Source organism: Tenrec ecaudatus, chromosome 4 (genome assembly GCF_050624435.1).
Source record: "Tenrec ecaudatus isolate mTenEca1 chromosome 4, mTenEca1.hap1, whole genome shotgun sequence".
Classification (NCBI taxonomy): domain Eukaryota; kingdom Metazoa; phylum Chordata; class Mammalia; order Afrosoricida; family Tenrecidae; genus Tenrec; species Tenrec ecaudatus.
Window position 1 is genome coordinate 19,133,015 of NC_134533.1, and position 72,089 is coordinate 19,205,103.

General features: G+C 37.0%; 5 protein-coding genes and 1 pseudogene across 6 annotated transcripts; 1 reads left to right on the plus strand and 5 right to left on the minus strand.

Annotated features, from left to right (window-relative positions):
- Positions 1 to 1,633: 1,633 nt before the first annotated feature.
- LOC142446419 (olfactory receptor 8H1-like) lies at positions 1,634 to 2,581 on the minus strand. The gene has a single exon (XM_075548170.1). It carries the CDS (start codon positions 2,579 to 2,581, stop codon positions 1,634 to 1,636), a length of 948 nt encoding a protein of 315 aa, XP_075404285.1.
- Positions 2,582 to 14,386: 11,805 nt separating this feature from the next.
- On the plus strand, positions 14,387 to 15,373 carry LOC142446420 (olfactory receptor 5T1-like). The gene has a single exon (XM_075548171.1). It carries the CDS (start codon positions 14,387 to 14,389, stop codon positions 15,371 to 15,373), a length of 987 nt encoding a protein of 328 aa, XP_075404286.1.
- Positions 15,374 to 24,643: 9,270 nt separating this feature from the next.
- Positions 24,644 to 26,158, minus strand: LOC142446421 (olfactory receptor 8H1-like). Of its 2 annotated transcripts, none has more exons than XM_075548174.1 (2): positions 25,561 to 26,158; positions 24,644 to 25,008 (listed from the first exon to the last, which is right to left on the minus strand). In XM_075548174.1, exons 1-2 carry the CDS (start codon positions 26,150 to 26,152, stop codon positions 24,644 to 24,646), a joined length of 957 nt encoding a protein of 318 aa, XP_075404289.1. In that variant the 5' UTR covers positions 26,153 to 26,158. The 2 variants fall into 2 exon arrangements, with proteins under 2 accessions (XP_075404289.1, XP_075404287.1); XM_075548172.1 differs by having other exon boundaries at positions 24,644 to 25,003; positions 25,571 to 26,152.
- Positions 26,159 to 37,995: 11,837 nt separating this feature from the next.
- On the minus strand, positions 37,996 to 38,943 carry LOC142446422 (olfactory receptor 8H1-like). The gene has a single exon (XM_075548175.1). It carries the CDS (start codon positions 38,941 to 38,943, stop codon positions 37,996 to 37,998), a length of 948 nt encoding a protein of 315 aa, XP_075404290.1.
- Positions 38,944 to 51,674: 12,731 nt separating this feature from the next.
- On the minus strand, positions 51,675 to 52,622 carry LOC142446423 (olfactory receptor 8H1-like). The gene has a single exon (XM_075548176.1). The coding sequence runs from the start codon at positions 52,620 to 52,622 to the stop codon at positions 51,675 to 51,677; it is 948 nt and encodes a 315-aa protein (XP_075404291.1).
- Positions 52,623 to 65,324: 12,702 nt separating this feature from the next.
- LOC142446424 (olfactory receptor 8H1-like) lies at positions 65,325 to 66,271 on the minus strand (annotated as a pseudogene).
- Positions 66,272 to 72,089: the final 5,818 nt, after the last annotated feature.

Sequence of the window (72,089 nt, forward strand, 5' to 3'; positions counted from 1 at the left end):
AAAGAAAAAATGATAAAACCTGAATGCAGTCAAAATGTATAGTCAACATGCAGTCATTTTAAAAATATGATACATAGAACAGTAATTATATAATACTAATACAATAGCAAATGAAATTAAAACTGAAATACTGAAACGTTCAAGGTAACATTATAAAGGAAAAAGAATGCATTTAGACATGTATCTTATCGTTTTTATGAGATGCTTAAATCCAGAATAAATTTTCAGCTTTTAGTTTTATAGTTTATCTCTACAGATTGTGTGAAAACAACCAGTGAACACTCAAATTGATCATTTCTGTGTATAGAACATAATGAGTCGATAGAATCCCGAATGAAGACTGAGAGAACTTGAAATACATGGAGGCATGTTGACAAAACACAGGAAATGCAGGCTTTTCAAGCATTTTGAAAGTGAACATCAAGAATGTATTACAATAGGAAACTGGTGAATTTTCCATGTTCCAGGTCGAAGGTGATGCAGAATCAGAGCTCAGATACTGCATATGTACAAAGATCATATTCATTCTCAAATGATTCATTGGCAAAGAAATCACTGAAAAATGGCATACTGGAAAAAGGCAACAAAAAGATGCAGGAGAATATTCATCTTTATATTATACATAACGAATGTACGTATATAGGAATACAGAAGAACATGAATACATTTTAGAATTGTTTGGATATTTCCTCTTTAACTATTTTTCAATGTTTTCGTGTTATATTCAATGTTAACATATATCATTTTGCTTCATTGTACACCTAAAAGGGTAAAATGTTTGAGTTTGCCTATTTATTGTTTATATTTAATTTAGAAATATTTTATGTGAGTATGAACTAGTTTACCCCCCGATAATTTACAAAAAATCAGTGGATATCCTTTATAGCAAAGGACATGGTCTATTAAAAATATTTCAATCCTAACCTCAGCTTCCAAGACAATTCCAACTAATAGTGACACTATCAGACAAGGTAACATGACCTCATATAGTTTCCATGAATCTGAAATGAATTTAGTGCTATATCCTTTTACGCAGGAGCAGCTGGGAGATCCAAACCACTGAGCATTGGCTTGACAGCTGACTGCTCTTAAAGCAATTCCACCAGAGCTGCTTAAATATTTCACAGATGTAAAGAGAAACCCTTAATAATGCCACCTTAAGTACTGCAGCATTGGTGAGGACTAATGTCACTATTAATTTAGGGACAAGGAAATAATATGTACTGTTCACAGGCTAGAGAATGCAGGTTGACAGAATAAATGACTTAGTAGAGCCATGTAGATGAGTAACTGACTCAGAATGTACACCTGGAGTGTCCAATTATGAAACTTGTAAAATAAGTGCTGGAAAACAATGTGCTATAATTCTCGGTATAACGCATTTAAATGAGGGGTTTAACTAGTAGTTTAACCTGCTTACACTGATGATCAGATATATAAGCTATCACCTAGTTTACACTAAAATATTTTTATTAAAAATGACAAGTGAAACTTTATTATTGGACCAAAATGATAGGTACAGATCCTATTCAGGACAGAGATTATTGAAGAGCAAGTGGTTTTAAGAAAGGATGACCTATGGAATAACTACTGTAAGAAAAAGAGACCTTGAGATGAAACACTTACAACACTGTCACCTTACATGTCTGGTGCTCTCCATCTTCTGCTTAACTCTAATGACAGCCTTTTTCACTTCTTTGTTCCTCAGACTGTAAATGAGTGGGTTCAGCATGGGGATCACAATAGTGTAAAACACAGAGGCCACCTGGTCCTTTCCCAAGGAGTAGGAACTCCTTGGCCTTAAGTACGTAAAAATCATGGTAGCATAAAAGATGGTGACCCCCAGCAGGTGGGAGGCACAGGTAGAGAAAGCTCTTTGCTTCCCTGATGTGGAAGTGATTTTGAGGATAGTAGAGAAAATGGATGCATAAGACACACCAATTGTGATAAGAGACACCACTAGGGTGGATCCAGCAAGGATGAATATTAGGAACTCTACTTCATGTGTGTCAGTACAGGAGAGGGCTAAAATTGGAGGAGTGTCACAGAAAAAATGGTGAATGACATTGGAATTGCAGAAATGCAAGTTGTAAATGGCCAGCACAGTAATAGAGGAATCAAAAAAGCCAATCAAGTACGATACAATGATGAGAGAGCGGCAGAGGGATGGGGACATGACGACTGGGTATTGTAGAGGATTGCTGATAGCTACATAGCGATCATAGGCCATTGCAGACAGAAGAACACACTCTGTGGCACCCAATAAGATAAAGAAATACATTTGAGCAAAACAACTTCCAAATGCAATATGCTTGGTGGCAAATATTAGGTTTTCCAAGGTTTTAGGGGTAATGACGGATGAGTAGCTGAGATCAAGGAATGACAGGTGACTGAGGAAGAAATACATGGGTGTGTGCAGCTGGAGGTCCAGGCGGATGACGAGGATCATCCCTACATTCCCCAGCACAGTAACCAGGTAGATCAGGAGAAACAGATGAAAGAGGACCAGCCGGAGTTCTTCAGAGTCTGTCAGTCCCAAGAGGATGAAGTCAGGCACGTTCGTGTTGTTCCTTCTACCCATAATTTAAAACTTCCTTAACTATAGAAGAAAGTGGTATTCAGCATGGGACCCTTCATTCAGGTTTTGCTTGTTTTCTACTTCTATAAATTGATTAAAAAAGAGTGCATTGTACAGACGAGATCTAATTTATTGCCACCTTTAAATGGGTATTAATGGTATTTTTTATTGTATGATAGAATGGAGCAACTATCTTGCCATTAGAAGGAAACTACCAATGCCCCCAATTCTTCACTTTATTAACATCTTTAAACCCCAGGAATTACCTTAACATAGCTACTCTCATATGCATTTTACATAATACACTGGGGTAATAGTTGAATAAATTTTTCCAAATTCACAGAGAATAATTATTGATTAAATGATTCCACCACGTGACCCATATTACAACGCATCCTTACAATACTATTTTCTGGGTTATCTTTACATTCCACATGCTGAGGCAAAGTATATGTGGGTAGGAAACAAGGACGGAAACACATCCCTATCTGATTTTTGTTTCCAATGATATTTGTTATATGTAGTAGTTTCGCATTGGGTTTCTTCTTATAAAGTCAGCAGTTTGAAACCACCGGTCACTCTTGGGGAGAAAGACTCAGTTTCTATTCCTGTAAGATTTCAGAGCCTCTCAGAGGCAGTTCTCTCTGGTCCCGTAAGGTTGCACCGAATGGGAAACAACTGACAAATTAGATACTCAACCATTAGGGTTTTTATTAAAATGTGAATTATAACATATGTATTGGAAATACAGAATATGTATTTCAACTAGAAATTTTGCTAACTTAAATTTTATTAAGGAATTCCTTGTGAATTTGATTTATTTTTCTTTCTTAAAAATAAATATGGCCATTGTAAATATACTCTTGATTCCATTAACTCTGTATATCTGTCTGTACAAATTCTGCCTCTACTGAGGGCAAGCTCTACATTTATACACACATACACACACATACATATGGTGAGAGATAAAGAAAGCACATTTACACATATTTTTACGGTGTCTCAATAGTATCAGTGGAAATGTACGGCTGTCAGTTGACTCAGAGCTACACGGGCTCCTGAGCATCCTTTTCCAGTGGAGCAGCTGTTGAGCTCAAGCTCCTGATATTCCTGCTAGCAGCTGGGCACTTCACCACTGAGGCAGATGACCCTCTCTGATCTCACCATCCAGCATCCAATTTTGAGAAGGAGTCTTACCTTGAGCCAAAGAAAGGTGACAAATTTTCTTCTTAAATGGTCTATCCAGATTTTTATCGAGGTTAAATATTTCTTCCTAATAAAATATATAGTGCAATTAAGGAGATCAAATGTTCTATGATGGAATAATATGTTCCTTTCAGGTGCATTAATTCTGCATTTTGTATAAACATTTTTTTCTGAGATAGCATAAATTAATTTTCAAATATTAGTTAGTTGCTATCCAAATGTGAAGTTAACCAGTTAAATACCTTTCTTAAGGATACCCGGGAACTCTTTTGAATGCAAGTAGAGCAGTGTGACCCTAGCCTATTACTTTAATCAGTCCAGTGCATCTCACATATGAGGCCCTGATAAAAATGTAACATTTGGTCATCCTGGGGGACTAATTTCTTTGAGAGGTTGTTTGGCACATTCCCAAAAATAAATGTTTAAGGAAAAGTGGATTCCAGTCAGTTTTGTAACAGAAAGTTATGTGCTCCCTTAGTAGTTACATGACACACAGCATGATGGTTTTTGTGCTACTTTGTGATAACCTCCAGATTTTACTAGAATGACAGAGAAGCCCTTTCTAGGAAAATATTGAATTGATTTTTACTTAAAGCTCAAGTAGTTAAATATAATAGTATGTATTTATACTGAGTTATTTTTATGTTTTAAAGATCAGGACTGTCATAGGAATAAAAATTAATTAATTTATAAAAGTAAAATATAAGGAAAATTCATAAGGAATATTACTGTGTCGATGCATCTTTTTCTAGGTATTCTCCTCTATCAGCATGAAATGCTAATATTACCTGCTCTGCATCTTTCCCTGATTTTATCCTTCAGAAATTAAAATGAATCTTGTCTTAAGTTAGATTAGCATTTTATAAATCATTCAACTCCAGGTCGTTTGCATTGACTAATGACCTCTATCTAAATTCCTACCAAGAGTATTCAGCAGCAGATGAATTTTCACTATGAGGAATCACAAGGAAAAAATAATGTTAGATTAATACTCAGGTAATCAGTAAAAATCAAAACCAAATTCACAGACATATTATGAGTTAGAATCGAGTAGATGGCAGCGCATTTGGTTTTAGCGTGCTCTGGATTGGAAGATACAAAAGTTACACATTAGATGACCACTCACCATATTTTAAATGTCAATCTCTACAGCTTCTAGGACTGTTCTCTCCTGACAACATGTGTTACATATCTGAGGTGCTGATTCACTATCCTAGCCTCTAAGGAGCAGTCTCATGGATTCTTTATGAGACAGATTGGTTTGTCTTTGCAGCATTACGTGCTACTTTCAATATTTTTCTCCAGCACCACCATTCATAGACAGCTATTCTTCTTCAGTCTTCCTTAGTCAATGTCCAATCTTCACATGCATACTAGGGTCTTGAATAACACCCTTGTTTGTCAATTCTTTAAAGAGGTCTTGAGCAGCAGATTTACCTCATGTCTTTGTATTGTTTGACTGTTGCCTCCATGGGCATCCATTGTGGAACCTTGACAAAATCCTTACTAATTTCAACCTTTTCTCCTTTTTCCGTGCGGCTATGGTGAGTCCAGTTGTGAGGACTTTGATCTTCACATTGAGTTGTAATCCACACAGTAGACTACAATCCTTAACCTTTGCTAACAAGTGCTTCAAAGCCTCCTCAGTTTCAGCAAGCCAGGTCCTGACATTTTCATACCGCAGATGGTTAACAAGTACTCTTCCAATCCTGATCCCACACTGACCTTCGTACAATCCAGCTTCTCTGAGGATTTTATGCTGAGGCCTATTAAGGGAACTAGTATGGTGAGATATAAAACCCTGACACACAATTATACTGATTTTATAAAACCTTGACACACAATTATACTGATTTTATCTCATGCAGTATTTGCCTGTTCTGTTTGCACGATTCAACATTGTCACTTGGTGAAAGTGAGGAGGAGTTTAAGCATTAGCTGGGGAAGATCAAGAATGGCAGAAAGTAGTGTGCCCTACAACTTAATTTTAAAGAAAACCATGGTAACAACAAACAAACAAGTCTTATAAAGAGTTTCAGTCTCAGAAACCCATAGATGCAATTATACTCAGTTCTGTAGGGTTCTTATGAGTTGGAATCATCTTATTGACATCCAGTTTTGCTAATAAAGCACATATTAGCAAAGTAGCAAGAAGAAATACATAATTGTATAATTATAATTTGAGCATTCAATATTCCTTTGTCAGTAAATGATAAAATAAAAAAAATATTTACGGATATTTAACACACATTTAAAATAATGCACAAGTCAAGGGGGGCGATGTCATGAGGACAATTACAATCTTTTGGAAATTGTGTGAAAATTACAATAGAACTTTTCTACAAATATAGAAAAGAAAGCTGGTATAGATTTAATAGTTACATTAGGAAAAATATGGGAACCGAATAAGTGGCCCAGCTTTGACAAAGAGAAACTAAAAAGTAAATTGAGCCAAGAAAATGAAAGATAACAAGATAATATATCAATATAATTGGAGAAAAACAATAGGAAAAAAGTGAAAACTCCACAAGCAAACTCAAAGCAATTGAGTTCAGTCCAATTCATAGAGACCAAATAGAACAAAGCAGAATTGGTTCAGTCTGAATATGACATAATTTTTTGTCGTTATTGTTGACTCAGTTCCAAATTCTGGCAACCCTATGTACAACACACTGAAACAGTGTCCAGTGCTGAGCCATCTTCACAACTGTTTTTCTGTTTGAGCTCAGTGTTGTACTCACTGTGTCCATTCACTTTATTGAGGGCATGCCTCTTTATTAGCTGAGCCTTTACTTTACCCGGTATGATGCCTTTCTCTATGGACACGTCTCTCCTGATACCACCTACAAATTATGTGAGAGGAGGTCTTACCATCCTTACTTACCATTCTGGCTGGACTTCTTTCAAGGCAGATCTGTTGGTTCTTTAGGTAATCTGTGGTGCAATACGTTCTCCATTGATCATGGTGTGGCTTGTGGTTCTGCTGTGAGACTTTGGTTTCCTATACTTGGAGGTGTCGTACACCCTGAAGACTGCAACACTTGATCTTCATCAGCAAGTGTTTCAAGTGTTCTTCACTTTCAGCAAGCAAGTTTGTTTCATCTGCATGTAAAAAGTTGTGACCAAGTCTTTATTCAATCCTAATACTTTATTTTTCTTCATTTAGTCCAACTTCCTTGACTATTTCTTCAGGATAAGATTGAACAATGATGATACAACCCTGACACATATCTTTCTTCATTCTCAACAATTCAAAGTGCCCTGAGTAGGTTCACAGAAGTAACACTTTCATAGGTTCTAAAAAAGCTTAATTAAGGTTCCTGATATTTTATTCTTGAGAAGAATTGTAATTCTCAAAGCTCTTCATAGTTTATTATGATTTCCACAATATAATGTCTTCACATAATCAATGAAACACTTTTCGGTGACCCTGCTTCTTTTTGCAATACCAATGACATAGTTCCAGCGTCGCAGCAACACACAAGCTACCACAGTACAGCACACTGACTGATAAGTGGTGGTGTATCTATTTATTGGAATAGAAATTCTCATCTCTCTCCAGTGAAGCAGCTGGTGCTTTGATTGGCTGACCTTCTAGTTAACACCAGAACTCATAACCCAGTGTGTTAGACCAGGTTGATTTGAAGAACAAATCCAAGGACACTCATGTATGTTTAAGAACTTATATCACATAGTAATTTTATATTTAAAAAATCCCATCCCAGTCCAGGTAACATTTTTAAGTGTGATATTAGTCCATAAGTCTGATACTAGTCGATCAATCCTTCTTCAGACTCATGCAGCACATGCAATCATGCAAAATTCTGGAAGATCATACACCCATGGGCACAAAGTCTTTGGATCTGGTTGTGGTAGAAACCTCTCCAGGCTCTTCCAAGCCTTAGTCTGGCTCCATATCACTTGTCAAAGGGAACGTGAATCACAGAGAGAGTCTCTTGCCGAACTAAGGAAGTCGTCTTGTGGCTTGTCAATAGTATGACACAGCAGAGAGGGATGGAGACCTGAGAGCCCTTGCTCTCCCTAGCCCTCCAATCACCCTGAGACCTGATTGACAGACTAAATTACATCCCTTTACTCTTATTACTTTCCAGTTGATACAAAATTATGTAACTCCCACACGCAGCGTTTAATAAGTTGATCAGGATATTCAAAAAGTAGAGAGAAGGGACATTAATTATATTAATTACTAATATCAGGAATGAAATAGTGGCTATCAGTATAATATTCATAAATATTAGTTGGAAGGTAATAGTATTAAATACTTCACTAATATATTTGGAATCTTAATAGAATATAAGTTCTTAAAAGTTGTTCATAACAGAAAAAAAACAACTCATTAAATGGTTAAAAGAGAGAAATTGAATGTCCTCTCAAGCTTTCTCCACACATACAAAAATGAATGATTTCTTTCTTTCAATTAAAAGGGATACTTTATCTGGTTTATGTATCTCATTATTGTTGCCAGATGTATTTTGATCTAAGGCAGAGATTATAAAATATATTAATTACTTTTTTTTCAGAAAGTGTGGCAACTCTCCATCTGGATTCTAAATGGGATGAATTAAAATGGATATTTTCTCTGCTTCATAAATCTCATTATTATTGCCAAATCAATCTTGATCTAAGGCAGAGAATATAAATATATTTATTGCATTTTATCTAATACACAAATGTATTCCCCTGCAGGAACCATGCTTAATTTCTGATAGCAATGAGAAATCCACAACACTCCTCATTGTGCAGCAATAGTAACACGATCGGGAAGCAGTCAGTCAGACTTGACAAGGGGATGCTGCACACTTGAAAACTGAGAAAGTTATGCAGGGAGGGTCCATCCTGTCACCATATGTACTCCATCTGTATGTGGAAAAATAATCTGTGAAATGGAATATGAGCACCGAGTGTATATAACACTTACAGAGAGGATTGGTCAATTTTAATTAGACGATCACAGTGTGCTGCTGTAAGATGTGCCATCTTGGAAGCAGCAGAGAGAGACACAACCCAGAGTTAGGACGAAAAGCATGTCTCTTGTTCTCTGTGTGAATTCCAGAGACACCGGAGTCTGTGACACTTAGTTTATGGGACAGAGAAAGAGGAGCAGTGCGTAGACGATGGAACTGTGAGACAGAGTCACAGGCCAGCTGCCTGGTCCAGGAAAGCACAGGTCAAGGGACCACAGGGCTGAGAGGCTGAGGATGAGGGATGTGAATGCTGACTGAGGATAAGTGTTGTTGTGAACCAAAGACTGATTAAAGCAAACCTTAGTGATGACTGATCTTGAGTTGTGTTGACCGTTTACCTTTCTAATCAACCTCCTTAATAGTGCTGTCTGTGAGTTCCGTGTGTCCATTGCTCTGCATGATCAAATACGCATACCAGTAGAACATCAGGAAGGATGGCTGGTGTCAGAGCAGGGTAAAGAAGGTTGGAGCATGGAGGCATGTCTGAGCCCTGCCTTGTGCACTAGAGAAACTAGAGGAGGCCAAATATGGTCCCACAAGCCACATACTGCACCTGTGAGTGCCTATGACACAACTTTGCCTGCTGATAACTATGGGGACTTGAGCCATTTAGTGCTGAATGTCAAAGATTACAGTTTCTACTATGGATTACACATTAATGTACAAACAACGCACACACACACGTGCATACACTGCCATTTTGTCCATTTGTGCTGTTGAAACCCTCCAGGACAGGGGGCAGGGTCCCTGTGTGTTTCCAAGGCTGTAATTGTGACTGGAGTTGAAAGTCTCATTTTCTCTCTTGCCCAGCAGCTGGTGGCATCACATTGTGAACCTATTGTATCTAATGCTTTTACCTAAACAACAGTCAGCGAGGGCTTCAATTTCTCCTCATACTTTTAGTGAATGCTTTTGATCATTGATATTTTAAATGGAGTAAAGGGATATTTTATGATACCACCATTAGCTCTGTGTAGAAAGATGAGGCAGTCTGCTTCCATACAAATTCACAGCCATGGGAACTCTATAGAAGGATGCTTAATGACAGAGTGGGTACACGTTGGGTCGCTAATCCCAAGTTCGGCAGTTCAAGCCACCAACAGCTCCACAGGACTATGACAAGTTTTTCTATTCCTGTAAAGTTACCGTCTCCAAAACTCACAGAGGCACTGCTAACCTGTCCTGAAGGGTCACTTTCGGAATGAAATGACTCCATGGAAGTAAATAAGCAGTGGTCAGAATTGACTCCAAGGCAGTTGATTTTTTAGAAATATAAACAATATTAATTTCCAGAAAAAGTCAAATGGATATAAGGGAATATAATTCAGTAACCCAACAAACAGATCTAAATATTATCAGAGAAAGAACTGTCCTGTATCATTTAATTTCCTTTCCAATCCTGTGACATATGTTTTCCCATTAAAAGATCACTCTTCTAAGGATAAAATTGGTCATTTAGTTATTTTTATCATGAAGTTTGTTATTCCAGAACAATTCTATTGCTTACTCAAGGGATACAAATTCTTCTTGCTTTTCTGTTCCTAAAGAGTGTTAGTAAGTTTTCTCCTTGGGGAAATTCCCTACAGCTTAAAGAAGACTTTAAAAAGCTGGTATACAACCCAAACATATAAGATTTAGGAACAAACATTTACTGAAAGCAGATCAATTCTACAGGGAAGACGAAATATTTTTCATCATTTACAAAATAATATAAAAGGTGGAATTTTGAATCTCTAATACTAAGACATATGCCTTAGTATTTAACTTCCATACAAATGATTCTAGTTAATGATACCTATAATGAATAGTGAAAAACATGTTCCTGAAAATATATATAAAAGAGAAGAGAAGAGACAGCATATTTATATCATTAGGAGTGCCAAGTCATACACTTGCTTTAGTGTTTTCTTTTTTTGTTCTGTTTTAGTATTTTCTTTGAAGATGAAAATAGGAGTAATATAATAAGATGCTTTATCTGAACATTAAATAAATGTTTAACTAATCAATGAAGTGTCAACCAAATGTGGGTAAATGCTATTTCTGAAGTACAATTCCTTTCTCTTGAACAGATATAAATTGATTTGACTACAGAAGGCATTAAACTATTTCAAAAGGGTATGGTGTTTTTAAGCAGCTTGCATTTGAAAGATAATTAAGGTGTGTGAAGAAGTTTTTTGCATTTTGATAGAAAATGATGATTCCAGAATAATAAAAAATATATAATGGAAGTGCAAAATGGTCAGGACAATATCTTCAATTACAGAATCAGAGAAATAAGGGCCTGGATTATCACTGTGCTGGTGTGGCTTAGCACAGCTACTTTTTTGGTGGTGCTCAATTCTCACATCTTGTTTAGTTTTAAATTCCCTCTCCAGCTTGCATAGGATAATTAGTCTACACTTGACTCTGATGTCTTGGATTCATTGAGGAACTCTCAGAGTGTAATGACTAAGCTCTGAGCTGATAGCTCCAAGGTCTGCACTTGAACCCACTATGGCTGCCCCAGAGGAGGATGACAGTCGGCTTCTCTGAAAACCAGAACCAGGTAAGCAATGGGCCATTCTCATCTGTTCTATATGTTCACTGTGAATCAGAATCAAATCAAGAGAGGTTTGGTTTTCAAAGGCAGATTATTTTATTCTTGTATCTGCTACTGAATGTATTCTTGGTAATAGATTCTTTAATTAATTCTCTGGAACTTGATTATATGTTTTCCACATTTACTCACAAGTTTTATTTACTCGCATTGTGATTTTTCCTAACTACCTATTTCCAGTTTTTTCTCTGAGTTTTTTCTGTAATATTTTAATTTGCTTTCCATGAATTCCTGAATGATATAGAGGAAAGAAAGGAGAGATAAAAGGTCAACAGAATTATAGATAAAAGGAAATGCAGACAAATGTTAACTTTTATGAGTCCCAAATAATAAATCTATGCATATTTTATTGATGTTGAATCATTACCATTGTATTACTCTAATTAAATATATCATAAATTATACTAGTATACTCTTTGTGTGTGTATCCTCAAGGGATATACACAAATTTTCTTGATATGAATGTTTATAAACAATGCAATTTTATTCTGGACTTTTATAAAAATCAAATCACGCTTTCAGTCTTCAGCCCCACACATATGAAGGTAATTACTCTCCATCTGAGAAAAATCTTCCACATGGATCCCTGAGGAACATGTTAGAGAAACCAAAATATTTCTTTCCTCTCCTTCCAACAGTATTTTAAATGTGGTTATCTTAATTCTTAAAGTATAAGGTCTTATGCAGCAATTGGTATTTAAGAAATATAAATTATTTATAGAAGTCTGATTGAAACCCTGCTTTATGTGCTAAGTGTTCACATTTCATTAATCTTGTTAATTACACTGAAATCAGCTTCAAGTAAGACCATCTTGATGATTGTTTATATACTCTAGTCCATTGTTGTGGTTAAGGTATATATTAGGTGTCTTCAGCTTTATGAACTTTGTAATTGAAACACAAACAATTTAAATCCACCAGCTTACATTGCCAAAAAGAGATTTGACTGTCTGCTAGTTTACAGAGTACAGTCTAGGATTTCCTACAGGGTCATTCTACTCTGTGATCGGTCACTGTGAGTCAGAATTCTCTCAGTCATAAAGGATTGGGTTGAGTTGGGTCCAGACTCAGTGAACTACTTTTAACACTCTAACAAATTATATTCTGCAATGAACCATAAAGATCAAACACAACATTCTTTGACTAAAGAAAAAAGAAGTAAAAATCCTAAAATAGCACTCCTAAATAAGGTGAATCTGATGTTTGATTGTGTTTCATTCAAGGAGTTTTGATTTGCTTTAGATAAAAGTGTCCCGTTCAATCCCCCTCCCCAATGCACTTTTCTTTATTCATGCTTCTTTAATGAGAGTCTGGAATATAGAAGAAATAGGTAAATTAAAAATAAATGCATATACAAATACTACATTGTGGATAACATGTATGTGTTTTTTAGCAATAACGAGATGTAACAAATGCATTAGCAATTATTGGGTGATAGTCCTTTTATAGTTATTTTGAGACTTCATAATATATGAAAATGATCATGATTTCTTTTGCGCAGGAATATGTCCCAAATATCACCCAATGACTTTTTGGAGCTAACGATCATAGAAATAGAGAAAGTGTAAAAAACAAAATCAGGTCACTTCCACCTTATAGTGCACTTGAGCAGAGCACTGACTGAGAGGGCTTTCAAGGCTGTGACATTCAAGAATTACACTGCCACATCTTCCTCTCAGGGAGCAGCTGCTGGGTACACACCTGTGACCTTGAGTTTAGAAGTCAGGTCTTTAATCACTTTACCAGCAGTATTTCACTAACAAAAGAGCATCTTAAAATTGTAACTAAGTTAAATCTTGAAAAACCATAACAGTGCTATAATAAACTTCAAAGTAAAAATGGACAACCATTTGAAAAAATTAGGTAAAAATAAAATAACAACACCTGTTTTTGTTTACAAATAAAGGGCATAATTTGTTCCGAAGATCATCTCCTCCTTTGCTCACTACTCTTCAAGAAGTGCCAATACAAACAAACTCGAGGCTGACTCCGAGCGACTCTGTAGGATATGTCAGGCCTGCCCTGTGGGTTTTCAATACTGTAGTTCTGGATGGGGGAGAGCACCCTGCCTTTCTCCGATAGAGAAATGCCAATAGTGTGGAATAACTAATAGAAGAGAGCATATAAAGACTTTGGGTCTTTAAAAACTGCCTTCCAAGAGAGCTTGGACTGAATATATACATTATCCTGTTTTCTAATCATTTGAGAATATTTTAATAGTAAATATTTCCACACAGGGTTTCTTTTTAATTTAATCCAATCATGCAAAGTAAATGTTGTGGTTCTTATTTTATAATAGTTGATCATAAGGAAAATGTTCATGAATATTCAGGGAAAAGATTCTTGTGTGTATATTAAAACCATGTTTTTGAACACTAAAGTTTACATTTCTTTGGTATTGGGAATTGTCAAATAGATGTCAATTGTTGAGAATCACTTACATTGACCACTTTTCCTTTTCTTTCTTTTTTTTGAATGCTATTTTGTTTTATTTAATATGGCAAGTTTAGCCAATAAATAAATAAAACCACCACTTCCTTTTATTAGAGATAAAATTACAGGCATGGGGTCTCAACTACTGTGTCACTGCCTATCTCATCTCCAGAAGGAAGTAAGGGTCCAGTGATAAACTCCTTATCTTCTATGTGGGAAAGCCAGTTTGATTCTCTGCAAATTCACCCGAAATGGAAACATTGCCCATAAGTCAGTGGAGAATTTGGGTCCACAGTGATGCTGAACAGGTTTCACCATCCCTTCAGGCCTAAGCTAGACTAGGCAGCAGTTGTGGTGGCCTATTTGCAAAAATAAACTGGTGGAAAACTTTGTGGATCACAATGGTCTAATCCCAAAATGCATGGAGTTTCCATTAGTTGAAATCCAACTCAAAGGAGGTCAACAATAGCATCACTGACTGGGAAGTTATTATCCAGTTCTAAAAAATAACAACGAAGATCTAATTGGGTGTGCTCTCTTTTCAGAGGCTATCAGGATATTGCACCCAATCTGGTGGGAGTCACTGAAATGTCAGTTTTGCCGTCAGCACTGGAGTCAGACAGGATTCCTTTGAAAAATTGGACTGAAGTCACCATGTTTACACTGTTGGGCTTCACGGATGATTTTGAGCTTCAAGTTTATCTCTTTTTACTCTTTCTTGCTATTTATATTTTTACCCTGGTGGGGAATTTTGGACTGGTTATATTAGTTATGGTGGATTCACGACTGCACAATCCCATGTACTATTTTTTGAGTGTCTTATCTGTGTTAGACGCCTGCTATTCCACAGTTGTCACCCCCAAAATGCTGGTCAATTTCCTGGCAGAGGATAAATCCATTTCCTTCAGTGGATGTGCAGCACAGATGTTGCTCTTTGTCACTCTGGGGACCACAGAGTGCTTTCTCTTGGCAGCAATGGCTTATGATCGCTACGTAGCCATCTACAACCCACTTCTGTATGCGGTTCACATGTCACCCAGAGTCTATGTGCCACTCATCACTGCGTCGTATGTTGCTGGTGTTCTGCATGGCACTCTGCACACAGTCGCCACTTTCAGCCTCTCCTTCTGTGCATCCAGTGAAATTAGACATGTCTTTTGTGATATGCCCGCACTTCTTGCCATCTCCTGTTCTGACACATACATCAACCACCTTCTACTGTTCTACTTTGTGGGTTCTATTGAGATAGTCACCATCTTGATTGTCTTGATTTCCTACTTTTTCATTCTGTTGGCCAGTCTGAGGATGCGCTCTGCTGAAGGACGACGGAAAGTCTTCTCCACTTGTGGTGCTCACCTAACTGGGGTGTCCATTTATCATGGGACAATCTTGTTCTCATATATGCGACCAAGTTCTAGCTATGATTCGAATCATGACATGATAGTGTCTATATTTTACACCATTGTGATCCCCATGTTGAACCCCATTATTTACAGTTTAAGAAACAAAGATGTAAAAGAAGCAACGAAAAAACTGTTTGAGAAACTTTGGTTTATAAATAAAGCACATTTTTAGGATTGTCTAAACCATGGGTTCTTAACCTGTGAGTCGTGACCACATTGGGGGTCGAACAATCCTTTCACTGGGGTTTCCTGATTCATAACAGTAGCAATAGTAGTTCTGAAGTAGTAACAAAAATAATCTTATGGTTTGGGGTCACCACACCATGAGGAATTGTATTAATGGGTTGCAGGAATAGGAAGATTGAGAACCACTTGTCTTAATTTAGAGTACTGTTGAATATTAGGTCAAATTCAAAATTTATGAACAATTGTCTGTATTTTAGTTAATAATATCCCTATATTCTCTAATATTTCTAAGTGTAACATTAATCAACCATCCATGGCAGAATTTTATGTGTTGATAAACTGCATCATTTATTAACCTATATGATTATTTATAATTGACCCTCAACAATTGATGCTTGTTTATTTCTATGATTAATATAGGTGTGACTTGATTTTCATTTACCAAATAGGATCCCAAGTATTAGAAATGATTCAATGACAGGTTGTTTAGAAAAGTTTAATGAATACTTATGATAAAAACATAAAGGATTCAAATCAATAAACCAAGTTTTGGCAAAACAAATATAGTACATTAAAATGAAAATGCAGAAGGATATAAGTAGATTAAAAAGAATAAACTTGAAGAAGTGATACAGGAAATAAAGAAATGTAATAAAACTGTATTAATAAATTCATCTGGCAGGAAAAATTTTAATAAGCTTTATTACTAATACTACAATGTAAGAAGGGGTCTGACAATTGTCCTCATATTAATGGGATGATAAGAACATAAGTCCTCATACATATTAATGGGATGATAAGAACATAAATTTCTTTTTATTAAGATATTTGAAATGAAATAAATATTCTGCAGAGCTTCAAACCAGAAAAAAAGAAAAAGCAAATAGGTAATCTTTTAGTGGAAATGCATCTGTCCTTTCAAAATTTTGTAAACATTATGCTATTTCTGAGAAAGTGGGGTACAGTGAAGACAGAATCCTTTGAACTGTCAGAAGGAGTGACTGGAAATTACCCCCTGGATCCACATCCAAGATAGTAAACCAGAGCCTTAGCAAGGGGAGGATTTGCCAACACAGTGGTGTCATTTGGGTTGGTGTGATACATCACCCAGTGGGTAACTGGGCAGCCCCCATACTAGCAGAAGCAGAGTGAATTTCTCCTCCAGGGTCAGATGCACAGGAAAGGAGTGTAGGGTATAGCCTCTGTGTGTGTGTGTGTGTGTGTGTGTGTGTGTGTGTGTGTGTGTGGTGTGTCCAGGAGGGCATGCCAGAGCCAGAAGGCGCAGGGCTGATCCCCCCACTAGAAGCAGTCTGCCAGTGGAAACACAAATGAGAGGTGTCACCTTAAGTGACTAAACTGTTCTCTAGGAATAAAAATGAGAGTCTCCTCCATTCTTTTAGAGATACTGCTGCTTAGAAATCTCAGGTAATTAGAGGTGCTCTGGCTCAATTGTTTTATGACATTAGTTTTTCCTCATTGAAGCTTTTAGATTTTTTAACTTTCCCTCATTTTTCTACATTTTTTTGCTTTTTATTTTTAATAAGCATCCTCTCGTACTACCACTACATCCCATTCTATAATCTGCAACCCTAAATTGCTCTGGAGTTACTCAGACTCCCCATCTCCCTCAGGTTTTAGAGGCAGTGAAATTAGGCATAAGGATAAGAGAGTGGGTAAAAGGGCGATGTGATCAGAAGGGGAAAATCCATCATATGTGTTCTGCAGGGATGTCCCCTGGCCCTTTCCTTTCCTTTCCCTTCTGCCCCCATGCAGCTCCCCAGGGCTCATGGAGCAGTACAATATTGGTGCATACAGCTAAAATCAGTAAAGATGGATGAATATCTTACCAGTGCAGGAGACAAACAGTGTATTCTTTGCTTCAGACATAAAGGCAGATAGATATATTACAGGTGACCTCATACATTTATCTTTGAATTCACCCTAATATTTGGAAAATCTGAGTCATTTCAAGGCAGAATGCATTCTAGGGATAATGTCCTCTATGAAAATTCCCAAATGCAGGTACAGGTTGTGAAAACTTTCTCAAACATAAAACCTCCCCTAGGATGCCTGAAAAGAACCTTGTATGCCTATCAGTCTGTATTACACCTGATAAAGACACTATTTCCACCACTTGTCTGTGAGGTTTGCCATAGTGTGGTGTCTTTAATGTTGTTTTGATGCTGGAGATTTTAATACTATATTTCCAATGTCACTCTTGTTTGACAAGTTTCAGCATAACTTCCAGACAAAGTTAACCTGAGAAGAGCGGTAGTACCACTTCAAAATGAAAAACATTCATTAAAAACATTATGTATAATAATGCAATATATGACAAAATAATAATAATTTATGAATGATGAAGGGTTCATGAGGTAGGGGGTTTAGGGAGGGAGGGGCAAATGAGCAGCAGATATTAAGGGCTCAAGTAGAAGGAAAATGTTTTGAGAATGATTATAGCAGCAAATATACATATGTTCTTGACACATGGATGTATGTATGGATTGTGATAAGAACTGTATGAGCCCCCAATAAAATGATTAAAAAATAATATTGGGAGCTTCTCTGATATGACACTGGTAGATAACCCCATCAGGTATAAAGGCACTCAAAATATGTGTGACTAGAAGGACATACCATGCCAAAGCAGACCCAAATTTAATACAGCAGTTGAGCAATTTGTTTGTGACCTTCATTTGATGATTTGTCACAATGTTAATAAACAAAAACAATTTAAAAAACCCATCAGTAATTAGTCATAAAAGTTACCAAAAATGAATGTAAGCATCTGCAAATAGCCATTAGCAATATTATATGGAATATAGAAACATCAAAGAAATGAAGAATGAAATGAAAATTTGGAGTTGAAATGGACCGTTATTGGCTATTTTGAATTGGACAATGGCATAAATTACTATGCTAACAATGATAAATTCAAGGAAATGGCATCATTAGAAAGAACATATCAAGATCTATCTTGAGATAAGTTGCTGTCACTTAAAGGAAAATATCCATATTATCTACAACAAGACATCTACAAATCAAAAGCTAAAGTAAAAAAATTAAAACAAAAATTGAATAATTTCGCAACTTCTGGAGTCTGAAATTGATCAAACATGCAATTAAAAGAATTCATGATTCTTAATTGATTGAAATGAAAAAGTTGAAAGCAAGGCAGAATCAGCAGTGGGAAACTATGGCCGTGATGATAGAAATACCACCAGAGATGTGATGATAGAATTTTGCAAGATCAACAACTCATTCATTTCAAATAACTATGTTCAACAACTGCGACATAAAGGACATCTATACACATTTATCTTGCTAGTTGAAATTCACAAGAAACAAATTGTTTTTATCAGTGAGATGTAATGATGGAGAAACCCAAAATCATTAGCCAAGACAAAATTAGGGACAGACAATGAAACAGATAACCAACTGGATATTACAAATTTAAGTTGAATCCAGAGAAAATGACCTTGAGTATACTCAATCTCAATTTAGAAACCATCTCACGAACACAGTTTACACATTGAACACAAAAAACCAGAGACCACATGAGCTCTGTGATGGTATGAAATATGTCACACAAAAAGATGATCAAGACACAACAATGCAACAAAAAGTACAAAAGTGGATGTCAGAAGAGACTCTGAAACTTGATTTAAAATGTAGACTAGCATTAGAATGTGTATACAATAACAAAGTATAAATAACGTTATAAAGAATCATAATTCTAAGACACTTAAATATTTTCATATTGAACTTCCACATATATCAGGAGACAGGCCTTTGAAGAGGACAATGAGAGAGTTTGTTTTGAAATCAAGAAATATGTGAAGCTTGGTTTTATCATCTTATCATACTTATTCAATTTGTATGCTGGACAAATAACCTGAGAAGCTGGACTCTGAATTATGCAGCTTCAGAACTCAAGGAAGACTCTTTAGCAACCTAGGATGTGCAGCAGACAGAACCTTCCTTGCTGAGGGCAGAATTGATTTGGAGCTCTTACTGATGAAGATCACACCAGTAGTTAAAACAGAGCCCAACCCTTACAACTGGACTGATAAACAATATTGTAATAAAACCAAACTAAACCTACTGCGCTCAAGTTGACTCTGACTTATAGTGACCAAATAGTACAGGGTAGAACTCATCTCTAGGATTTCTGATGCTGTAAATCTTTATGGGAGCAGAGAGTTAGTGGGTCTGAACTACTGGCCTTGTGATTAGCAGCTCAGCATGTAACCCAATATACTGCAAGTGTTCCTTTGTGACTTCAATTGATGGAGAAAACATTAACGTTGTCAAGAATTTTATTTTACATGGTCCCACAATCAAAGGCCAAGTAGGCAACAGTAAAGAAATCAAACTACTTACTGCACCGAAGATAAGCTGGAATTGGACCTCCACTCAAGTACTTACTCAATGCAAGTACACTTTGTTCTATTAAAGCGCCATGCCATGATGCGCAACTTCCTGACATGAACGTTGAAGACAAATGTGTGTATAAGCAATTAGGTGAAGAAAGCTGATGGTGCCCGGCTATCAAAAGGTAAAGTATCTGGCATCTTAAAGGCTTGCAGGTAAACAAACACCCATCTAGCTCAAAAGAAACAAAGCACACAGGGAAAAGCACACCATCCTATGTGACCATGAGATGTCGACAGGATTAGGTATCAGGCATCAAAGAACAAAAATCATGTCATTGCAAATGAGGAAGAGCGCAGAGTGGAGACTCAAGCCCATCTGTAGGCAACTGGACATCACCTTATGGAAGGGTCATGGGAAGGAGATGAGCCAGTCATGGTGCAGGGTATCAAAAATGAAACATACACCCTCCCTCTTGTTTTTAAATTCTTCCTCCCCCTACTCTCATGACCCCAAACTACTTTACAAATTTGGCCAGTCCAGATGATGTACATTGGTACATATAGGAACTGGAAATACAAGGAATCCAGGACAGATGATCCCTTCAGGACCAGTAGTGAGGGTGGCAATACTTGGAGGGTGGAGGCAAGGTGTGGTAGAAAGGGGGAACCGATGACAAGTACTTACATAGAACCTCCTCTGTAGGGGATGGACAACTGAAAAGTAGGTGAAGGGAAACATCGGATAGTGTAAGTTATGACAACATAATAATAATTTATAAATTATCAAGGGTTTATGAGGGAAGGGAGAGTGGGGAAGGAGGAGGAAAAGTGAGGGCCTGATATCAAGGGCTCAAGTAGAAAGCAAATATTTTGAGAATGATGATGGCAAAACTGTACAAATGTGTTTCACAAAATGGATGTATGTATGGAATGTGATAAGAATTATATGAGCGCCCAATAAATGATTAAATAATAAAGAAGCTGGAGAATGCCTCTTTAGATTTTTAAAGAACAAAAGGATCACATTGAGTGCTAAAGTACTACTGACCCAGGCCATATCAGTTTCAATCACTTCATATGCATTGGAAGATGAAAGTTGAATAAGAAAAACCAGAGTAGAATTGATGCATTTGAATTATGATGTTGGTGAAGAGTTTTAAACATACCATGATCTACCAATAGAGCAAACAAATCTGCCTTGAAAGACACACTGCCAGGACACACTTTGGAAGTGAGGGCAATGAGAGTTAGTAGCTCATTTTTTTGGACACCTTGTCAGAAGAGACCAAGCTGCCCCCTTCCCTACAATCAAAGCAGAAGGAACCTCACTGACATGGAGTCAATGTCAACTCATAATGACTCTGTAGGACAAGATAGAACTACCCTTGTGGATTTCCAACTGTGTAACTGTTTATGGGAAAAGCAAGCCTTGTCTATCTCCCTCAGAGCACCTGGGGGTTTCCAACTGTGGATCTTGTGGATCTAGATTGCAATAGGACGACTCCTTGAAAAATGACATCATGCTTGGTATAGTAGGAAGAAGACAAAGAAAGTCATTAGAAGGATTGATGTTAATGACAATGCTTCAACAATGACCTCAAACAGCAGAATGAATGGGACATGATGCAGGACTGGGCATTGCTTATTTTTATTTTACTTGGGTCTCTACCCTATTGACAACCAATGGGAAGGCACTAACAGCAAAATGATGTCTTCTGTAGCACCTCCCTATCTCTCTCTCCTTAGGATCAGTATATCTTCACTGGGGAGGAACGGAACTGGAGATATATTGACAGCTTTACTATTAGCCACAGCATGGGTGTTATGGACCTGGGGCTTTTAATTTCCATGCTGATGTCCATTGTTTTCCTTAAACTGATGACATTATTTGAACTTGTGACCATGTTTATCTGTTAAAGATTGTCTGATCATCTATGCGTTTGAGGAGAGGATAACTGTAAAAGAATGCTAGAGCTGGGAATGGTGGTAAAAATTCCTTGGGGTCATCTTGTTAAGTAATAATTGTGTGTTGTCTGGGGCTGCAGTGGCTGAAGTACCAGCTTACTACACAGGTAGGATGCTAAAATTCGTGTAACCTTTGTGGTCTTCTGGTTTATGAGAAGGTCTTTACACTCCACTTGGCACAGTCCTTGTGGACACTCCATTGATAGAGCAATAAAAGAGTATCTCCCAGGACTGGAGCAAAGAACAGTAGCAAAGTCTCAAGAATGGAAAAATGGAAAATTCTAGATAAAACACCGAAAGTGCTACCAGTCAGGATGATCACAAGGGAGATGTGAGCACTCCTGGCAAGGTCACCCCAGGGACCCTTTCCAGCAGATACTTGCTATGTGGATAAGTAGTTAAAGCACGTCATCCTTGGCGATGGTAATGGACAGGCAGACTTGCACTGCCACTGTATGATTTGAAACAGATTTAGGCCAAAATTACCATTAGAGCATATTGGAGACTGCATGCGGGCCTTACTCATGAACCCTAACACATCATACAAGTAGTTGGTCACTACCTTGTGGTTCTATGAGGATTGGTCAATATATAATTAGCAGCAAGTGATAGCAGTGCGCAATGTTTTGATGGGAAGAACCTTTGAAGGGCATCTTGTCTCCAAACTTCATATGCAGATCTGTTTTTCAGACAGGCTAGTGACTTCTTTTCTCTTCCAAGAATCAAGAAGCAGGTCCTCTAACCTAAGTTAGAATGGAGTATTCAGAGGGGAAGCTGTGGATTAGATACACCAGGAAAGCAGGCACCATAAGTGCCCATTTTGGATGGAACGTAGCCAAAGAGACAGGGACACCAGTAAAGTACAATGACTAGAGGCTATTTTAAAGATAGCCCCATATACTCTCACTAATGCGCAGGGTATCAGCTTCAAGATTCTGAATATAAATATAAATATATGTATATATATGACTCGATATTTTCCCTTTGCCTTTTCATTTTTCCAAAAGCCTCTGTGTGTGTATAATCCAAACAATACAGGATTTAAAGCAAAATTATTAATTATAATTAAGCAATTATTTTCAGCCTTGATATTTTAAGGCAGATTTCTATATTAATAAATTAGAGAAACATTATCTTTTGTCCAAATATTTAAATAAATTAATCAGCAGTTTTAAATAAGTAGATATATTCATATTCAATCCTAAAATACAGGTTGAACTTTACTTTAGGCACTGTAGGAAAATAATGTAGCAATAAAATATAATCTAAAGAGAAGAACTTGTTGTAAATGAAATAAAAAAATCATAAAACCTGAGTGCAGTCAAAATGTGTATTCAACATGCACACATTTTAGAAATATGCTACTTAAAACAGTAATGATCAAGTACGAATACAATAGCAACTGAAATTAAAACTGTAATATTGGAACATGCAAGGTAACATTTTAAAGGAAAAAGAATGCATTTAGAAATGTACCTGGCTTATTTTTTGATGGGATGCTTTAATCCAGCATAAATTGTCAGCTTTTAGTTTTATAGGATTTTTTTCCCTACTGACTGTTTGAAAACAACCCGTGAATAATCAAATTGATCGTTTAAGTGGATAGAATGTAATGAGCCTATAGAATTCAGAATGAAGACAGAGAGAATTTGAAGTCCATGGACATTGCTTTTAGGTAGGCATGTTGACAAATCACAGAAAATGCAGACTTTTCAATCATTTTGAAAGTGAACATCAAGAATGTATTTCCACAGGAATCTGGTTAATTTTCAATGTTCTAGGTCGAAAGTGATGCAGATTGAGAGCTCTGATATTGCATAAGTACAAAAATCATATTGATATTCAATTGATTTATTGGCAATGGAAATCACTGAAAAAAGACATACTGGAAAAAGGCAACACAAAGATGCAGGAGAATATAACTATTATATTATACATAATATATGAGAACAGAAGAACATGAGCACATTTTACAATTGTTAGGGCATTTCTTCTTTAATTATTTTTTCAATATTTTCATGTTATATTTAATGTTAACATATAGAATTTTGCTACAGTGTACACCCAAAAGGGTAAAAGTTTGACTTTTCCTTAATATTGTTTATGTTTAATTTATACATATTTTGTGTGGGGATGAGCTAGCTTGTCCCAAAATAATTTGCAAAACATCAGTGTATATCTTCATTGCAAAAGACATAGTCTATTAAAAATATTTCAAACCTACCATCGGCCTCCAAGTCAATTCCAATTAATAGTGACACTATCAGACAAGGTAGGATGACCTCATGTAGTTTCCATGAACCTGCAGTGAAGCTGGTGCTACATCCTTTATTCAGGAGCAGATGGGAGATTCAAACCACTGAACATTGGCTTGACAGCTGATTTCTCTTAACTATTATTCCACCAGAGCTGCTAAAACATTTCACAGATGTAAAGAGAAACACTTACTAGTACGACCTTAAGTACTGCAATTTTGGCTAGCTCTAATGTCACTATTAATTTAGGGACAAGAATATAATATGTACTTCTCACAGGCTAAAGATTGCAGGTTGACAAAATAAAAGACTTATTAGAGCCATGAGATGAATAACTGACTCAGAATATACACCTGGAGTGTCCAATTATAAAACTTGTAAAATAAGTGCTTGTAATTGATGTGCTATACATCTCGGTATAACACATTTAAAAGAGGGGTTTACCTCATTGACAATTAGAAATACAAGATCCCACCCAAATTTCAGTAAAATGTTTTTATTAAAAATGACAAGTAAAGCTGTTTATTATTGGACCAAAATTATAGGTACAGATCCTATTCAGGACAAAGATTATTAAAGAGCAAATGGTTTTAGAAAGGATGACTATGGAATAACTAGTGTAAGAAAAAGAGTCCCTGAGATTAAATACTTACAATACTGTCATCTTACATGTATAATGCTCTCCTTCTTTTTCAGAAATCTAATGACAGCCTTTTTCACTTCTTTGATCCTCAGACTATAAATGAGCGGGTTCAGCATGGGGATCACAATAGTGTAAAACACAGAAGCCACTTGGTCCTTTCCCAAGGAGTAGGAGCTCCTTGGCTTTAAGCAAGTAAAAATCATGGTACCGTAGAAGATGGTGACCCCCAGCAGGTGAGAGGCACAGGTAGAGAAGGCTCTTTGCTTCCCTGATGTGGAATTGATTTTCAGGATAGTAGAAAGAATGGATGCATAAGACACACCAATTGTGATAAGAGACACCACTAGGGTGGATCCAGCCAGGATGAAAATTAGGAACTCCACTTTGTCCAGAGCCATGAGGCCCAGCCATTACTTGGAATTTATTAGGACTTGCCTGGAGCAGTGAGGCCCGGCCATTACTTGGAATTTATTAGCCTGAGCTCTGGGCATTCTTGTACCCCAGCCTACGTGATAGAGCACTGCAGTTGTAAAGCTTGAGCAAACAAGGGGTGATGCTCTTTAGATAAACACCCATGTCCTGCATCCCCTTGATTGGGCAAAAGATCATCCTCCCCTATGCTTGATTTGCATGTACATGCCACTCCTCTGCGTACCTGATTGAAGACTGTAAGCCCTTCCTGACTCATGGGCAGGGCACACTCCCCTGAACTCCCTGATTGGCCTGTTGCCAAGGTAGCCTAATCTGCATGTGCGTCTGAGGCTACCTCCCCTCCCCCTTGGCTGTCCCTTATAAGCTATGACTCTTTGTTCATTAAAACAGGACTTGATCAGGATATTGTCTTGTCCTCATTCTCCGTGTCTCTTGAACCACCCCCCATCCCCCACAATTCCCACTCTCTCCTCCAGAATCCATGGTGAACGTCCCGCGGGACGGGATACCACTTCATGTGTGTCAGTGCAGGAGAGGGTTAAAATTGGAATGATGTCACAGAAAAAATGGTGAATGACATTGGAATTGCAGAAATGCAAGGTGTAAATGGCCAGCACAGTAATACAGGAATCAAAAACACCAATCAAGTAGGATGCAGTGATGAGACAGCGGCAGAGGAATGGGGACATAATGACTGGGTATTGTAGCGGATTGCAGATAGCTACATAGCGATCATAGGCCATTGCAGAGAGAAGAAAACATTTTGTGGCACACAATAACATAAAGAAATACATTCGAGCAAAACAGCCTCCAAATGAAATATGTTTGGTGGAAGCTATTAGGTTTTCTAAGGTTTTAGGGGTAATGACTGATGAGTAGCTGAGATCAAGGAACGACAGGTGACTGAGGAAGAAATACATGGGCGTGTGCAGCTGGAGGTCCAGGCGGATGATGAGGATCATCCCTGTGTTTCCCAGCACAGTAACCAGGTAGATGAGGAGAAACAGATGAAAGAGGACCAGCCAGACCTCTTCAGAGTCTGTCAGTCCCATGAGGATGAAGTCAGGGACGTTCGTGCTGTTCCTTCTACCCATAGTTTACAACTTCCTAGATCTATAGAAGAAAGTTGGTATTCAGCATGGGACCCTTCATTCAGGTTTTGCTTGTTTTCTCCTTCTATAAATTCATAAAAAGAGTGGATTGTACAGACGAGATCTAATTTATTGCCACCTTTAAATGGGTATTAATGGTATTGGATACTCTATAATAGAATGGAGCAACTATTATGCCATTAGAATGAAACTACCAATGCTCCAATTCTTCTCTTTATTAACATCTTTAAACCCCAGGAAATATGTTAACAAAGCTTAACTCTCATATGAATTTTTACATAATACACTGGGGTAATAGTTGAATGAATTTTTCCAGATTCCCAAAGAGTAATTGTTGATTAAATGATTCCACCATGTGGCCGATATTACCAAGAATCCTTGCAATACTATTTTCTTGGTTATCATTACATTCAACATCCCGAGGCAAGGCATATGTGGGTGGTAAACAATGGCAGAAACACATCCCTTACTGCTTTTTGTTTCCAATGTTATTTATTATATGTAGTAGTTTCGTATTGGGCTCCTTCTTATAAAGTCAGCAGTTTGAGACCACCGGTCACTCTTGGGGAGAAAGACTCTGTTTCTATTCCTGTAAATTTCAGAGCCTCACACAGGCAGATCTTTCTGATCCTATAGGGTTGCACTGAGTGGGAAACACCTGGCAAATTAGATACATCAACCATTTGGATGTTTTATTAAAATGTGAATTATAAAATATGTATTGGAAATACAGAATATGTATTTCAAGTAGAGTAGGTTGATGCATCTTTTTCTAGGTATTCTCCTCTATGTGCATAAAATGCTAATATTATCAGCTCTGCATCGTCTCCTGATATTATCCTTCAAAAATGAAAATTAATCGTGTCTTAAGTTAGATTAGCATTTGATAAATCGTACAATCCAGGTAGTTTGCATTGTCTAATGACCTCTATCTAAATTTCTACCAAGAGTATTCAGCAGCAGATGGATTGTCACTGTGAGGAATCACAAGGAAAAAATAATGTTAGATTAATTATCAGGTAATCCGTAAAAATCAAACCGAAAATCACAGACATATTATGAGTAAGAATCAGATAGATGGCAGTGCATTTGGTTTTAGTATGCTTTGGATTGGGAGATACAAAGTTGCACATTAGACGACCGCTCACCATACAGCTTCTCTAGGACTTGTTTCTCCTGACAAATGTGTATTATAAAATATGTATTTGAAATACAGAATATGTATTTCAACTAGAAGTGTTGCTTACTTAAATTTTTATTGAGGAATTCCTTGTGAATTTGATTTATTTTCCATTTTTAAAAAGTAAATATGACCATTGTATATATACTCTTGATTCTATCAGTTCTATATATCTGTCTCTACAAATTCTGGCTCTACCAAGGGCAAGGTCTACATTTACACACACACACACACACACACACACACACACACACACATACATATGGTGAGAGAAAAAGAAAGCACATTTACACATATTTTTACGGTGTCTCGATAGGAACAGCTCTGACTTTAACCAAGAGCAAATCTACAGCTGTCAGTTGACTCAGAGCTACACGGGCTCCTGAGCATCCTTTTCCAGTGGAGCAGCTGTTGAGCTCAAGCTCCTGATATTCTGGCTAGCAGCTGGGCACTTCACCACTGAGTCAGGTGACCCTCTCTCCTGACATCATGTGCTACGTATTCGAGGTACACACTCACTACCCTAGCCTCTAAGGAGCATTCTCACGGTCTTTCATATCAGACAGATTGGTTTGCAGCATTCCATACTACTTTCAATTTTTTTTTCTCCAGCAGCACAATTCATAGACATCAATTCTTCTTGGGTCTTCCTCCCTCAATGTCCAATCTTCACATGCATAGTAGGGCCTTGGTATACCATGACCTGGATCGAACTCACCTCATTCCTCCAAGTAACACCCTTGTTGTCAATTCTCTAAAGAGGTCTTGAGCAGCAGATTTCCCTTATGCCTTTGGATCATTTGACTGCTGCTTCCATGAGCATTGATTGCAGAACCTTGACAAAATCCTTACTAATATCAACCTTTTCTCCATTTTCCGTGCTGCTATATTGAGTCCAGTTAGGAGGACAGTGATCTTCACATTGAGTTATAATCTACACTACAATCTACAATCCTTGATCTTTGCTACAAAGGCTTCAAGTCCTCCTCAGTTTCAGCAAGCAAGGTCATAATATTTTCATACCACATATGGTTAACAAGTCCTCCTCCAATCCTGATCACACACTGCCCTTCATACAATCTAGCTTCTCTGAGGATTTACTCTGAGTCATATTAAGAGAACTAGTATGGTCAGAGTATAAAACCTTGATGCGCAACTTTCCTGATTTTTAAACATTCAGTATTTGCTGGTTCTGTTTGCACGATTCATCTTTCTCAATGGATGAAAGTGAGGATAACTTTAAGCATTAGTGGGTGACGATCAAGAATTGCAGACTATAGTATGCATTACAACTTAATTTTAAAGAAAACTATTACACCAACAAAGAAACCAGTGTTATAAAGAGTTTCAGTCTTAGAAACACATAGGTACAACTTTACTCAGTTCTATAGGGTCCTTATGATTTAGAATCATCTTATTGACATCCAGTTTGGTTAATAAAGCAAAATTATCAAAGTAAAAAGAAGAAATATATGATTGTATAATTATAATTTGAGCATTCAATATCCCTCAGTCCGTAACCAATTAAAATTTTTAAAAATTTATTTACTGATATTTAACACACATTTAAAATAATATACAAATCAACGGGGCGATTTCACAAGGACAATTACAATATTTTGGAAATTGAGTGAAAATAACAATATAACTTTTCTACAAATATACACAGTAGCCTAGCTACCGTTAAAAGGAAAATAGATACTCTGCCATGGGGGGGGCGTGCCCTTCACTGCGCCCCTCCCTCTGTCTCTGATGCTGATTAAAAGTCTTCTATTGAAAGAAAAAAAAGGAAAATAGATTTAATAGTTACGGTAGGAAAACATGGACACAAATAAGTGGCACAGTTTCCACAAAAAGAAACTAAAAATTAAATTGAGCCAAGAAAATCTAAGGTAACAAGAAAAGATATCAATATAATTGATGAAAAACAATAGGAAAAAAGTGAAAACTCCACATGCAAGCTAAATGCAATTGAGTGCAGTCCAATTCATAGAGACCAAATACAAATAAGCAAAACTGGTTGGGTCTGAAACTGACATAATTTTTTCATCGTTATTAAGTGGTCTTGAGTCAGTTCCAAATTCTGGCAACTCCATTGAACATGGTTTGACCTGTGGTTCCTCTGTGAGATTTTGGTTTCCGATACTTTGCGGTGTTATCCACCCTGAAGGCTGAAACACTTGATCCTCATCAGCAACTGTTTTCACTCTTCCTTCCTTTCAGCAAGCTAGTCTCTGTCATCTGCACATCAAAGGTTGTGACCAAGCCTTTATTCATTTCTGATATTTATTCTTCTTCCATTAGTCCAAGTTCCTTCCTTATATCTTCAGCATAAAGATTTAACAATCATGATACAACCATGACACACATCTTTCTTGATTTAAAAACATTCAGAGTGCCCTCATTCAGTTCACACAGGTATCACTTTCACGGGTTCTAAGTGTGCATAATTAAGGGTCTTGGAATTTTTATTCTTGAGAAGAATAGTAATTCTCAGTTATTTATAGCTGGTTATGATTCCCACAATATGTCTTCTCATAATCAATATAGCAGTTTTGGCTGTCCCTGCTTCTTTTTGAAATACAAAGGACATTGTTTCAGGGTCACAGCAGCATGGAAGCATCCACAGTACAGCACACTGACAGAGAAGTGGTGGTGTGTCTATTTATTGGAATGGAAATTCTCCTCTCTCTCCAGTGAAGCAGCTGGTCCTCTGAGTGCCTCACTTTCCAGGTAACACCTGAACTCGTAACCCAGTGTGTTAGGCCAGGCTGATTTGAAGAACCAATCAAAGGACACTCATCATGTATATATAATAACTTTATATCACAGAGTTATTTTATATTTTAAAAATCCCAGCTCAGTCCAGAAAACATCTTTAAGTGCAATTTTAGTCCATAAGTCTGAAACTAGTCCATCAATCCTTCTTCAGACTCATGCATAACATGCAATCATGCAAAATTCTGGAATATCACACACCTGTGGGTACAAAGTCTGTGGATCGGTTGTGGTAGAAGCCACTCCAGGGGTCTAACAAGCCTTAGTCTGACTCCATGTCACTTGTCAAAGGGAAAGTCAACCAGAGATTGGTTAGTCCAGGACTCAGCAAGTCTCCTTGTGGCTTGTCAATAGGAAGACACAGCAGAGAGGGATGGAAACCTGAGAGCCCTTTCTCTCGCTAGCCCTCCAACCATCCTAAGACCTGATTAATAGACTAAATCACATCCCTTCACTCTTAGTACTTTCCAGTTGACACAAAATTATGTAACTAACGCACCAAGCATTTAATCAGTTGATCAGGTTAATCAAAAAATAAAGAAAAGTGATATTAACTATAGTAATTATTTATATCAAGATTGAAACAGTGGATATCAGTATGGTACTCATAAATATTCATCAGAAGGTAAAAGTATTCAAATGAATTCTTCACTATTTATTTGGAATTGTAAATGGAATATAAGTTCTTTAAAGTTTTTCATAAGAGAAAAAAAGGCAACTCATTAACTGGGTAATAGGAGGCTAATTGAAATAGTCATTTGGAGTTTTCTCTACACTTATAAAAATGAATGATTTCTTTCTTTCAATTAAAAGGGATACATTCTCTACTTTATATATCTCCTTATTGCTGCCAGATGGATCCTGATCTAAGGTAGAGATTATAAAATATATTTACTACATTTTTTTCAGAAGGTGTGGCAACTGTCCATCTGGATTCCAAATCGGGTCAATATAAAAGTGATATTTTCTCTGCTTTATAAATCTAATTAATGTTTCCAGATCAATCTTGACTTAAGGCAGATAATAAAAAATATATTTATTACATTTAACCCATACACATATACATTTCCCTGAGTGAACCATGCTTAATAGCTGATAGCAGTGAGAAATCTGAAACACCCCTCATTGTGCAGAAACAGCAACACGATCAGGAGGCAGTCAGTCAGACTTGACAAGGGGATGCTGCACACTTGAAAACTAAGAAAGTCAAGCAAGGAGGAGGGTCTATCCTGTCACCATATGTACTCCATCTGAATGTGGAAAAATAATCTGTGAAATGGGAATATGAAAACCGAGTCTACATAACCCTTAAAGAGAGGAATGGTCCCTTTTAATTATAGTACCACAGTGCGCTGCTACAAGACGTGCCATCTTTGAAGAAGCAGAGAGAGAGAAACCCAGGACCTAGGACAAAGAGCATGACTCTTGTTCTCTGTGAGAAGAGCAGAGACACCGGAGTCTGTGAAACTTATTTTATGGAACAGACAAAGTGGAGCTGTGCCTACAATATGGAACTGTGAAACAGAGTCATAGGTCAGCTGCCTCAAGATTTATCCATATAAATATCCATATAACTCCAATAAGACATCTATAAATCAAAAGCTAAAGTAAAAACTTAAAACAAAAATTGAATAATTTCACAACTTCTGCAGTCTGAATATGATCAAACAAGCAATCAAAAGCATTCATGATTCTTAATAGATTGAAATGAAAAAGTTGAAAACACGGGAAAATCAGTAGTGGGAAACTATGGCCATGATGATAGAAATACCACCAGAGATGTAATGATAGAATTTTGAAAATTCAACAACTCATTTATTTCAAATATCTCTTTCTACAACTTTGACATAAGGACATCTGTACACATTTGTCTCGCTAGTTGAATTTCACAAGAAACAAATTGTCTATTTCAGTGAAATGTGATGATAGAGAAATCCAAAATCATTGCCAAGACAAAGATAGGGACAGACAATGGAACAGATAACCAACTGGATATATGCAAATTTAAGTTGAATCTAGAGAAAATGACCTTGAGTATACTCAATCAATTTAGAAACCATCTAAAGAACATATTTTATACATTGAACACAAAAGACCAGAGACCACATGAGCTCTGTGATGGTCAAAAGTATGTCAAAAATTAAAAGAAAAAAAAGATTATTAAGACTCAAGTAGGGAAAAAAGTTTAAAAAGTGGATGTCAGAAGAGACTCTGAAACTTGCATTAAAATGTAGAATAACATTTAAATGTGTACAGAATAACAAAGTATAGATAACATTATAAAGATTCATAATTCTAAGACACTTAAATATTTTCATATTGAATCTGCACATAGATCAGGAGACAGTCCTTTGAGGAGGACAATGAGAGAGTTTGTTTTCAAATCAGGAAATATGTGATGCTTGGTTTTATCATCTTATCATACTTATTCAATTTGTATTGCACAAATAATCTGAGAAGCTGGACTCTGAATTATGCAGCTTCAGAACTCAAGGAAGACTTTAGCAACCTAGGATGTGCAGAAGACATAATCTTCCTTGCTGAGGGAAGAATGGATTTGGAGCCCTTACTGATGAAGATCACACCAGTAGTTAAAGAAAATAGAGTCCAACCTTTACAACTGGACTGATAAACAATATTATGATAAAACCAAACTAAACCTGCTGCTCTCAAGTTGACTCTGACTTATAGTGACCAAATAGTACAGGGTAGGAACTCATCTCTAGGATTTCTGATGCTGTAAGTCTTTATGGGAGCAGAGAGTTGGTTAGTCTGAACTACTGGCCTTGTGATTAGCAGCTCAGCATGTAACCTAATATACTGCCAGTTTTCCTTTGCAACTTCAATTGATGGAGAAAACATTAACGTGTGTCAAGAATTTTATTTTACATGGTCCCACAATCAAAGGCCACGGAGGCAACAGTAAAGAATTCAAACCACTTACTGTATTGAAGATAAGCTGGAATTGGACCTCCCCTCAAATATTGATACATTACAAGTACATTTGTTCTATCAAATTGCTGTGCCATGATGCACACCTTCCTGACACGATCACTGAAGACAAATATGTGCATAAGCAAATGTGGTGAACAAAGCTTATGGCGCCCAGTGAACAAAAGATATAGTATCTGGGGTCTTAAAGACTTGCAGGTAAACAAGCAGCCATCTAGCTCAGAAGCAACAAAATCCACATGGGAAGAGCACACCAGCCTGAGTGACCATGAGGTGTCAAAGGTATCTGGGATCAGCCATCAAAGAACAAAAAAATTATACCATTGCAAATGAGGGTGACTGCAGAGTGGAGACCCATAGCCCATCTCTTGGCAACCTGGACATGCCCTTTCACAAGGGTCTTGTGGAGGAAACTAGCCAGTCGGTGTGTTAGGTAACAATGATGAAACATATAACCTTCCTCTTCTTCTTAAATGGTTCCTCCCCCCACTGTCATGACCTTAATCTAACTTACAAATCTGTCCAGTACAGACCATGTACATAGGTGCAGATATGAAGTGGAAATAAATTTGTGTAGATAGGAACTGGAAATCACTTCAGGAGGAGTGTTGAGGTTGGCGATACTCAGAGTGTAGAGGGAAGGTGGGGTAGAAAGTGGGAACCGATGACAAGGACCTATAAATAACTTCCTCCATAGGGGGTCAACAATAGAAAAGTGGGTGAAGGGATATCAGATAGTGTAAATTTTGACAGCAAAATAATAATTTATAAATTATCAAGGGCTCTTGAGGGATGGGAGTGGGAATGGAGGGGGAAAATTAGATGCTGATATCAAGGGCTCAAGTAGAAAGCAAGTATTTTGAAAATGATGATGGCAATAACTGTATAAAAGTGCCTCACACAATGGTCGTATGTATCCATTGTGATAATAATTTATAAGACCCCCAATAAAACGATATTTGTAAAAAACAAACAGCTTGAAAAAGTTCTTTAGAATGTTAAAGAACAAAAGGGTCACATTGAGTGCTAAGGTTCTACTGACCCAGGCCACATCAGTTTCAATCACTTCATATACATGGAAAGATGAAAGTTGAATAAGAAAAACCAGAGCAGAGTTGATGCATTTGAATTATGATGTTGGTGAAGAGTATTAAATATAGCATGGTCTGCCAATAGAGCAAACAAATCTGTCTTGAAAGACACACTGCCAGGACACTCCTTGGAAATGAGGGCAGTGAGAGTCAGTGGCTCATACTTTGGACACATTGTCAGAAGAGACCAAGCTGCCCCCTCCCCTAGAATCAAAACAGAAGGAACCTCACTGCTATGGAGTCAATGTCAACTCATCATGACTCTGTACGGACAAGATGGGACTGCCCTGGTGGATTTCCAACACTGTAACTGTTTACGGGAATTGCAAGCCTTGTCTATCTCCCTCAGCGCAGCTGGGGTTTCCAACTGTGGATCTTCTGGATCTGGATTGCAGTTGGACGAGCTTTTGAAAAATGACATCATGCTTGGTGTAGTAGGAAGAAGACAAAGAACGTCATGAGAAGGATTGATGTTAATGACAATGCTTCAACTCTGACCTCAAACAGCAGAATGATAGGGAATGATGCAGGACTGGGCATAGTTTATTTTATTTTAATTGTGTCTCTACCCTATTCACAACCAATGGGAAGACACCCAACAACACCATGATGTCTTCTTTCGCACCCGTCTAGCTGTGTCTCCGTGGGATCAGTATGTCTTCACCAGGGAGGAACAGAACTTGAGATATATTAACACAGCCTTCCTATTAGGCACAGCATGGATGTTACGGACCTGGTGCTTTAATTTCCCTGCTGTTGTCCGTTGTTTACCTTAAACTAATGATATTATTTGAAATTCTGACAATGTTTATCTGTTAAGTATTATCTGATCATCCATGTGTTTTGGGAGAGGATAACCATAAAACAATGATAGATCTTGGAATGGTAGTAACATTTCTTTGGGGTTGTCTTGTTAGATAATACTTGTATGTTGTCTGAGGCAACAGTGGCTAAATTACAAGCTTACTTCACAGGTAGGATGCTAAAATACGTATAGCCTGTGTGGTCTTCTGGTGTATGAGAAGGTCTTTATGATCCACTTGGCACAGTTCTTGAGGCCACTCTATTGATAGAGCAATAAAAGACTATCTCCCAGGACTGGAGCAAAGAATGAAGGAAACTGACAAGAATGAAAAAATGATAAATTCTGGATAAAACACAGAAAGGACTACCAGTCAGGGTGATCCAAGGGAGATGAGAGCACTACTGTTGAGGTGGCCCTAGCGTCCCTTGCCAGCAGATACTTGCTATATGAATGACTGGTTACAGTACGCCATCTTTAGTGATGGTAGTGGACAGGCATACTTCCACTGACACTGTGTGCTTTGAAACCGATTTGAGGCAAAGTTACCATTAGATCAAATTAAAGGCTGCATGTAGGGCTTCCTCATGAGCCCTAACCCTTAAACCTTGATACAAGTAGTTCGTCAGTAGTGTGTTGTTCTAACTCCGTGGATTGGTCAATATATAATAAGCAGCAAGTGACAGCAGTGGGCAAAGTTTTGATGGGAAGAACCTATGAAGGACATCTTGTCTATAAACCTCTGTTTTTCATGGAGGCTAGTGACTTCTTTTTTCTCCACAGTATCAAGAAGCAGGTGCTCCAAACTAAGTTAGGATGGAGTATTCAGATGGGAAGCTATTGATTGGACACACCAGAGTAGCAGGCATCTTAAGTACCCATTTTGACTGCAACATTGCCAAAGAGGCAGGGACACCAGTAAAGTACAATAATTTATGGCTGTTTTAAAGATAGACCCATATACACCCACTAATGTACACGGTCACCTTCAAGATTCTGAATATATATATATATATATATATATATATATATATATATATACATATATGACTCTCTCTATATTTTCCCTATGCATTTACCTTTTTCCACAAGTCTTTGTGTGTGTGTATAATCCTAACAATAGACTTCAAAGTAAAATTATTAGTTAAAATCAAACAATTATTTCAGCCTTGATATTTCAAGGCATAATTCTATATGAGTAAAGTGGAGAAACATTATCTTTTGTCAAAATCTTTAAATAAATTAACTAGAAGGTTTAAATAAGTGAACATATTCATATTCAATCTTAAAACAGAGGTTGAACTTCACTTTATGCATTTTAGGAAAATAATATAGCAATAGATCATAATTTAAAGAAAAGATCTTGTTGTAAATGAAAGAAAAAATCATAAAACCTGATTGCAATCAAAATGTGTATTGAACATGCACATATTTTTAAAATATGCTACTTAAAACAGTATCAAGTGTGAATACAATAGCAATTATCAAGTATCAATACGATAGCAAATTATCAAGTATGAATATAACAGCAAATTAAATTAGCACTGCAATACTGGAACATGCAGGGTAACAATTTAAAGAAAAACAATGCATTTACATGTACCTGGCTCATTGTTATGAGATACTTAAATCCAGAACAAATTGTCAGCATAGGTTTATAGGCATTTTTCTTTCCTACTGACTGTTTGAAAACAACCCGTGAACATTCAAATTAATCAGTTAAGTGTAATGAGCCTATAGAATTCTGAATGAAGACTGAGAGAATTTGAAATACATGGACATTGCATTTATGGAGGCATGTTGAGAAATTACAGAAAATGCAGGTTTTTCATGCATTTTGGAAGAGGACATCAAGATGTATTACCACAGGCAGCTGCTGAATTTTCAATGATCCATGTCGAAAGTGATTCAGAAAGAGACCTGTGATATTGCATATGTATAAAGATCATATTCATTTTCAAATGAAGAAAAGCATACTAGAAAAAGGCAAAAAAAATGCAGGAAAATATACGTATTTTATTTTGTATGTACATATATATGAGAACAGAAGAACATGAACAGATTTTAGAATTTTAGGACATATCTTCTTTAATTATTTTTTCAATATTTTCATGTTATATTCAATGTTAACATATATCATTTTGCTACATTGTACACCCAAAAGGGTAAAAAGTTTGAGTTTTCCTTTACTGTTTATCTTTAATTTATAAATATTTTCTGTGGGTATGAACTAGTCTACCCCCAATTAATTTACAAACAATCAGTGAATATCCTTAATAGCAAAGGTCATGGTCTATTAAAAATATTTCAATCTTAACCTTGGCTTCCAAGTCAATTCCAACAAATAGTGATAGTATCATACAAGGTGGTATGATCTCATATAGTTTCCATGAATCTGTAATGAAGTTGGTGATACATCCTTTTATGCAGGAGCAGGTGGGAGATTCAAACGACGGAACATTGCCTTGGCAGCTGACTGCTCTAATCTTTACTCTACCAGAGTTGCTTACACACTTCACAGATGTAAACAGTGAACACTTACTAATATTACCTGAAGTAAGTGAGCATTGGTGAGGTCTATTGTCACAATTAAGTTAAGGACAAGGAAATAATATGTATTTTCACAGGCTAGAGAATTCAGTTTGACAGAATAAATGACTCATTAGAGCAATGCAGATGACTACCTGACTCAGAATTTACAGCTGGTGTGTCAAATTATAAAAAAGTATAAAAAATGTGCTGGCAAACGATGTGCTATACTTCTCAGTGTAACACATTTCAATGAGGGATATAACTAGTAGTTTACTGAATACAACATTGACGATTAGAAATATAAGATTCCATCTAATTTTCAGTAAAATATTTTTATTAAAACAACATATTTATTATTGGACCAAAATTATAGGTACAGATCCTATTCAGGACAAAGATTATTAAAAAGAAAATGGCTTTAAGAAAGGATGACCTATGGAATAACTACTGTAAGAAAAAGAGACCTTGAGATGAAATACTTACAACACTGTCATCTTACATGTCTGGTGCTCTCCCTCTTCTGCAGAAGTCTAATGACAGCCTTTTTCACTTCTTTGTTCCTCAGACTGTAAATGAGCGGGTTCAGCATGGGGATCACAATAGTGTAAAAAACAGAGGCCGCTTGGTCCTTTCCCAAGGAGTAGGAGCTCCTTGGCTTTAAGTAAGTAAAAATCATGGTAGCATAGAAGATGGTGACCCCCAGCAGGTGGGAGGCACAGGTGGAGAAGGCTCTTTGCTTCCCTGATGTGGAAGTGAGTTTCAGGACAGTAGAGAGAATGGATGCATAAGACACACCAATTGTGATAAGAGACACCACTAGGGTGGATCCAGCCAGGATGAAAACTAGGAACTCCACTTCATGTGTGTCAGTGCAGGAGAGGGTTAAAATTGGAGTGATGTCACAGAAAAAATGATGAATGACATTGGAATTGCAGAAATGCAAGTTGTAAATGGCCAGCACAGTAATAGAGGAATCAAAAAAGCCAATCAAGTACGATACAGTGATGAGAGAGCAGCAGAGGGATGGGGACATGATGACTGGATATTGTAGAGGATTGCTGATAGCTACATAGCGATCATAGGCCATTGCAGACAGAAGAAAGCATTCTGTGGCACCCAATAAGATAAAGAAATACATTTGAGCAAAACAGCTTCCAAATGCAATATGCTTGGTGGCAAATATTAGGTTTTCCAAGGTTGTAGGTGTAATGACGGATGAGTAGCTGAGATCAAGGAATGACAGGTGACTGAGGAAGAAATACATGGGCGTGTGCAGCTGGAGGTCCAGGCGGATGATGAGGATCATCCCTGTGTTCCCCAGCACAGTAACCAGGTAGATGAGGAGAAATAAATGAAAAAGCACCAGCCGGAGCTCTTCAGAGTCTGTCAGTCCCAGAAGGATGAAGTCAGGCACGTTCGTGTTGTTCCTTCTACCCATATTTTACAACTTCCTAGATCTGTAGAAGAAAGTTGGTATTCAGCATGGGACCCTTCATTCAGGGTTTGCTTGTTTTCTTATTCTGTGGATTCATAGAAAAGAGTGGATTGTACAGTCAAAATCTAATTTTGTGCCACTTTTAAATGGGTCTTAATGATATTGGATACTGTATAATAGAAGGGAGCATATCATGCCATTAGAATGAAATTACCAATGCCCCCAATTCTTCTCTCTATTAACATCTTTAAACCCCAGGAAATATCTTAACACAGCTTTACTGTCATATGCATATTTACAACATACACTGGGATAATAGTTGCATAAATTTTTCCAAATTCACAAAGAGTAATTGTTGATTAAATGATTCCACCACATGGCCAATATTAGCAAGCTTCCTTACAATACTATTTTCTTGGTTTTCTTTCCATTCCACTGCTGAGGCAAACTATATATCGGTAGGAAACAATGGCAGAAACACATCCCTTCCTGCCTTTTGTTCCCAATGTTATTTATTATTTAGAGTAGTTTCACATTGGGCTCCTACTTATAAAGTCAGCAGTTTGAAACCACCGATCACTCTTGGGGAGAAAGACTCTGTTTCTATTCCTGTAAATTTCAGAGTCTCACAGAGGCAGATCTTTCTGTTCCTAAAGCTTTGCACTGAGTGGGAAACAACTGGTTGATTAGATACATCAACCATTAGGATATTCATTAAAATGTGAATTATAAAATATATATTAGAAATACAGAATAAGTATTTCAACTAGAAATTTTGCTTACTTAAATTTTTATTAAGGAATTCCTTGTGAATTTGATTTATTTTCCATTTTTAAATAATTATGACCATTGGATATATACTCTTGATTCTATCAGCTATATATATCTGTCTGTAAAACTTCTGGGTCTAATGTAAGCAAGTTCTACATTTATACACAAACATGTGCATATGGTGAGAGATAAAGAAAACACATTTATACACATTTTTACGCTGTCTCCATTGGAATAGCTCTGACGTTGACCAAGAGCAAATGTACTGCTGTCAGTTGACTCAGATCTATGTGGCCACCTGAGCATCTTTTTTTTTCGAGTGGACAGCTGTTTAGCTCAAGCTCCTGATATTCTGGCTAGCAGCTGGGCACTTACTTCACCACTGAGTCAGATGACCCTCTCTGATCTCACCATACAGCATCCAATTTTTAGAAAGAGACTTACCATGAGCCAAACAAAGGTGGCAAATTTTCTTCTTAAATGCTCTATCTAGATTTTGATCGAGGTTAAATATTTCTTCCTAATAAAATATATAAAGCAATTAAGGAGACCAAATGTCCTGTGATGGAATAATAATTTCTTTTCAGGTGCATTAATTCTGCATTTTGTATAAACCTTTTTTTCTGAGATAGCATAAATTTATTTTCATATTTATTTACTTGCTATTCAAATGTGAGTTCACCGGTTAGTTATATTTCAAAAGGATACCTGGGAGCTATTTGGAATGCAAGTAGAGCAGAGTGACTGTAGCCTATCACTCTAATCATTCCAATGCATCGCACATATAAGACACTGATAAAAATATAACATTTGGTCATCCTAGGGGACTATTTTATTAGGGAGGATGGTTGGCACATTGCCAAGAATAAATGCTTGATGACACGTGGCTTCAAGTTGCACTTATAACAGAAAGTTTTGTGCTCCCTTAGTAGTTACATGACACAGAGCATGATGGTTTTTTGTCTTACTTTGTGATAACCTCCAGTTTCACTAGAATGTCAGAGAAACCTTTTCTAGGGAAATACTGAATTGATTTGTAATATAATGCTCAAGTAGTTAAATATAATAGTATGTATTTATACTGAGTTATTTTTATGTTTTAAAGATCAGAACTATCAGGAATAAAATAAATTCTTTTATGAAAGTTAAAATATAAGAAAATAAAGATTCATAAGGATGTGACTATGTTGATACATCTTTTTCTTGGTATTCTCGTCTATCTGCATAGAAAGCTAATATTACCTGCTCTGCATCTTCACCTGATTTTATCCTAAGAAATTAAAATGAATCTGGCCTTAAGTTAGATTAGTATTTTATAAATCATACAACTCCACATAATTTGCATTGCCTAATGACCTCTAGCGAAATTCCTACAAAGAGTATACAGCAGCAGATGGATTGTCGCTGTGAGCAATCACAAGGAAAAAATAACGTTAGATTAATACTCAAGTAATCTGTAAAAATCAAAAGCAAAGTCACAGACAAATTATGAGCACGAATCAACTAGATGGCAGTGCATTTGGTTTTAGTATGCTCTGGATAAGAACATATAAAATTACACATTAGATCACTGCTCACCATATTTTAAGTGCCAATCACTACAGCTTCTCTAGGACTTGTCTCTTCTGAGAACATGTGCTATGTATTACAGGTGCAGACTCACTATCCTAGCTTCTAAGGAGCAGTCTCATGGCTTTCTTTATCAGACAGATTGGTTTGTCTTTGCAGCATTGCATGCTAATTTCAATATTTTTCTCCAGAACCACAATTCCGATATCAATTCTTCTTCAGTCTTCCTTACTCATGGTCCAATCCTCACATTCATTCTAGGGCCTTAAAATACCATGACCTGGATCAAGCTCACCTCAGGTTTCCAAGTATCAACCTTGTTTTTCAATTGTCTAAAGAAGTCTTGAGAAGCAGATTTCCCTCATGTCTCTGTTCGTTTGGCTACTGCTTCCATGGGCATCTATTGTGGAACCTTGACAAACTCCTTACCAATTCAAAACTTTTCTCCATTTTCCGTGCTGCTGCCATGAGTCCAGTTGTGAGGACTGTGATCTTCACATTGAGTTGTAATCTACACTTGAGTCGACAATCCTCGATCTTCACTACAAGTGCTTCAATGCTTCCTCAGTTTCAGCAAAGCACGGTCATAGCATTTTCATAACATCCCAGCTTGTTAACAAGTCCTCCTCCAATCCAGACTCCACAGTGTCCGTCATACAATCCAGCTCCTCTGAGGATTTATTCTGAGACATATTAAGGAAACTAGAATGCTCAGAGTATAAAGTCTTGACACACAATATTCCTGATTTTTAATCATGCAGAATGTGCTGGTTCTAATATTTACGATTCTTCTTCACCAAGTGAGAAAGACTTTAAGCATTAGTAGGTAAAGATCAAGAATTGCAGACTAGAGGATGCATTACAACTTAATTTTAAAGGAAACCATTACAACAACAAAGAAACCAGTGTTATAAAGGGTTTCACTCTGAGAAACCCATAGGCGCAAGTCTACTCAGTTCTATAGAGCTCTTATGAGTTGGAATCATCTTATTGACATCTTGTTTGGCTAATAAAGCAAATATTATCAATGTAGAAAGAAGAAATATATAATTGTATAATTATAATTTTAGCATTCAATATTCCTCACTCAGCAACGTTTAATTTTTTTACATTTACTTACCGATATTTAACACCCCTTTAAAATAATACACAAGTCAAGGGGGGTGATTTAATGAGGACAATTACAATATTTTGGAAATTGAGTGAAAATGACGACATAACTTTTCTACAAATATACACAGTAGCTTAGCTGCTGTTCAAAGGAAAGATAGTATAGTTTAATAGTTACATTAGGAAAACACAGAGCTAAATAAGTGGCACAGCTTTGGCAAGAAGAAACTAAAAAGTAAATTGAGCCAAGAAAATCTAAGGTAACAAGAAAAGATATAAATATAATTGATGAAAAACAATAGCAAAAAAGTGAAAACTCCACAAGCAAGCTAAATGCAATCAAGTGAAGTCCAATTCATAGAGACCAAATACAAATAAGCAGAATTGATTTTTTCTGAAAGTGACCTAATTTTTTGTCATTAAAGTGTTATTGAGTCAGTTCCAAGTTCTGGCAACTCTATGTACAACAGACTGAAACAATGTTCAGTCCTGAGCCATTTTCACAACTGTTTTTAGGTTTGAGCTCAGTGTAATAGCCACTGTGTCCCCTCACTTTGTTGAGGGCCTTCCTCTTTATTAGCCATGCCTGTACTGTACCCAGTGTTATGCCTTTCTCTATGGACATGTCTGTCCACATATCAACTCCAAATTATGTGAGAGTATGCCTTACCATCCTTACTTACCATTCTGGCTGGACTTCTTTCAAGACAGATCTGTTGGTTCTTTGGGCAATCTATGGTACTATATGTTCACCATTGATCATGGTGTGGCCTGTGGTTCTGCTCTGAGCCTTTGGTTTCCGATATTTTGCGGTGTTATCCACCCTGAAGGCTGCAAAACTTGGTCTTCGTCAGCAAGTGTTTCAAGTCTTCCTCCCTTCCAGCGAACAAGTCTCTCTCATCTTCACCTGACAGGTTGAGACCAAGTGTTTATTCATTCCTGAAAGTTTTTTCTTCTTCATTTAGTCCAACTTTCCTAAACTATTACACAGCATAAAGATTGAGCCCTGACACACATTTTCTTGATTTTCAAACATGCAGAGTGCCCTTATTCAGTTCACACAGGTAGTACTTTTATGCGTTCTAAAAGAGCATATTTAAGGGTTTTTCATAGCTGGTTTTTCATAGCTGGTTTTGATTCCCAAATTATAATGTCATCTCATAATCAATAAAACAGTTTTGGCTGTCCCTGTTTCTTTTTAAAATACCACTGACATAGTTCCAGGGTCACAGCAGCACGGAAGCTACCACAGTACAGCACACTGACAGAGAAGTGGTGGTGTGTCTATTTATTGAAATGGAAATTCTCCTTTCTCTCCAGTGAAGCAGCTGGTACTCTGAGAGCCTCACCTACCAGTTAACACCTGAACTCATAACCCAGTGTGTTAGGACAGGTTGATTTGAAGAACAAATTGAAGGACACTCATGATGTATGTATAATAACTTTATATCACAGAGCTATTTTACATTTACAAATATCCCAGCTCAGTCCAGATAACATGTTTAAGTGCGATATTAGTCCATAAGTCTGATACTATTCCATCAGTCCTTCTTCAGAGTCATGAAGAACATGCATTCATGCAAAATTCTGGAGGATCACACACCCATGGGTACAAAATCTGTGCATCTGATTGTGTTGGAAGCTACTCCAAGGGTCTCACAAGCCTTAGTCTGACTCCATGTCACTTGTCAAAGGGAACATCAGTCAGAGATTGGCTCATCCAGGACTCAGCAAGTCTTCTTGTGGCTTGTTAATAGGAAGACACAGCATAGAGGAATAGAGATCTGAGAGCCTTTTCTCTCTCTAGCCCTCCAATCATCCTGAGACCTGATTGACAGAGTAAACTGCATCCCTTCACTCTTAGTACATTCCAGTTGACACAAAATTATGTAACTACCACACCCAGTATTTAATCAGTTGATCAGGTTAATAAAAAGTAAATAGGATGCACATTAATTATAGTAATTACTTATATCAAGAATGAAACAGTGGATATCAGTATAGTACTCATAAATATTAGTTGGAAGGTAAAAATATTAAAATAAATTCTTCACTATTTATTTGAAATGGTAAATGGAATATAAGTTTTTTAAAGTTGTTCATAACAGAAAAAAGGCAACTCATTAACTGGGTAATAGGAGGCTAATTGAACTAGTCATTTCAAGTTTCTCTACACATATAAAAATGAATGATCTCTTTCTTTCTATTAAAAGCAATTCAGTCTCTACTTTATATATCTCCTTAGTGTTTCCAGATGGATCTTGATCTAAGGCAGAGATTATACACTATATTTATTAGATTTTTTTCAGAAGGTGTGTCAACTGTCCGACTGGATTCCAAATGGGGTCAATTAGAGGAGAAACTTTCTCTGCTTTATAAATCTCATTAATGTTTCCAGATCAATCTTGACCTCAGGCAGATAATAAAATATATATTTGTTACATTTAACCCATAAACATATACATTTCCCTCAGTGAACCATGCTTCATTGCCGATAGCAATGAGAAATCTGAAACACTTCTCATTGAGCACAAATAATAACAAGATTGAGAGGCAGTCAGTCGGACCTGATAAGGGGATGCTGCACACTTGAAAACTGAGAAAGTTATGCAGGGAGGGGCCATCCTGTAACCATATGTACTCCATCTGAATGTTAAAAAATAATCTATGAAATTGGAATATGAAACCCAAGTCTACATAACACTTACAGAGAGGATTGGTCAATGTTAATTGTACTACCACAGTGCGCTGTTATAAGACGTGCCATCTTTGAAGAAGCAGAGAGAGAAAACCCAGGACTTAGGACAAAGAGCATGTCTCTAGTTGTCTGCGAGAAGAGCAGAGACACCGGAGTCTGTGAAACTTATTTTATGGGACAGACCAAGTGGAGCTGTGCCTAAAATATGGAAGTGTGAAACAGAGTCACAGGCCAGCTGCCTCAAGATTTATCTTGAAATAAGTTGTTTTCACTTATAGGAAAATATCCATATATTTACAATAAGACATCTGCAAATCAAAAGCTAAAGAAAAAAATTAAAACAAAATTGAATAATTTCACAACTTCTGCATTCTGAAATCAATCACACATGCAATCAAAAGCATTCATAATTCTTAATTGATTGAAGTGAAAAAAATTGAAAATAAGGTAGACTCAGTAGCGGTAAACTATGGCCTTGATGACAGAATACCACCAGAGATGTAATGATAGAATTTTGGAAGATCAACAACTCATTTATTTCAAATAACTCTTTCAACAACTGCGACATAAAGGACATCTATACACATTTGTCTCACTAGTTGAAATTCACAAGCAACAAATTGTCTATTTCAGTGAAATGTGTTGATAGAGAAATCCAAAATCATTGCCAAGACAAAGCTAGGGACAGGCAATGGAAGAGAACACCAACTGGATATATATGAATTTTAGTTGAATCTAGAGAAAATGACCTTGAATATATTCATTCTCAATTTAGAAACCATTTAAAGAACATGTTTTACACATTGAATAAGAAAGACCAGAGACCACATGAGCTCTGTGAGGGGCAAAAGTATGTCAAAAATTAAAAGAAAAAAAAGATTATTAAGACACAACTACGGGAAAAAAATTACAAAAGTGGATGTCAGAAGAGACTGTGAGACTTGCATTAAAATGTAGAATAGCATTGGAATGCACATACAACAACAAAGTATAAATAACATTATAAAAATCATAATTCCCAAACACTTCAAAACTTTCATAATGAATCTGCACATAGATCAGGAGACACACCTTTGAGAAGGACAATGAGAGAGTTTGTTTTCAAATCAGGAAGTATGTGAAACTTGGTTTTATCATCTTATCATACTTATTCAATTTGTATGTTCAAAGAGTAATCTGAAAAGATAGACTCTGAATTATGCAGCTTCAGACCTCAAGGAAGACTTTAGCAACCTAGGATGTGCAGCAGACAGAAGCTTTCTTGCTGAGGAATGGATTTGGGGCTCTTACTGATGAAGAATGGATTTGGAGCTCTTACTGATGAAAATCACACCAGTAGTTAAAGAAAACAGAGCTCAACCCCTGCAACTGGACTGCTTAACAATATTTGGGATAAAACCCAACTAAACCTACTGCCATCAAGTTGATTCTGAATTCTAGGGAGTAAATAGTACAGGATAGAACTCGTCTCAGGGATTTCTGATGCTGTAAATATTTATGGGAGCAGAGAGTTCAGAGAACCTGAAATGATGACCTTGTGATTAGCAGCTGAGCATGTAACACAATATATAGCAGTGCTCCTTTAAATCTTCAATAGGTGTAGAAAACATTAAAGTTGTCAAGAATTTTATTCTACATGGTCCCACAATCAAAGTCCAAGGAGGCAACAGTCAAAAATTCAAACCACTTACTATACTGCTGGAATTGGACCTCCACTCAAGTAATTACTCAATGCAAGTACATTTGGTCTATCAAATTGCCATGTCATGATGCACAGCCTCCTGGCAGGATCACTGAAGACAAATATGTGCATAAGCAAATGTAGTGAATAAAGCTTATGGTGCCTGGCGAACAAAAGATATAGCATCTGGGGTCTTAAAGACTTGCAGGTAAGTAAGCAGCCATCTAGCTCAGAAGCAACAAAACCCACATGGGAAGAGCACACCAGCCTGAGTGACCATGAGGTGTCAAAGGCATCAGGGATGAGCCATCAAAAAAAATCAGACCTTTGCAAATGAGGGTGACTGCAGAGTGGAGACCCAAACCCATCTGTGGGCAACCTGGATATTCCCTTTCACAAGGGCCCTGTGGAGGAAACCAGCCAGAGTGTAAGGTTACAATGATGAAACATATAACCTTCCTCTTCTTCTTAAATGGTTCCTCCCCCCACTGTCATGACCCCAATCTATCTTACAAATCTGGCCAATCCAGACTATGTACATAGGTACAGATATGAACTGGAAATACATTTGTATAAATAGGAACTGGAAATCCCTTCAGGAGAAGTGTTGAAGTTGGTGATACTCAGAGTGTGGAGTGAAGCTGGGGTAGAAATGGGGGACCGATGACAAGGACCTATATATAACCTCCTCCAAAAGGGGTGGACAATGTAAAAGTGGGTGAAGAGATATGTCGGACAGTGTAAGTTTTGATGCAAAAAATAATTTATAAAATATCCAAGTTCATGTGGGAGGGGGAGTGGGCTTAGAGGGGAAAATGAGTTACTGATATCAAGGACTAGAGTAGAAAGTAAGTATTTTGAAAATGATGATGGCAATAAGTGTACAAATGTGCTTCCCACAATGGTCGTATGTATCCATTGTGATAATAATTGTATAAGCCCCCCAATAAACTATTTTTTTAAAAAAACAAGCAACTGGAAAACATTCTTTACCATGTTAAAGAACAAATGGGTCACATTGAGTGCTAAGGTGCTACTGACCCAGGCCATGTCAGTTTCAAACACTTCATATGCATGGAAAGATGAAAGTTGAATAAGAATAACCAGATTAGAGTTGATGCATTTGAATTATGGTGCTGGAGAAGCGTATTAAACTTACCATGGTTTACCAATAGAGCAAACAAATCTGACTTGAAAGACACACTGCCAGGACACTCCTTGGAAGTATGGGTAGCGAGAATGAGTGGCTCATTCTTTGGACATATTGTCAGAAGAGACCAACCTTCCCCTTCCCCCACAATCAAAACAGAAGGAACCTCATGGCCATGCAGTCAATGTCAACCCATAATGACTCCGTATGGACAAGATAGGACTGCCCTGGTGAATTTCCAACACTCTAACTGTTTATGGGAATAACAAGCTTTGTCCATCCCCCTCAGCGCAGCTTGGGGTTTCCCACCGTGGATTTTGTGGATCTGGATTTCAATCAAATGAGATTTTGAAAAATGACGTCATGCTTGGTGAAGTAGGAAGAAGACGAAAAAATCATGAGAAGGATTGATGTTAATGACAATGCTTCAACTCTGACCTCAAACAGCAGAATGATAGGGAATGATGCAGGGCTGGGCATTGTTTATTTTTATTTTAATTGTGTCTCTACCCTATTCACAACCAATGGGAAGGCACCCAACAACACCACGATGTCTTCTTTCGTACCCCTCTAGCTGTGTCTCCGTGGCATCAGTATGTTTCACCAGGGTGGAACGGAACTGGAGATATATTAACACAGCCTTCCTATTAGGCACAGCATGGATGTTACGGACCTGGTGCTTTAATTTCCCTGCCGTTGTCCGTTGTTTTCCTTACACTGATGATATTATTTGAACTTCTGACAATGTTTATCTGTTAAAGATTACCTGATCACCCATGAGTTTGGGGAGAGGATAACCATAAAAGAATGCTAGAACAGGGAATGGTGGTACAATTTCCTTGGGGTCGTCTTGTTAGATAATAGTTGTATGTTGTCTGAGGCAACAGTGGCTAAAGTAAACGCTTACTTCACAGGTAGGATGCTAAAATTCGTGTAGCCTGTATGGTCTTCTGGTATATGAGAAGGTCTTTATGTTCCCCCTGGCATAGTCCTTGTGGACACTCCATCGATAGAGCAATAAAAGATTTTCACCCAGAACTGGAGCAAAGAATGCAGGAAACTGACAAGAAAGAAAAAGTGGAAAATCCTGGATAAAACACAAAAAGGACTACCAGTCAGGGTGATCACAAGGGAGATGAGAGCACTACTGGTGAGGTGGCCCTAGCGTCCCTTGCCAGCAGATACTTGCTTTATGAATGACTAGTTACAGTATGCCATCTTTAGTGATGGCAGTGGACAAGCATACTTCCACTGACACTGTGCGCTTTGAAACAGATTTGGGGCAAAGTTACCATTAGATCAAATTAAAAGCTGCATGTAGGGCTTCCTCATGAGCCCTAACTCTTAAACCTTGATACAAGCAGTTGGTCAGTAGTGTGTTGTTCTAAGTCCGTGGATTGGTCAATGTATAATAAGCAGCAAGTAACAGCATTGGGGACAGTTTCGATGGGAAGAACCTATGAAGGGGATCTTGTCTCCAAACCTTATATGCAGATCTGTTTTTCATGGAGGCTAGTGACTTCTTTTGTCTTCACAGAATCAACCTCTAACCTAATTTAGAATGGATTATTCAGACGGGAAGCAGTCTTTTGGATACGCCAGAGTAGCAGGCATCTTAAGTGTCTATGTTGACTGCAACATAGCCAAAGAGGCAGGGACACCATTAAAGTACAATGATTTGTGGCTGTTTTAAAGATAGCCACTTATACTCTCACTAATTTACAATGTCAACTTCACGAGTCTGAATATAAATATATATATAGATATACATACATATATCTATATATATGTATATATATTACCCTCTATATTTTCCCCTTGCCTCTCCATTTTTCCACAAGCCTTTGTGCGTGTGTATAATCCTAACAATACAGGCTTCAAAGTGAAAATATTAGTTATACTTAAACAATTATTTTCCGCATTGATCTTTCAAGGCACTGTTCTATATGAGTAAAGTGGAGAAACATTATCTTTTGTAAAAATATTTGAATAAATTAATTAGAAGTTTTAAATGAGTGAACATATTCACATTCAATCTTAAAACATAGTTTGAACTTCACTTTTTCCATTTTAGGAAAATAATGTAGCAATAAATCATAATTTACAGAACAGATCTTGTTGTAAATAAAAGAAAAAAATCACAAAACCTGAGTGCATTCTAAATGTGTACTCAACATGCACACATTTTAAAAATATGCTAGTTAAAAAAGTAGTTATCAAGTACAAATTCAATAGCAAATGAAATTAAAACTGCAAAATTGGAACATGCAAGGTAACATTTTAAACGAAAAAAATGTATTTAGACATGTACCTGGCTCGTTTTTATGGTATGCTTAAATCCAGAATAAATGTCAGCTTTTATTTTTATAGGTTTTTTCCCTACAGACTGTTTGAAAACAACCCGTGAACACTCAAATTGATTATTTATGTGTATAGCACACAATGAGCATATAGAAACCTGAATGATGACTGAGAGAACTTGAAATACATGGAAGCATGTTGACAAATCACAGGAAATGCAGGCTTCTCAAGCATTTTGAAAGTGGACAGCAAGATGTGTTATCACAGGCACCTGCTAAATCTTCAATGATCCATGTAGAAAGGATGCAGAATGACAGCTGTGATATTGCATATGTTCAAAGATCATATTCATTTTCAAATGATTTATTTGCAATGGATATCACTGAAAGAAGGTATTCTAGAAAAGGCAACAAAATGATGCGGGAGAACATACGTCGTATATTATGAATAATGTATGCACATATGTATGAGAACAGAAAAGCATGAACACATTTTAGAATTGTTAGGACATTTGTTCTTTAAATATTTTCAATGTTTTCATGTTATATTCAATGTTAACATATATCATTTTGCTTCATTGTACAACCCAGAGTGTAAAAAGTTTGTTTTCTTTATTGTTGTTTATCTTTAATTTATAAATATTTTCTTTGGGTATGAACTAGTTTACCCCCAATTAATTTGCAAACAATCAGCAAATATCCTTCATAGCAAAGGACGTGGTCAATTAAAAATATTTCAACCCTAACCTCGGACTCTAAGTCAATTCCAACAAATAATGACACTATCAGTCAAGGTGGTGAGAGCTCATGAAGTTTCCATGAATATGTAATGAAGTTGGTGATACATCCTTTTATGAAGGAGCAGGTGGGAGATTCCAACGACAGAACACTGGCTTGGCAGGTGACTGCTCTAACCGTTATTCTATCAGGCCTGTTTAAACATTTCACAGATGTAAAGAGTAACACTCACTAGTATGATCTGAAGTACTGCAGCACTGACGATGTCTAATGTCACAATTAATTTAGGGACAAGGAAATGATATGTATTTTCCCAGGCTAGAAGAAGCAAGTTGGCAGAATAAATAACTTAATAGAGCAATGTAGATGACTAATTGACTCAGAATTTACAACTGGTGTGTCAAATTATAAAAAGTGTAAAACAAGTGCTGGCAAACGATGTGCTATACTTCTCAGTATAACACATTTAAATGAGGGGTTTAACTAGTACTTTACCTTATTGAAAACAACGTTGATGATTAGAAATTTAAGATCCCACCTAATTTTCGGTAAAATATTTCTATTAAAAATGACATGTTTATTATTGGACCAAAATAATAGAAACAGAACCTATTTGGGACAAAGTCTCTTAAAGAGCAAATGGTTTTAAGAAAGGATGACCTACAGAATAACTAGTGTAAGAAAAAGAAACATTAAGATGAAATACTTACAACACTGTCATCTTACATGTCTGGTGCTCTCCATCTTCTGCAGAAGTCTAATGACAGCATTTTTTACTTCTTTGTTCCTAAGACTATAAATGAGCGGGTTCAGCATGGGGATCACAATAGTGTAAAAAACAGAAGCCACTTGGTCTTTTCCTAAGGAGTAGGAGCTACGTGGCTTTAAGTAAGTAAAAATCATGGTACCATAGAAGATGGTGACTCCCAGCAGGTGAGAGGCACAGGTGGAGAAGGCTCTTTGCTTCCCTGATGTGGAATTGATTTTCAGGATAGTAGAGAGAATGGATGCATAAGACACACTAATTGAGGTAAGAGACACCACTAGGGTGGATCCAGCAAAGATGAAAATTATGAACTCCACTTCATGTGTGTCAATGCAGGAGAGGGTTAAAATTGGAGTGATGTCACAGAAAAAATGATGAATGATATTTGAATTGCAGAAATGCAAGGTGTAAATGGGCAGAACAGTAATACAAGAATCAAAAATGCCAATCAAGTAGGATACAGTGATGAGAGAGCGGCAGAGGGATGGGGACATGATGACTGGGTATTGTAGAGGATTGCAGATTGCTACATAGCGATCATAGGCCATTGCGGCCAGAAGAAAACATTCTGTAGCACCCAATAAGACAAAAAAATACAATTGAGCAAAACAGCTTCCAAATGCAATATGCTTGGTGGCAAATATTAAGTTTTCCAAGGTTTTAGGAGTAATGACTGATGAGTAGTTGAGATCAAGGAATGACAGGTGACTGAGGAAGAAATACATGGGCGTGTGGAGGTGAAGGTCCAGTCGAATGATGAGGATCATCCCTGCGTTCCCCAGCACAGTAACCAGGAAGATTAGGAGAAATAGATGAAAGAGGACTAGCCGGAGCTCTTCAGAGTCTGTCAGTCCCAAAAGGATGAAGTCAGGCACGTTCGTGTTGTTCCTTTGACCCATATTTTACAACTTCCTAGATCTACAGAAGAAAGTATGTACTCAGCATGGGACCCTTCATTCAGGTTTTGCTTGTTTTCTTCTTCTATAAATTCATTAAAAAGAGTGGATTGTACAGATGAAATCTAATTCATTGCCACTTTTAAATGGGTATTAATGGTATTGGAAACTTTATAATAGAATGGAACAACTTTTTTGCAATTAGAATGAAACTAACAATGGCCCCAATTTTTCACTTTAACATCTTTAAACCCAGGAAATATCTTACCAAAGCTTTACTGTCATATGCATTTTTAAAAAGTACACTGGAATAATAGTTGAATAAATTTTTCCAAATTTACAGAGAGTAAATATTGATTAAATGATTCCACCACATGACCAATATTGCCAAGCATCCTTACAATACTGTTTTCTTGGTTACCATTACATTCAACATCCTGAGGCAAAGTATATGTGGGTAGGATACAATTACAGAAAAACATCCCTTGCTGCTTTTCGTTCCCAATGTTATGTATTATTTAGAGTAGGTATGCATTGGGCTCCTTCTTAAAAAGGCAGCAGTTTGAAGCCACCGGTCACTCTTGGGGAGAAAGACTCAGTTTCTATTCCTGTAAAATTTCAGGGCCTCACAGAGGCAGTTCTTTCTGGTCCTATAGGGTTGCACTGAGTGGGAAACAACTGGCTAATTAGATACATCAACCATTAGGATTTTTATTAAAATGTTAATGATAACATATGTATTGGAAATACAGAATATGTATTTCAACTAGGAATTTTGCTCACTTAAATTTTTATTGAGGAATTCCTGTGAATTTGATTTTTTCCTTTTTAAAATAAATGAACATTTTATATATACTCTTGATTCAATCAACTCTATATATCTGTCTGCACAAATTCTGGCTCTACCAAGGGCAAGGTCTACATTTATACACACACACATGTACATATGGTGAGAGAGAAAGAAAACATATTTGCACCTATTTTTACTGTGTCTCAATAGTAACAGCTCTGACTTTAACCAAGTGCAAATGTACTGCTGTCAGTTAACTCAGACCTATGGGGGTTCCTGATCACCTTTTTCCAGTGGAGCCGCTATGAGCTCAAGCTCCTGATATTCTGACTAGCAGCTGGGCACTTCCCAACTAAGTCAAATGACCCTCTCTGATCTTACCATACAGCCTCCAATTTTTAGAAATAGACTTACCATGAGCCAAAGGAAGGTGGCAATTTTTCATCTTAATGGATCTATCTAGATATTGATCGAGGATAAATATTTCTTCCTAGTAAAATATATAAAGAAATTAAGACCAAATGTACTGTGATGGAATAATATTTTCTTTTCAGGAGCATTAATTCTGAATTTTGTATAAACATTTTTTCTGAGATAGCGTAAATTAATTTCAAATATTAGTTAGTTGCTATCCAAATGTGATGTTCACCGGTTAACTACCTTTCTAAAGCGTACCCGGGAGCTATTTTGAATGCAAGTAGAGCAGAGTGACCCTAACCTGTCACTCTACTCAGTCCAGTGCATCTCGCATATGAGGCCCTGCTGAAAATGCAACATTTGGTCATCTGAGGGGACTAATTTCTTTGGGAGGTTGGTTGGCACATTCCCAAGAATAAATGTTTAGAGAAGGTGGATTCCAGTTAGGCTTGTAATAGAAAGTTATGTGCCCCCTTGGTAGTTACATGACACAGAGCATGGTGGTTTTTGTCTTACTTTGTGATAACCTCCAGTTTTTAATAGAATATCAGAGAAACCGTTTCCAGAGACATATTTAATTGATTTGTAACATGAAGCTCCAGTAATTCAATATAATAGTATGTATTCATACTGAGTTATTTTTATGTTTTAAAGACCAGGACTATTTTAGGAATAAGATAAATTCATTTATGAAAGTTAAAATATAAGAAAATAAAGATTAATAAGGAATGTTACTATGTTGATGCATCTTTTTCTAGGTATTCTCCTCTAACTGTATAGAATGCTAATATTATGTGCTCTACATCCACTCCTGATTTTATCCTTGAAAATTAAAAGGAGTCTTGACTTAAGTTAGATTAGCATTTTATAAATCCTACAACTCCAGGTAGCTTACATTGCCAAGTGACCTCCAGCTTAATTCCTACTGAGAGTATTCAGCAGCAGATGGATTGTCATGTGAGCAATCTCAAGTAAAAATAATGTTAGATTAATACTCAGGTAATCAGTAAAAATCAAAAGCAAAGTCACAGACATATTATGAGCTAGAATCAACTAGATGGCAGTGCATTTGGTTTTCGTATGCTCTGGAGAAGAACATACAATGTTACACATTAGGTCACTGCTCTCCATATTTTAAGTGCCAATCACTACAGCATCTCTAGGACCGGTCTCCCTGGCAACATGTGCTACCTATTTGAGGTGCAGACTCTCTATCCTAGCCTCTAAGGAGAATTCTCATAGCTTTCTTTATCAGACAGTTTGGGTTTTCTTTGCAGCATTCCATCCTACTTTCAATATTATCTCCAGAACCATAATTCATAGACATCACTTCTCCTTCCATATTCCTTACTCAATTTCCAATCTTAAAAAGCATACTAGGGCCTTGAAATAACATAACCTGGATCGAGCTCACCTCAGGCCTCCAAGTAACACCCTTGTTTGTCAATTGTCTAAAGAAGTCTTGAGAAGCAGATTTCCCTCATGTCTCTGGGTCGTTTGACTACTGCTTCCATGGGCATCCATTGTGGAACCTTGACAAAATCCTTATAAATTTCAAACTTTTCTACATTTTGCGTGCTTCTGCGGTGAGTCCAGTTGTGAGGACTTTGATCTTCACATTGAGTTGTAATCTACACTAGAGTCGACAATCCTCGATCTTTGCTACAAGTGCTTCAATTCTTCCTCAGTTTCAGCAAGCATGGTCATAGCATTTTCATAACATCCCAGATGGTTAACAAGTCCTCCTGCAATCCAGATTCCACAATGTCCTTCCTACAATCCAGCTCCTCTGAGGATTCATTCTGAGACATATTAAGGGAACTAGTATGGTCAGAGTATGAAACCTTGACACACAACTTTCCTGGTTTTTAATCATGCAGTATTTTCTGGATCTATATGCATGATTCATTTTTCTCACTTGGTGAAAATGTGGAAGACTTTTAGCATTAGCGGGTGAAGATCAAGAATTGCAGACTATAGTATGCATTACAACTTAATTTTAAAGGAAACCATTACAACAACAAAGAAACCAGTGTTATAAAGTATTTTACTCTCAGAAACCCATAGGTGCAAGTCTACTCAGTTCTATAGGGTTCTTAAGAGTTGGAATCATCTTACTGACATCTAGTTTTGCTAATAAAGGAAATATTATCAATGTACAAAGAAGAAATATATAATTTTATAATTGTAATTTGAGCATTCAATATTCCTCAGTCAGTAACAGATATTTTTAAATTTATTTAATGATATTTAACATACCTTTAAAATAATACAAAAGTCAAGGGGGCAATTTCACAAGGACATTTTTAATGTTTTGGAAATTGAGTGAAAATGACAATAGAACTGTTCTACAAATATACAAAGTAGCTTAACTACTGTGTAAATGACAGCTGGTATAGAATTAATGGTTACATAAGGAACTCACAGAGCCAAATAAGTGGCACATCGTTGGCAAGAAGAAACTAAAAATCTAAGGTAACAAAAAAATCTAAGGTAACAAGAAAAAATATAAATATAATTAAAGAAAAACAATAAGAAAAAAGTGAAAACTCCACAAGCAAGCTAAATGCAATCGAGTGCAGTTCAATTCATAGAGACCAAATACAAATAAGCATAATTGGTTGGGTCAGAAAGTGACATAATTTTTGTCCTTATTAGGTGCTATTGAGTCGGTTCCAAGAACTGGCAACCCTATGTACAACAGGCTGAAACAATGTCCAGTGCTGAGCCATTTTCACAACTGTTTTTAGGTTTGAGCTCAGTGTTGTAGCCACTGTGTCCCCTCACTTTGTTGAGGCCATTCCTCTTTATTAGCCATGCCTGTACTATACCCAATGTTATGCCTTTCTCTATGGACATGTCTCTCCACATATCAACTCCAAATTATGCGAGAATACGCCTTACCATCCTTACTTACAATTCTGGCTGGACTTCTTTCAAGACAGATCTGTTGGTTCTTTGGGCAATCTATGGTACTATATGTTCTCCATTGATCTTGGTGTGACCTGTGGTTCCGCTGCGAGCCTGTGGTTTTTCCTATACCTTGTGGTGTTTTCCACATTGAGGACGTTAACACTTGATCCTCATCAGCAAGTGTTTCATGTCTTCCTCCCTTTCATTGAACAATTCTCTGTCATCTGCACCTCAAAGTTGAGACCAAACCTGGATTCATTTCTGACACTTCATTCATCTTCATTTAGTCTAACGTTCCTAAACTATTTGATCAGCATAAAGATTGAACCCTGACACACATCTTTCTTGATTTTCAAACATTCAGAGTGCCCTTATTCAGTTCACACAGGTAACACTTTCATGGGTTCTAAAAGAGCACAATTAAGGTTCTTGGAATTTTTATTCTTGAGAAGAATAGTAATTCTCAAAGTTATTCATAGATGGTTATGATTCTCAAATTATAATGTCTTCTAATAATCAATAAAACAGTTTTGGCTGTCCCTGTTTCTTTTTGAAATACCACTGACATAGTTCCAGGGTCACAGCAGCACGGAAGCATCCACAGTACAGCACACTGACAGATAAGTGGCGGTGTGTCTATTTATTGGAATGGAAATTCTCATCTCTCTCCAGTGAAGCAGCTGCTGCTTTGAGTGCCTCACTTTCCAGGTAACACCTGAACTCATACCCAGTGTGTTAGGACAGGTTGGTTTGAAGAACAAATCAAAGGACACTCATGATGTATGTATAATATCTTAATATCACAGAGAAATTTTACATTTAAAAAATCCCAGCTCATTCCAGATAGCATGTCTAAGTGCGATATTAGTCCATAAGTCTGATATGAATCCATCAATCCTTCTTCAGTCTCATGCATCACATGCAATCATGCAAAATTCTGGAGGATCACACACCCGTGGGTACAAAATCTGTGCATCTGATTGTGGTGGAAGCCACTCCAGGTGTCTCACAAGCCTTAGTCTGACTCCATGTCACTTGTCAAAGGGAAAGTCAATCAGAGATTGGCTCATCCAGGACTCAGCAAGTCTTCTTGTGGCTTGTCAACAGGAAGACACAGCAGAGAGGAATAGAGATCTGAGAGCCTTTTCTCTCGCTAGCCCTCCAATCATCCTGAGACCTGATTGACAGACTAAACTGCATCCCTTCACTGTTAGTACTTTCCCGTTGACACAAAATTATGTAAGTAACAGACCCAATGTTTAATCAGTTGATCAGGTTAATCAAAAAGTAAAGAGAAGGGACATTAATAATAGTAATTATTTATATAAAGAATGAAACAGTGGATACCAGTATATTACTCATAAATATTATTCGGAAGATGAAAGTATTAAAATGAATTCTTCACTATTTATTCGGAATCATAAATGGAATACAATTTCTTTAAAGTTGTTCATAACAGAAAAAAAGGCAACTCATTAACTGCGTGATGGGAGACAAATTGAATTAGTCATTTCAAGCTTTCTCTACACATATAAAAATGAATGATTTCTTTCTTTCTGGTTTATGTTTCTCATTATTGTTGACAGATGGATCTTGATATAAGGCAGAGATTATAAAATGTATTTATGACTTTTTTCAGAAGGTGTGGCAACTGTCCATCGGGATTCCAAATGGGGTCAATTAAGAGGGATATTTTCTCTGATTTATAAATCTCATTAATGTTTCCAGATCAATCTTGATCTAAGGCAGAGAATATAAAATATAATTATTACATTTAACCCATAAACAAATACATTTCCCTGAGTGAACCATGCTTCATTGCTAATAGCAGTGAGAAATCTGAAACATTCCTCATTGTACAGAAACAGTAACACGAATGGGAGGGAGACAGTCAGACTTGACAAGGGGATGCTGCACACTTGAAAACAGAAAATTAAGCTAGGATCATCTATCCTGTCACCATGTGTACTCCATCTGAATGTGAAAAAATAATCTGCGAAATGGGAATATGAAACCCGAGTCTACATAACACTTACAGAGAGGATTGGTCAATTTTAATTATACTACCACAGTACACTGTTACAAGACATGCCATCTTTAAAGAGGCAGAGAGAGAAAGCCCAGGACTTAGGCCAAAGAGATTGACTCTTGTTTTCTGTAAGAAGATCAGAGACACCGGAGTCTGTGAAACTTATTTTATGGGACAGACCAAGTGGAGCTGGGTCTACAATATGGAACTGTGAAACAGAGTCACAGGCCAGCTGCCTCAAGTTTTTCTTGAGATAAGTTGCTGTCACTTATAGGAAAATATCTATATATCTACAAAAAGACATCTATAAATTAAAAGCTAAAGTAAAAAATTAAAACAAAAATTGAATAATTTCACAACTTCTGCAGTCTGAAAATGACCAAACATGAAATCAAAAGCATTCATGATTCTTAATTGATTGAAATGAAAAAATTGAAAACAAAGTAGACTCAGTAGTGGGAAACTATGACTGTGATGATAGAAATACCACAACAGATGTAATGATAGAATTTTGAAAGATCAACAACTCATTTATTTCAAATAACTCTTTCAACAACTTCAACATGGAGAACATCTGTACACATTTATCTTGCTAGTTGAATTTCACAAGAAACAATTTGTGTATTTCAGTGAAATATGATGATGGAGAAACTCAAAATCATTGCCAAGACAAAGCTAGGGACAACAATGGAACAGGTAACCAACTGGATACATACAAATTTAAGTTGAATCTAGAGAAAATGACCTTGAGTATACTCAATCTCAATTTATAAACCATCTCAAGAACATATTTTACACATTGAACACAAAAGACCAGAGACAATATAAGGTCTGTGATGGTCAAAAATATGTCATAAATTAGAAGAAAAAAAAGATTATTAAGACACGACTATGGGAAAAAAAGTACAAAAGTGGATGTCAGAAGAGACTGTGAGACTTGCGTTAAAATATAGAATAGCATTGAAATGCACATACAATAACAAAGTATAAATAACTTTATAAAAATCATAATTCCAAAACACTTCAATACTTTCATTTTGAATCTGCACATAGATCGAGACATTCCTTTGAGGAGGACAATGAGAGAGTTTGTTCTAAAATCAGGAAGTATGTGAAGCTTGGTTAACATCTTATAATACTTATTCAATTTGTATGTTGGACAAATAATCTGAGAAGCTGGACTCTGAATTATGCAGCTTCAGAACTCAAGGAAGACTCTTTAGCAACCTAGGATGTGCAGCAGACAGAACCTTCCTTGCTGAGGGCAGAATGGATTTGGAGCTCTTCTGATGAAGATCACACCAGTAGTTAAATAAAACATAGCCAAACCCCTACTAATGGACTGATAAAAAATATTGTGATAAAACCAAACTAAACCTACTGCCATCAAGGTGACTCTGAATACTAGTGAGCAAATAGTACAGGGTAGAACTCATCTCTAGGATTTCTGATGCTGTAAATAATTATGTAAGCAGAGAGTTCAGAGAGTCTGAACTACTGACCTTGTGATTAGCAGCTCAGCATGTAACCCAATATACTGCAAGTGCTCCTTTAAAATTTAAATTGATGGGAAAAACATTAACATTGTCAAGAATTTTATTTTACATGGTCCCACAATCAAAGTCCAAGGAGGCAACAGAAAAGAAATCAAAACACTTACTGTACTGAAGATAAGTTGTAATTGGACCTCCACTCAAGTACTTACTCAATGCAAGTACATTTGTTCTATTAAATTGCCATGCCATAATGCACACCTTCCTGACAAGATCAGTGAAGACAAATATCTGCATATGTGCATAAGCAAATGTGGTGAGCAAAGCTTATGGTGCCAGGCAAACAAAAGATATAGCATCTTGGGTACTAAAGAATTGCAGGTGAACAAGCAGCCATCTAGCTCAGAAGCAACAACATCCACATGGGAAGAACACACCAGCCTGAGTGACCATGAGGTGTCAAAGGGAACAGGGATGAGCCATCAAAGAACAAAAAAATCATATCATTGCAAATGAGGGTGACTGCAGAATGGAGACCTAAAGCCCATCTGTTGGCAACCTGGACATGCCCTTCACAAGGGTCTTGCAGAGGGAACTAGCCAGTCAGAATGTAAGGTAACAATGATGAAACTTATAACCTTCCCTTTCTTCTTAAATGGTTCTTCCCCCCACTGTCATGACCCCAAACTACCTTACAAGTCTGTCCAGTCCAGACAATATACATAGGTACAGATATGAACTGGAAATAAATTTGTATAGATATGAACTGGAAATCCTTCAGGAGGAGTATTGAGGTTGGCAATACTCAGAGTGTGGAGGAAAGGTGGGGTAGAAAGGGTGAACCGATGACAAGGACCTATTTATAACCTCCTCTATGGCGGGTGGACAATAGAAAAGTGGGTGAAGGGATATGTCGGACTGTGTAAGTTCTGACAGCAAAATAATAATTTATAAATTATCAAAGTTCTTGAGAGAGGGGCAGCGGGATTGGAGGGAGAAAAGAAGGTGCTGATATCAAGGGATTAAGTAGAATGCAAGTATTTTGAAAATGATGACGGCAATAACTGTAGAAATTTGCTTCACACAATGGTCGTATGTATAGATTGTGATAACAATCGTATGAGCCCCCCAATAAATTTTTTTTAAAACAAGTAGCTGGATAACATTCTTTAGAATGTTAAAGAACAAAAGGGTCACAATGAGTGATAAGGTTCCACTGACCCAGGCCATGTCAGTTTCAATCACTTCATATACATGGAAAGATAAAAGTTGAATAAGAAAAACCAGAGCAGAGTTGATGCATTTGAATTATGGTGTTGGAGAAGAGTATTAAATATAGCATGGTCTGCCAATACAGCAAACAAATCTGCCTTGAAAGACACACTGCCAAGAAACTCCTTGGAAGTGAGGGCAGTGAGAATGAGTGGCTCATTCTTTGGACACATTGTCAGAAGAGACCAAGCTGCCCCCTCCCCTAGAATCAAAACAGAAGGAACCTCACTGCTATGGAGTCAATGTCAACTCATCATGATTCTGTACGGACAAGATGGGACTGCCCTGGTGGATTTCCATCACTGTAACTGTTTATGGGAAAAGTAAGCCTTGTCTATCTCCCTCAGCGCAGCTGGGGTTTCCCACTGTGGATCTTGTGGATCTGGATTGCAGTGGGATGGGCTTTTGAAAAATGACATCATGCTTGGTGTAGTAGGAAGAAGACGAAGAACGTCATGAGAAGGATTGATGTTAATGACAATGCTTCAACTCTGACCTCAAACAGCAGAATGATAGGGAATGATGCAGGGCTGGGCATAGTTTATTTTATTTTAATTGTGTCTCTACCCTATTCACAACCAATGGGAAGACACCCAACAACACCACGATGTCTTCTTTCGCACCCCTCTAGCTGTGTCTCCGTGGCATCAGTATGTCTTCACCAGGGTGGAACGGAACTGGAGATATATTGACACAGCCTTCCTATTAGGCACAGCATGGATGTTATGGACCTGGTGCTTTAATTTCCCTGCCGATGTCCGTTGTTTTCCTTACACTGATGATATTATTTGAACTTCTGACAATGTTTATCTGTTAATGATTATCTGATCATCCATGTGAATGGGGAGAGGATAACCATAAAAGAATGCTAAAACTGGGAATGGTGGTAAAATTTCCTTGGGGTCGTCTTGTTAGATAATAGTTGTATGTTGTCTGAGGCAACAGTGGCTAAATTACAAGCTTACTTCACAGGTAGGATGCTAAAATGCATGTAGCCTGAATGGTGTTCTGTTTTATGAGAAGGTCTTTATGCCCCACTTGGCACAGTTCTTGAGGCCACTCTATTGATAGAGCAATAAAAGACTATCTCCCAGGACTGGAGCAATGAATGAAGGAAACTGACAAGAATGAAAAAATGGTAAATTCTGGATAAAACACAGAAAGGACTACCAGTCAGGGTGATCACAAGGGAGATGAGAGCACTACTGTTAAGGTGGCCCCAGCATCACTTGCCAGCAGATCCTTGCTCTATGAATGGCTAGTTACAGTATGCCATCTTTAGTGATGGCAGTGGACAGGCATACTTCCACTGACACTGTGTGCTTTGAAACCGATTTGGGGCAAAGTTACCATTAGATCAAATTAAAGGCTGCATGTAGGGCTTCCTCATGAGCCCTAACCCTTAAACCTTGATACAAGTACTTGGCCAGTAGGGTGTTGTTCTAACTCCATGGATTGGTCAATATATAATAAGCAGCAAGTGACAGCAGTGGGCAAAGTTTTGATGGGAAGAACCTATGAAGGACATCTTGTCTCCAAACCTCATATGTGAATCTGTTTTTCATGGAGGCTAGTGACTTCTTTTGTCTTCACAGTATCAAGAAGCAGGTGCTCCAAACTAAGTTAGAATGGAGTATTCAGACGGGAAGCTGTTGATTGGATACACCAGAGTAGCAGGCATCTTAAGTACTCATGTTGACTGCAACATAGCCAAAGAGTCAGGGACACCAGTAAATTACAATAATTTATGGCTGTTTTAAAGATAGCCCCTTATACCCTCACTAATGTATGCGGTCACCTACAAGGTTCTGAATATAAATATATATATGTGACTCTCTATATTTTCCCTATGCCTTTTCATTTTTCCACAAGACTTTGTGTGTGTGTATGTATAATCCTAACAATACAGACTTCAAAGTAAAAATATTAGTTATACTTAAACAATGATTTTCATCCTTGATATTTCAAGGCACAGATCTATATGAGTAAAGTGGAGAAACATTATCTGTTGTCAAGATATTTAAATAAATTAAATTAGAAGGTTAAAATTAGTGAACATATTCATATTCAAGCTTAAAACAGAGTTTGAACTTCACTTTAGGCATTTTAGGAAAATAATGTAGCAATAAATTATAATTTACCGAACAGATCTTGTTGTAAATGAAAGAAAAAATCCAAAACCCAAGTACAGTCTAAATGTACATTCAACATGCACACATTTAAAAAACATGTTACTTAAAACAGTAATTATCAAGTACAAATACAATAGCAAATGAAATTAAAACTGTAATACTGGAACATGCAAGGTAACATTTTAAAGGAAAAAGAATGCCTTTAGGCATGCATCTGGCTCATTTTCATGGGATGCTTAAATCCAGAATAAATTGTCAGCTTTTAGTTTTATAGGGTTTTTTTTCCTACTGGCTTTTGAAAAAACCCATGAACACTCAAATCGATCATTTATGTGTATAGAACGTAATGAGCCTATAGAATCCCGAATGACGACTGAGAGAATTTGAAATACATGGAGGCATGTTGACAGATCACAGGGAATGTAGGCTTCTCAAGCATTTTGAAAGTGGACATCAAGTTGTATTACCACAGGCACCTGCTAAATTTTCAATGATCCATGTAGAAAGGATGCAGAATGACAGCTGTGATATTGCATATGTACAAAGATCATATTCATTTTCAAATGATTTATTTGCAATGGATATCACTGAAAGAGGCATTCTAGAAAAGGCAACAAATGATGCGGGAGAACATATGTCGTATATTATGCATAATGTATGTACATACATATGAGAACAGAAGAACATGACCACATTTTAGAATTGTTAGGACATTTCTTCTTTAATTATTTTTCAATGTTTTCTTGTTATATTCAATATTAACATCTATCTTTTTGCTTCATTGTACACCACAGAGTGTAAAAAGTTTGAGTTTTCCTTATTATTGTTATCTTTAATTTATAAATGTTTTCTGTTGATATTAACTAGTTTACCCCCAATTCATTTGCAAACAATCAGTGAATATCCTTCATAGCAAAGGACATGGTCTATTAAAAATATTTAAATTCTACCCTCGGACTCCAAGTCAATTCCCAAAAATAGTGATACTATCAGACAAGGCAATAAGATCTCATGTAGTTTCCATGAATCTGTAATGAAGTTGGTGATACATCCTTTTATGAAGGAGCAGGTGGGAGATTCAAACGACGGAACATTGGCTTGGCAGCTGACTGCTCTAACCGTTATTCTGCCAGAGCTGCTGAAACATTTCACAGATATAAAAAGTAGCATTTACTAGTATGACCTTAATTACTGCAGCATTGGAGAGGTCTAATGTCACTATTAATTTAGGGACAAGGAAATAATATGTATTTTCACCGGCTAGAAAATGCAGGTTGACAGAATAAATGACTTATTAGAGCAATGAGATGAATAACTGACTCAGAATTTAAAACTGGTGTGTCAAATTTTAAAAAAGTGTAAAACAACTGCTGGTAAACAATGTGCTGTACTTCTCAGTATAACACATTGAAATGAGGGGTTTAACTAGTAGTTTACCTTATTGAGTACAATGTGGACTATTAGAAATACAAGGTCCAACCTAATTTTCGGTAAAATACTTTTTATAAAAATGACTTGTTTATTATTGGACCAAAATTATAGGAACAGATCCTATTCAGGGCAAAGATTATTGAAGAGCAAATGGTTTTAAGAAAGAATGACCTATGGAATAACTACTGTAAGAAAAAGAGACCTTGAGATGAAATACTTACAACACTGTCATCTTACATGTCTGGTGCTCTCCCTCTTCTGCAGAAGTCTAATGACAGCCTTTTCACTTCTTTGTTCCTCAGACTATAAATGAGCGGGTTCAGCATGGGAATCACAATAGTATAAAATACTGAGGCCACTTGGTCCTTTCCCAAAGAGTAGGAGCTCCTTGGCTTTAAGTAAGTAAAAATCATAGTAGCATAGAAGATGGTGACCCCCAGCAGGTGAGAGGCACAGGTGGAGAAGGCTCTTTGCTTCCCTGATGTGGAATTGATTTTGAGGATAGTAGAGAGAATGGATGCATAAGACACACCAATTGTGATAAGAGACACCATTAGGGTAGATCCAGCAAAGATGAAAATTATGAACTCCACTTCATGTGTGTCAGTGCAGGAGAGGGTTAAAATTGGAGTGATGTCACAGAAAAAATGATGAATGACATTGGAATTGCAGAAATGCAAGGTGTAAATGGGCAGAACAGTAATACATGAATCAAAAAAGCCAATCGGGTAGGATGCAGTGATGAGAGAGCGGCAGAGAGATGGGGACATGACGACTGGGTATTGTAGAGGATTGCAGATAGCTACATAGCGATCATAGGCCATTGCGGACAGAAGAAAACATTCTGTAGCACCCAATAAGACAAAACAATACATTTGAGCAAAACAGCTTCCAAATGCAATATGCTTGGTGGCAAATATTAGGTTTTCCAAGGTTGTAGGGGTAATGACTGATGAGTAGTTGAGATCAAGGAATGACAGGTGACTGAGGAAGAAATACATGGGTGTGTGAAGGTGAAGGTCCAGTCAGATGATGAGGATCATCCCTGCGTTCCCCAGCACAGTAACCAGGAAGATTAGGAGAAATAGATGAAAGAGGACTAGCCGGAGCTCTTCAGAGTCTGTCAGTCCCAGAAGGATGAAGTCAGGCACGTTCGTGCTGTTCCTTCGACCCATATTTTACAACTTCCTAGATCTATAGAAGAAAGTTTGTACTCAGCATTGGACCCTTCATTCAGATTTTGCTTGTTTTCTTCTTCTCTAAATTCATAAAAAGAGTGGATTGTAGAGATGAAATCTATTTTTTGCCACTTTTAAATGGGTATTAATGGTATTGGAAACTTTATAATAGAATGGAACAACTTTTATGCAATTAGAATGAAACTTACAATGACCCCAATTCTTCTCTCTATTAACATCTTTAAACCCCAGGAAATATCTTACCAAAGCTTTACTGTCATATGCATTTTTACACCATACACTGAGATAATAGTTGCATAAATTTTTCCTAATTCACAGAGAGTAAATGTTGATTAAATGATTCCACCACATGACCAATATTAGCAAGCTTCCAGACAATACTGTTTTCTTGGTTACCATTACATTCAACATCCTGAGGCAAAGTATATGGAGGTAGGAAACAATTACAAAAAACATCCCTTCCTGCTTTTTGTTTCCAATGTTATTTATTATTTGTAGTAGTTTCGCGTTGGGTTCCTTCTTATAAAGTCAGCAGTTTGAAACCACTGGTCACTCTTGGGGAGAAGGCTATGTTTTAATTCATGTAACATTTCAGGGCCTCACAGAGGCCGTTCTCTCTCGTCCTATAGGGTTGCACTGAGTGGGAAATAACTGACAAATTAGATACATCAACCATTAGGATTTTTATTAAAATGTAGATTATAACATATGTATTGGAATACAGATTATGTATTTCAACTAGAAAATTTGCTTGCTTAAAGTTTTATTAAAGAATTCCTTGTGAATTTGATTAATTTTCTTTTTAAAATAAATATGACCATTCGATATATACTTTTGATTCTATCAACTCTATATATCTGTCTGCACAAATTCTAGCTCTACCAAGGGCAAGGTCTACATTTATACACACATATACACACATGTACATATGGTAAGAGAAAGAAAACACATTTACACTTATTTTTACTGTGTCTCAATAGGAACAGCTCTGACTTTAACCAAGTGCAAATGTACTGCTGTCAGTTGACTCAGAGCTACACGGGCTCCTGAGCATCTTTTTTTTCGAGTGGACAGCTGTTGAGCTCATTATCCTGATATTCCTGCTAGCAGCTGGGCACTTCACCACTGAGGCAGATGACCCTCTCTGATCTCACCATACAGCATCCAGTTTTTAGAAATAGACTTACCATGAGCCAAAGAAAGGTGACAATTTTTCTTCTTAAGTGATCTATCTAGATTTTGATCGAGGTTAAATATTTCTTCCTAGTAAAATACTTAAAGCAATTAATATCAAATGTCCTGTGATGGAATAATACTTTCTTTTCAGGTGCATTAATTCTGCATTTCATTAAAACATTTTTTGAGATAGTGTGAATTAATATTCAAATATTAGTTAGTTGCTTTCCAAATGTGAAGTACACCAGTTAACTACCTTTCTAAAGGACATCCGGGAGCTATTTTGAATGCAAGTAGAGCAGAGTGACCCTAGCCTATCACTCTAATCGTTCCAGTGCATCTCATATATGAGACCCTGATGAAAATGCATCATGTGGTCATCCGAGGGGACTAATTTCTTTGGGAGGTTGGTTGGCACATTCCCAAGAATAAATGCTTGATGACACGTGGATTCAAGTTAGGCTTGTAACAGAAAGTTATGTGCTCCCTTCGTAGTTACATGACACAGAGCACGATGGTTTCTGTCTTCCTTTGTGATAACCTCCAGTTTTTACTAGAATGTCAGAGAAACCCTTTCTAGAGACATATTGAATTGATTTGTAACATGAAGCTCAAATAATTAAATATAATAGTATGTATTTATACTGAGTTATTTTTATGTTTTAAAGATCAGGACTATCAGAGGAATAAAATAAATTCATTTATGAAAGTTAAAATATAAGAAAATAAAGATGAATAATGAATGTTACTATGTTGAAGCATTTTTTCTAGGTGTTCTCCTCTATCTTCATAGAACGCTAATATTGTCTGCTCTGCGTCTTCTCCTGATTTTATCCTAAGAAATTAAAATGAGTCTTGACTTAAGTTAGATTAGCATTTTATAAATCCTACAACTCCAGGTAGCTTACATTGCCTAGTGACCTCCAGCTTAATTCCTACTGAGAGTATTCAGCAGCAGATGGATTGTCATGTGAACAATCACAAGTAAAAATAATGTTAGATTAATACTCAGGTAATCAGTAAAAATCAAAATCAAAGGCACAGACATATTATGAGCACGAATCAACTACATGGCAGTGCATTTGGTTTTAGTATGCTCTGGAGAAGAACATACAAAGTTATAAATTAGATCACGGGCTCTCCATGTTTTCAGTGCCAGCACTACAACTTTTCTAGGACTGGTCTCTCCTGACAACATGTGCTACGTATTAGAGGTGCAGACTCACTATTCTAGCTCTAAGGAGCAGTCTCATGGCTTTCTTTATCAGACAGATTGGTTTGTCTTTGCAGCATTGCATGCTACTTTCAATATTTTTCTGCAGAACCGCAATTCCAACATCAATTCTTCTTCGGTCTTCCTTACTCAACGTCCAATCTTCACATTCATACTAGGGCCTTGAAATACCATGACCTGGATTAAGCTCACCTCAGGCCTCCAAGTAACACCCTTGTTTTTCAATTGTCTAAAGAGGTCTTGAGCAGCAGATTTCCCTCATGTCTCTGTTCGTTTGGCTACTGCTTCCATGGGCATCTATTGTGGAACCTTGACAAAATCCTTACCAATTTCAAACTTTTCTCCATTTTCCATGCTGCTGCCATGAGTCCAGTTGTGAGGGCTGTGATCTTCACATTGAGTTGTAATCTACACTAGAGTCGACAATCCTCGATCTTCGCTACAAGTGCTTCAATGCTTCCTCAGTTTCAGCAAGCACGGTCTAGCATTTTCACAACATCCCAGCTGGTTAACAAGTCCTCCTGCAATCCAGATTCCACAATGTCCTTCATACAATCCAGCTCCTCTAAGGATATATTCTCAGACATGTTAAGGGAACTATATAGTCAGAGTATAAAACCTTGACACACAAATTTCCTGATTTTTAATCATGCAGTATTTTCTGGTTCTCTATGTATTATTCTTCTTTCTCATTTGGTGAAAGTGAAAAAGACTTTAAGCATTCATGGGTGAAGATCAAGAATTGCAGACTATAGGATGCATTACAACTTTTAAAGGAAACCATTACAACAACAAAGAAACCAGTGTTATAAAGGGTTTCACTCTCAGAAACCCCTAGGCGCAAGTCTACTCAGTTCTGTAGGGCTCTTATGAGTTGGAATCATCTTATTGACATCTAGTTTGGCTAGTAAAGCAAATATTATCAATGTATAAAGAAGAAATATATAATTGTTTAATTATAATTTTAGCATTCAATATTCCTCGGTCAGTAACAGATAAATTTTTTTAAATTTACTTACCGATATTTAACACACCTTTAAAATAATGCCCAGGTCAAGGGGGGCGATATCACGAAGACAATTACAATATTTTGGAAATTGAGTGAAAATGACAATAGAACGTTTCTACAAATATACACAGTAGCTTTGCTACTGTTCAAAGGAAAGCTGGTGTAGACTTAGTAGTTACGTTAGGAAAACACAGAGCTAAATAAGTGGCACAGCTTTGGCAAGAAGAAACTAAAAAGTAAATTGAGCCAAGAAATCTAAGGTAACAAGAAAAAATATATATATAATTGAAGAAAAAAATAGGAAAAAAGTACAAACCCCAGAAGCAAGCTAAATGCAATCGAGTGCAGTCCAATTCATAGAGATCACATACAAATAAGCAGAATTGGTTGGGTGGGAAAGTGACATAATTTTTGTCGTTTTTAAGTGTTTTTGAGTCAGTTCCAAGATCTGGTAACTTATGTAAAACAGACTGAAACAATGTCCAGTCCTGAGCCTTCTTCACAAGTGTTTTTAGGTTTGAGCTCAGTGTAATAGCCACTGTGTCCACTGACTTTGTTGAGGGCCTTCCTCTTTATTAGCCATGCGGTTACTTTAACCAGTGTTATGCCTTTCTCTATGGACCTATCCCTCCACATATCAACTCCAAATTATGTGAGAGTACTCCTTACCATACTTACTTACCATTCCGGCTGGACTTTTTCCAAGACAGATCTGTTGGTTCTTTGGGCAATCTATGGTACTATATGCTCTCCAATGATCGTGGTGTGGCCTGTGGTTCCCCTGTGAGCCTTTAGTTTCCTACACTTTGAGGTGTTATCCACCCTGAAGACTGCAACACTTGATCTTCATCAGCAAGCGTTTTAAGCCTTCCTCCCTTTCAGCGAACAAGTCGCTGTCATCTGCAGCTAAAATGGTTATGACGAAATGTTTATTCATTCCTGAAACTTTATTCTTCTTTATTTAGTCCAACTTCCTTGACTATTTCTTCAGCATAAAGATTGACCAATGATGATACAACCCTGACACACAGCTTTCTTGTTTTTCAACCATTCAGAGTGCTCTTACTCAGTTCACACAGGTAAAGATTTCACAGATTCTAAAAGACCATAATATAGGGACCTGGAATTTTATTCTTGAGAAGAATAGTAATTCTCAAAGTTATTCATAGCTGGTATGATTCTTCTCATAATCAATAAAACAGTCTTGGCTATTCCTGCCTCTATTTGAAATATCACTGACATAGTTCCAGTGTAACAGCAGCACAGAAGCATCCACAGTACAGCACAATGACACATAAGTGGTGGTGTATCTATTTATTGGAATGGAAATTCTCATCTCTCTCCATTGAAGCATTGCTTTGAGTGGCTCAACATCCATTAAACACCCGAACTCATAACCCAGTGTATTAAGCCAGGTTGATTTGAAGGACAAATCCAAGGACAGCCATGAATGCATAAGAACTTAATATCAAAGAGTAATTTTATGTTTAAACAATCCCAGCCCAGTCCAGATAACATGTTTAAGTGAGATATTAGTCCATAAGTCTGATACTAGTCCATCAGTCCTTCTTCAGTCTCATGCATCACATGCAATCATGAAAAATTCTGGAAGATCACACACCCATGGGTACAAAATCTGTGCATCCGGTGTGGTGGAAGCCACTCCAGGGGTCTCACAAGCCATAGTCTGACTTCATGTCCTTTGTCAAAGGGAAAGCCAACCAGAGATTGGCTCGTCTAGGACTCACCAAGTCTTCTTGTGGTTTGTCAATAGGAAGACACAGCAGAGAGGAATAGGGATCTGAGAGCCCATTCTCTCGCTAGCCCTCCAATCATCCTGAGACCTGATTGACAGACTAAACTGCATCCCTTCACTCTTAGTACTTTCCCGTTGACACAAAAATATGTAACTAACACACCCAGTATTTAATCAGTTGATCAGGTTAATCAAAATGTAACGAGAGGGACATTAATTATAGTAATTACTTATATCAAGAATGAAACAGTGGATATCAGTATAGTACTCCTAAATATTCGTCAGAAGGTAAAAGTATTAAAATGAATTCTTCACTATTTATTTGGAATCATAAATGGAATCTAAGTTCTTTAAAATTGTTCATATCAGAAAAAAGGCAACTCCTTAACTGCGTAATAGGAGGCAAATTGAATTAGTCATTTCAAGCTTTCTCTACACATATAAAAATGAATGATCTCTTTCTTTCTTTATATATCTCCTTATTGTTGCCAGATGGATCTTGATCTAAGGCAGAGAATAAAAATATATTTATTACTTTTTTTCAGAAGCTGTGGCAACTGTCCATCTGGATTCCAAATGGGGTCAATTAAAAGGGAAATTTTCCCTGCTTTATAAATCT

What these genes read in the sequence shown, in the direction of transcription:
- LOC142446419 (XM_075548170.1), bottom strand. Translation starts at nt 2,581, where the DNA reads ATGGGTAGAAGGAACAACACGAACGTGCCTGACTTCATCCTCTTGGGA.
- LOC142446420 (XM_075548171.1), top strand. Translation starts at nt 14,387, where the DNA reads ATGTCAGTTTTGCCGTCAGCACTGGAGTCAGACAGGATTCCTTTGAAA.
- LOC142446421 (XM_075548174.1), bottom strand. Translation starts at nt 26,152, where the DNA reads ATGGGTAGAAGGAACAGCACGAACGTCCCTGACTTCATCCTCATGGGA. An exon ending in CACACATGAAGTGGTATCCC is followed by an intron (nt 25,009 to 25,560) that starts GTCCCGCGGGAC and finishes CTCTGGACAAAG; the next exon opens with TGGAGTTCCTAATTTTCATC.
- LOC142446422 (XM_075548175.1), bottom strand. Translation starts at nt 38,943, where the DNA reads ATGGGTAGAAGGAACAACACGAACGTGCCTGACTTCATCCTTCTGGGA.
- LOC142446423 (XM_075548176.1), bottom strand. Translation starts at nt 52,622, where the DNA reads ATGGGTCAAAGGAACAACACGAACGTGCCTGACTTCATCCTTTTGGGA.